Below are 71732 nucleotides of genomic sequence, written 5' to 3' on the forward strand. Positions count from 1 at the left end.
GCCAGTCTTGTCTTAGAAGCCTCTTATTTTACATTTAAACTCTTCAGAAGTAAAATATTTTAGAGGAAGAAAATATTTCTTCTTAATCATCATTCGTGTCAAATGTTCATTTCCTGTCCTGCCTTAACATTTCATGTTCCTGTCCTGGAACTCAAACTCTGGATAAAATGTTTAGTCCCATTCATACAAAGCCACTGTAAATACAGATTCCTGGGATGCAAAATTAAACTTCCTAATCCATCCTTGAGAATTCTGATACAAGATGCTCAGTGAACCCAGCATAACAGAGAATGACAGAACTACATTATATGGTTTCCTTTTATTCTGCAATCATGCGGTGTTAGGCCTACTCAGCATCCACCTGCACTTTCCCTTCCTTAGCTACTGATCTTCTATTTCATGACATATCTCACAAGCATCACTCATTCCTCAAGCTGGAGCAGGGCACAAAACGCTTCTAGTTTTTCAACTGATGGGTCATTATATTTAATTTCCTTTGCTGGAAGTGCTTATCGTTATAATAAGAACCAAAATTCTTTATTTTTCTGACATGTTTCATACAAACCTCCTTATTCTATGTTTCAAGATTTTTTAGACGTTTTCTCACGTTTGTTTTAGTTTCTTTTGTTTTGCCAAAGGACTCTCAAAGAAATGATGAGGCTCTGGGCTACCATTCCTGCCTGATCACCATAGCAGAAGGGAATTGTCACTGGGATAGGCTGTGACAAGGTGTTAGCATGCCTTAAATAGAAGCATAAACTTCCTTCAGTTGTAAAGCAGAGTTTGGTAGATAAGTACAAGCCTTGGGTGTGATGAAATATATCTATCCTCACACCATCTGCTCTGGTCTAGCATGACCAAGGGTCTTGTTTTATACTTGCATGCACTGTGAGTTGGATAAGGTCTGGGGAGATCAGGACCTCCATGGCAAACGCCTCATGGGTAAATTAGCTAAGTCGAGTGATTAAGAAGTACTCTATCTAAAGTGACTTTACAAGACAGAAAAGACATCCCAAACAAAACAAAAATGGAAAGGCTGATATGGGAAAAGGAAGACAAAGGAATTAAAGGACGGCCTTCTGCCATAGCAAGATAAGAACCTCGAAAGTCAAGTACATCCTAGAAACTGCAAATAGATATTGACAAAAATCAGCTAGAGTTAGAAACTAAAACAAACATCACAAAGGTACCACAGCTACACCAAATAATAAATAAATAAAATAAAATAAAATAAAATAAAATAAGAAAGACAGTGGGATCACTGTAAAACAAGAATGAGAAAATAAAGCTAACTCAGCTACTCACACAAGATTAAATTAACACTTCCCTGATTTTCATTAAGAATGAACATGCTAATCCATGAAGATGGGATGCCTAAGGGGATGCATAGAAGGGAGAAATTGACATAAGATAATAAATGAACACAGCCAGATGGTCAGCAAAACTCGGCAGAGTCTATCTACCGTGCTCCAACCAGAGGAACCAGTCATTCTGAGTCCCAGAACACTGACGCCCAGTAAACCACAAACCCAGGTAGGTACAAAGACTGAATTTACTGACTTGGAGGCATTACCACAAGACCAAAGAACAGCAAGCGTTTAAGAAGTGAGGCACAGTGAAGTGGGTTGGGCCTGTGCTTTTTATGTCTGTGCAGTTCTTCAGGAAAACTTGCAATGGGAAGTTTAACTACAAATACGAAATTCAATGAATAGAGGGATAAAAGGTAGCATGGGTTTACTAAAAGCCAGTTTTGTAAGACAACCCTGTAGCATGGTACAAAACTCTAACTTCAGGCATCCAGGAAATACTAAAAATATTTTTACTCTTTGTTGGTATCCTAGCAAGAAGTAATCGGAGCAGGAATCTGAAGAGGGCCTACAAGGATGCTAGGGATGGACTATTCATCAGGGACTGTAGTGACAGGACAAGGGGTAACGGGTTCAAACTTAAACAGGGGAAGTTTAGATTGGATATAAGGAAGAAATTCTTTACTGAGAGGGTGGTGAGGCACTGGAATGGGTTGCCCAGGGAGGTTGTGAATGCTCCATCCTTGGCGGTGTTCAAGGCCAGGTTGGATGAGGCCTTGGGTGACATGGTTTAGTGTGAGGTGTCCCTGCCTATGGCAGGGGGGTTGGAACTAGATGATCTTAAGGTCCTTTCCAACCATAACTATTCTATGATTCTATGACTTGGCTTTACTAACCAACCACAGGTGGCTGGCGTGTGGCGTGACTGAAAAAACTGAGTTCAGTCACCGTATTTCCAGTACTGACAGGAAAACATGAGTGTTCCTGTCTGAGGCATCACTGACAAGACTGTCTAAAACACTGCATGCAGCCAACTCTCTCAAGATAAAACCATTCAAACAGAAAGAGTCCCATAGAAAGGACATCCCGATACCTGCCGCATGAAGGCTGAAGAGGTTTAGCTTATGTAACTTAACAATGAGTGGGAATAGGATATGTAAATAAGTGGAAAGGGCAAGTAAACACCAGAGGAAGTTTTCCTGTAGCAAAACGCCAAACATCTATAGGTTTGAATGGAAATCAGACGCAGTTTCTAGCCACCACACAAGAGGCTCCACCCAGAACCCAAAAGGCTTGTGCAAGTGCTGAGGAGGAAGGAGCACAAGGTTTGCCACCCTCTGTCTCAGGCTTGGTATGAGCCAGCCTAAAAGCCCCTTGAGAAGCCCGCCTTAGCTTCCTTCACGGTGCCGACTGTTATGGGCAGAGCATTCCAGAGCGGTCCTTAACGGGCCGAACGCTACCGTCCCCCTCACCGCACGGATCCCCCCGCGCCTTCCGCTGCTCCCATGCCGGCCCGGTACAACTTCCCCCTCCCCTCCCCTCTGCTCTCCTCTCCACCCCGACGTGTCGGCGGGCACGTCTTCACAGCAGCACCCCGCCCGCTATAACGTCAGCTGTCCGGCCCCTATTTAAGGCAGCGGCCGGCTCCCCCCCCCGTCGGTACAGCTAGCGCCACGGTCGGTTGAGAACGCTCGGTAAGTGCAATTGTGTTTCGCGGGTTAAGGCGGGGGAGGGAGGGGAAATGTGGGAGCTGCTGTTCGAAATCCTCCGGGGGACACTCAGCCGAGCAGGAGGCGCCGCTCTCGGCGCCTCCTGCTCGACCGAGTTTCTCCCGGCTGAGGCGCTACCAGGCCTTGGACTTAATCGCGGCGCCTTGTTGGGTGCGGTGTGGGGAGATACCACGCCCTGCTCTTCGGCCTTGTGCGACACGCGTGATTGCCACGCATCTCTTCCCCCCACATCCATGAGATTGCATGGCTCCCTGATCCCCTTTCAGTCTCCGTTGCTACCCCTAATCGAGAGTGCTTCTGCAAAGTAAGTACCGCGTGCGTTTGAAATACGCACCCCTGCTCCTGGCTCTCCTCTAACCTGCTTCTTGCAAGAGAGTGGTGTTCTAAATGCCCAAATTTCTAGTGCTGAGTGTAACTGAGAGATGCCTGAGTGTGCTGCTCTGCCAGCCCTGCGTACTGAAGTACTTACAGTGCAAGGGGAGAACTCGGTGCATGGAGAGAGCGTGCACTATAGTGGGCCATGCTTAAGGAGACTTCTGCAACCGAACACTGATGTTGCTGTTGCATGTTGGTTAGATTTTCCTAAATATGGGCACTGGTGGTTTCCAACCCCGTGCCCCAACCTGTCCCCCTGCCCCAGCTCACAGCCCTTAACTGCTCTGCCAACGCTGCTTGGCCTTTTGTGCTCAGAACGAGCTGCTGCTTGTTCACACTAACTTGAGAATCACGTTGTGGCTGTACTTGCATCAATCTGTGAGCCTGCCACTGCCTCCAGCTCTTCCTGGCAAGGCAGAAGCTGTGCTGCTGCCAGCACCATCCGGGAAAGCACCGTATAGTCTCCTGCAGGGAGCCTGGTGTGAAAGCTCAGTAGTCCATCTCCGTTGTGCCATTTCAGCACACGCGTGGCTGTCGGATCAGAACCCATATAACTGCTGTGCAGCTGGTCGCTAAAAAAATAATTGAGGATGGGAGAGATGGTAACATGAAACTCTACAGTTACTTTAAAACAAATTCATAAATGTTGACTTTGAGGATCATGCTGTACTTACGAAGGGTTTGCCTAAGTGTTGAACAGCTTCACCTCAGGAAAGGCTTCAGGGCAGAGAGTACTGGTTTTTCAGGGTAGGAGAATGCAGACTGCCAGACCATGCTGTGCTTAGAAGTACTAAAATGGCTTCCTGTACCTAAATGTAATATGGATGATCATTTAGAACATTCCACTAATGCGGCTGGAGTGCCACCCAGCTATATAATCAGTGGTTCTCAGGCTGTGAAAGGGAAAGCTACAGTGAGCTTAAACAGTGCATTGTCATTAATAATTAATTTTTTCAATCATTTTTCAGTACTGCCAGACAGTTTAGGCATCTGATTTATATCCATTTTTGTATTATCCTGGAACAAAATCTATCTTTGCTTGATACTCTGGCATCAGTAAAAGCTCCAGAACTTGAGAAATAATCTGTTGCTTTCCTGTCAGCAGTGCACAATGTCTCTCAAGGATCAGCTCATCCACAATGTCCACAAACAGGAGCAGAGTCATGCCCACAATAAGATCAGTGTGGTTGGCGTGGGGGCAGTTGGAATGGCCTGTGCTATCAGCATCCTGATGAAGGTAAGCAGCAAGCTTAGCAGCACAGTTGTGACTGAGGCCTAAAAGAGGCAAAAAGTAATCTCTCTTGTTAGAGAAATTGGGCTAGCACATCAGGTGAACTTCCGGTTGTACATTCCTTTGAGCCTGAAATGAAGCAGCAGCCATTAAGCAGCTGACAGAGAACAAACCTTGTAAACCAAGTTTATTCCAGTATAAGACAGAACATGCTTTATGTATTATTTTGACTTAAGAGCTGCATTTACCTTTGAATGACTTCCATGCTCTGTCCTAAGTAGGAGTCTTCTAGCACTCTAAACATACAAAAGGATTAAGAACTGATGAGTCATTTTGTCTAAAGCAGAGTGTGCAGTGGAATAATTCTTTGCCATGTAGACTGGAAAAAATTGTCCTAGACACTCTGAATGACTTGTCCTCTGCATTGTGTTATGTTGAAAATGCTGTGGTTAACATCAGACTTAATCTTAACTGCAAAATAGGCTGCTTATGAGCAGCTATTAAATTATTCTTCATTATTATCCTTCTAAATGGTAGAAGTATTCCACAAAAAATGTGGATGTGAAAAGTACAAAACTAACTCAACAAAGTAGACTAAAGTACTATGGGAACAAGTAAGATGTTATAGATGAGCAAAATTGCTTAAATAGATCACTACTTTTAAAGCAATTGTAACTTCACAGTTTACGAATTGGGTACTTTTGCTCAGAGGCAATAAACTTACTATTTAATTTTGGTCTCCCATAGGACTTAGCTGATGAACTTGCCCTTGTTGATGTTGTGGAGGACAAGCTCAGAGGAGAGATGCTGGATCTCCAGCATGGCAGCCTCTTCCTTAGGACGCCAAAGATAGTCTCTGGCAAAGGCAAGTAGTTGGCTCCAATGTGCTCATTATTTCCAAATGGAGATAGCCACTTCAGATCTCAAACTGGTCATGCAAGTCCAGCACTTAGCCTGTCCTCCTGATTGTTAGGAGGAAAGCTCATTTATTTCTTCTCCTACAGAAGTATTACTCAGCTGACATTGTTTCATGTACCTTAAGGCCAGTCCAAATGGGAATCCTCTTCCAGAGTTCACCACTCAGTACAGAAGGATGAATTTAAGTACTGTTGCACCTCTGAGAATTTTGTTTCACAGCCAGTTAGCCTCTGAATGCATTACTGCTTGCTTCTTGGCTACAAATTTCTGATAGCTTTAAGTTTACTGAAAAACTGACTAGGGCAAATGCTAGCCACCTCATACCCAAGTTAATGTGCAGCTACAGTGTCCACAGGTAGTAGGTTACAAGGGCGGAGCTGCCTTCCTCTTCTACCCAGCAACTTGCACTGGATGCTGTCCTGATGGCTACCCCTATACCCATCTATGCCAGTGGATAGTTGCCACATTCTGCATATTAAGATTTTGAAGTGCCCTTAAGGTTGCCACTTGTGCCAATGAGCCACAGTCTTCTACAGGAAAACTTAACTTCCTGTAGAGGCAAAGTCTAGGGTAACAGTTATCAAGAGAAGTTTCACACTCTCAAACTTGAGAATTTTAGATGGGCATCGATACTAAAAGGAACCACAAACTCCTGTTCTGAACCATGTTCAGAAAGAGGTCATATTTGACGTAGCCTGTTGTCTGCAGATTACAGTGTGACTGCACACTCCAAGCTGGTCATCGTCACTGCTGGTGCCCGTCAGCAAGAAGGAGAGAGCCGCCTTAATTTGGTCCAGCGCAACGTGAATATCTTCAAATTCATCATTCCCAGTGTTGTTAAATACAGTCCTGACTGCAAGCTGCTTATTGTCTCAAACCCAGGTTTGTCTTGTGTTGCCTTAATAAGAGGATTTGGCTTACAGAAGAGTGTTCTATTCAGTAAGGTGGCATCAGTATACTAATATGACCAAGCATAGGCTTTTAGAAAATACTTAATGCTACATAGCGGGAAGTGTCGTCTTCCCTCTCTACACTCAGCAAGCTGGTCCTCTGAGAAATGAAGTTCCCTTCTGCTTGGGTCTTCATTTGCTTTTAAGTGTTAGCACAGAACACACTAAGGGGCACTGATAATTGCATGTATAGCATTAACAGCCCCTCAGTTCTGCCTTGAAAACTGTCATTATGTTAGCTCACTGTAGGGCCTGGCCATGTGCATTGCCTTATGCTCTGTTCAGCGTAACTAGCATGCAGATAAAATCGCTACAGATGAATGGAAGATAGCAGCCTAGTTATCAAACTGAGTGGCATTTGTTATCCTTTCTGTTCTACTTACAGTGGATATTTTGACCTATGTGGCCTGGAAGATCAGTGGCTTTCCTAAACACCGTGTTATTGGTAGCGGCTGCAATCTGGACTCTGCCCGTTTCCGCCACCTCATGGGAGAAAGACTGGGCATCCATCCTCTGAGCTGTCATGGATGGATTGTTGGAGAGCATGGAGATTCCAGTGGTAAGGGTGAAATCTGTCTGGCTGTTTCATGTAATTTTTTTCCCCTGATACTTTGTTTGCAAGAAAGATCTCTACAAGCTACAGCAAAATGTTGCTTAAACCTTTGCACTGCAGTACCTTACAATTGCAAGTCCTGCTTTAAGTCTTCTGCTGCATAGAGTAACCCTAGATGATCTATATTTGACCCAGGTTTCTCTACTTGGGAAAGGTCGTAACTGTAATGTGAGGAGGCTTAAAAGTTCTAGGCTAAGTTGTTCCCATAATTCTCCAAAAAAAAAAAAAAAAAAAAAAGAAGAAAGGCAAGAGGGTAAAGGTCTCTGCAAGGGACTCCCAAAAATCTCCACTGGACCTACTGGTAGTCACTCACTTGTCTTTACTGGCATCTCTTGGTTACTTCAAAACTATATATAGGAAATGAAGTGCAGAGGCAAGTCTAGAGGACAGCAGGATGTGCAACTTTATCCTTGCTTAATCCATACTTTCTGTAGCAGCACCAGAGCAGTACTGTCTGCTTCCTGACACTCAGGACTCATTTGGAATCAATTCTCATTTTGAGAAACGTCTGCAAAATACAGAGGTCTTTTATTGTCATTTTAGTTCATGCTGCCTGGGCATTTTGCTTTAAAAAGGTGCATTCAAACCTTGTGACATCATATATAAAGATGTTCATATGCTCCTAGGTTCTCAAGCCTGCAATTGGCCTCATAGGTCACTATATTTGAAGTCGAAATCATAGTGATGTGCATTGCAGATTAATCTTGTTAATCCTGTTAACTGTTAATTTGAGGACAACAAAACTAAGTTTTCTTCTGAGATAATTAATCTATGTGCAACTCTCAGTACCTGTCTGGAGTGGAGTGAATGTTGCTGGTGTGTCCCTGAAGGCTCTTCATCCAGACCTGGGAACTGATGCAGACAAGGAACACTGGAAGGAGGTCCACAAGCAGGTGGTGGACAGGTAAATACTTTTTTTCTTTTAAAACAAGAAACAACTGCTAATGAGCTATAGCATCTCTGAACTGCAGTGTCCGTATCTGGACTCATAAACACTAGTAGCCCAAAACAAATCTGAAGATGTAGACATGATAGAACTTGAACTAATATTTTAAGGAATAATGCAGATTTGGCAGAGTTGAATTTTTCACTGTTAATGAACTTTAGGAAAGTGATTTAACTTCCAAGTTTTCTATGTAACTGCAGGTAGTATAAAATTCAAACAGTATCCTTCAGTCTTCATTATAGTTCGGTCAGCAAATCAGCCAAGTTTCTGATGTCTTTGGATTGATTAAGGCCTCTCCAAAAGCCCTTCTTACAAACTTTCAGTATTGCAGTTGATGGTACTTGTTTGTTTAATGAGTAACTTTGTCTCCACAGTGCCTATGAGGTCATCAAACTGAAGGGGTACACATCATGGGCTATTGGCCTTTCTGTGGCAGATCTAGCCGAAACTATTATGAAGAATTTGAGAAGAGTGCACCCGATCTCTACAATTGTTAAGGTGTGAGCGGCCCCCTTATGGTAACTTTTGTCTTACTGAGAACTAAACCTTGGGAATTCTGAAGAACAGTGATCACTTTTCAGTTTAATTTTAACTAAATTTGAGTTTTCCTGATAGGATATTCTGTAAAATACACACATACACAGCCTAGCCTAACTGTCCTTACTTCCTTTTCAGGGCATGCATGGAATAAAAGAAGATGTCTTCCTAAGCGTTCCTTGTGTACTAGGCAACACTGGCATCACTGATGTAGTGAAGATGATCCTAAAACCTGAGGAAGAGGACAAATTAAGGAAGAGTGCAGATACACTCTGGGGCATCCAAAAGGAACTACAGTTTTAAATCTGCCCATGTAGTTCACTCTCTGCAGTTTAACGGGTTTAGTGGTTTGTCTTATGTTGCACTTTCCAACTAGGTCAAATCTCTCAATGTATGTATCTCAACTAGAACACACAAAAAGCTGAAATCTGAACAAATGAGTTTCCTGAAGATAGCATTAGGAAACTATTCTAGGGTTTTCCCTGCTCACAGACACCCATGTTCTTAGCCAGAGCTAGATAACCTAGTCAGTCTTGTACAGTATGACAGAAATCCAGCATGCAAAGCAGCACTGCCTGGAAAAGCCCTTGCCTTTTCCTCATGTTGCTTAATGTTGCTTCAGAACAGTAACTAACTCATTATTACACAATGTGAAACCAAAGACTATTTTCTTGCAGTTAAAGGATTGTCAAGCCAATTGACCAACCTTCTCTGCCAGCTAAATAGCTTAAATATTTCACTGTGTTGGTAGGTCCAAATGTATTTTCCTAACACTGCTTTGGAATTTGTGTATAATTTTTTTTAGTGAATCTTATTTTTGTGTACTATATCAGCCAAGTTGTAAGTCTGTCTCCTGAGCATGTTTAAAAAAATACTAAGGTTTCTGTGTGCAACAAGACAGTGACTGTCCCAACACCAAATAAACCACAAACTTATTTCTGTCTCCTTGTTTTCCTTTATGGCCCTTTGTCTCCAAAATGCACGTATCTAAATCAAACAAACAATTATATTTCTTCAGTCACAGTAACTCAAACCTCACCTGTGTAATAATGTTTTGTGTACAGGTACTCAGTTGCAGGCTCCGGCTCACATATTTATGCAGTGAACTTTCTTAACAGACTCAAAGTAGGAATGAAGAAAACAGTAACAGAAGTATTTAAATACTTGGAACTTAAACTTGATTTCCATCGTAATGCAAAGGAAACAGGCTCTATCGCCATTGGTAGGGGAGTGGAGAAACAATGCAACTAAAGCGTCTTCCTTACATGTACACACAAAAATGCATATAGGAAGATAACCTCTCCCAATCAAGTACTTCACATCCATAGAATGTCAGCTTGCTGCATCTCCTCTACAGTTGCAGCCAGGCATAGAAGCAGTAACCAGAGTTACTCCTCAAAGCCCACAGTAAGTTAGATAGAGAAGGTGATTAATTCTTCCTCATCAATAATATTTTAAAACATACTTTGTTACAATGAAGAGGGAAAGGCCTTATTCTTAATTTTTTTCTAACATTAGGCCACAGCATGTAGCTTAAGAATGGAAACAGATCACCTGATTAAGTCCAGGGCAGCTCTGGGTTTTATTTGTTTCTTTCTTTTTTTTTTAGTATGGACTGCAGGTGGTGATACTTCTCAGAACAAAGTATTTCAGAGCAAGCTCAAAGTGCTCATGAAGCAACTTCAGTAACGAAAAGCTGTAGCTACTGTTCTGCTTTCTCTTGTGTCCATGTGACCAAAATGATAGCATCTGGAAAGAGAGTACATAGCAAGTGACTATGGAGAGTCGTGTTTTATGCAGGTGACAGAAACATGTCATGAAGCCATTTTCAAAGCTTTCAGAGGATCCACAGGACTTAGATTTTTTACTACATGAGGTGTCACCCATCTTTTTAATATGAACTCCAGCCTTTTCAGATCCAGTGGTAACATGACAACCACTCAGTTTTAAGCCTCAGCAATTACTGCACTTCAGTTTTCAAGCTAGCTTTGCTGTGGCAGCCTACAAAGGCAAACAGAAAAGGACAACAGCACGCTGTTGAGGTGACAAGAGCAGCACCACGAATCCCTACAGCACTCTATGCTGGGAGATGCTCTGTACAACATACCTTCTTTTGCAGACAGTGCAGTGTTTAACCACCAGGCTTGTCACTACACGGTCTGTCCCAGCAAACAGCCCAAACCTGTGCTTCCCATGGCATGCTGGTGTGTTGCGTTTTCTGCCTTGCAAATACTGTAACAGCAAATGTAGCAGCCTTTCTTTTGCCTAGCATTTTCTAGAGGAAAAATACAACATACATTGAGGCTTCTTAACGCACCATAAGGTACACTCCACAATGACCAATGATATGATGATAGAATAGGCAAGTCAATATAACAGTTACTAAGCTCACTTCAAACAATCCCTGAATGTCAACAGCTAGGCCAAACAAGAGGGCCTTGAAATTTCAAGTTTTCCGCTTTCACTGGTCATAACGGTGAGTTACACTGAAACCTGAATTCTTCCAGTTCAGGACACTGAAATGTCTTCCAAATCTCAGAAGTAAAGTGAAAGTATGGTTAAGCTGACACTGCATAAGCCAGGCCTTGTTTGTAAATAAAGTGCATTGTACACAGTTCTGTAGAGGAAGAAAATATGCAATGAGTTTAATTCAGCGTTAAGTCCACCAGCACAAAGATTACAGGAGATAGAAAGTGCATTAATAAAAGCTAGTCTTTACCAAAAAGAAAATATATTATTGATTCAAAATATCTTACACTTGAATGATGTAATAACTTATTCTGGGCACCTACTGATTAAGAGAAATACCAAGAGAATGGCTGCTTCATAAGGAAATCTAACTTCTCAGGGAAAGTCTGAGAATTTAGTAGAGATCACTGAGTCCAGCAGTCTTCCTTGCTTTCTGCATCAATGCCCTCAGCTGGAACTGCTTGCGAGACAGAAGACGTACATGCTGCAGAAAGAAAGAACAGGTGGCTATTGTGAAAGTTTTGATAAAATCTTAATTACACTGCAATACAGACTTTTTTTTTTTTTTTTTTTACACATTCCATGACCCAAACAGGATGTTTGTTTTTTTGGAAACATTAAATGTATTAGTCTACTAAACGGCATGTTCTTGGTTTAAAATGACTTGCAGAGGGCTACCAAATGCAATCACTACAGTATATTTTTTTGTGATTTTAATTATTAACTCCGCACATAATCTTATCAAAGAGTAGAAAAACGTTCTTGAGGTGAAAACAGAGTAATGCACTTCTCACAGTGCAGAGAACAGTTATTTTAACAGTAGATAAATAGAACTACATAAGGAAATAACATGTCCCTATGTAGTGCATTGTACACTGGATGTTAAAAGCAAGGCTTAAGTGCTAACTTGGGAGGAACCTCAGCTGCTAGAAGAAGGAAGGACTGGTAACTCTTGTTACCCAGTGGCCCCAGTACGGACCATTAACACTTCTGCACACTCATCTTTCCAGATCCAATGGCAATATTAATTACTGAGATACACATTTTCTGTAGTTTTATTCCACATTAAAAAGTGGGTTTAATATTTTCAAAATTACAGATCTGTTTTTATTTCATGAGCCATCACAATGCACGTAAGTTCAAAATAAACAAAGGTTATTAGATCAGACATGGGTGTCCCTGCCCATGGCAGGGAGGTTGGAACTAGATGATCTTAAGGTCCTTTCCAACCCTGACTATTCTATGATTCTAAGCTATGAAAACTTTCAGCATTAAGGACAGCAAAGAAAGGGAACAAAATGTCTAAGGAGGTCTCTACTAGAGACAAAACTAGCTGGCTTTTTCCCCCACTATGATTCTAACACTCCATTGGCTGCCTCAGCAGAGGCAACCACAGACTTCCAAGTGAAAAGCTGTCTGAATGCTCCCATCACTCTTAAAGTTGGTTTCTCCAGAATCAGTATGCCCACCAAATGGAAAGCTTATGTTGACACTTGCACCTGTCTAATGAGAAATCACTTTGTATCTATAAGGCTTTTACAATTGGTCTTTTATCTTAATTCTGAAATTCCTCTTTAAAACTGTTTAAACAGAAAACTGTTCATGCTTTTACCCTTCAGTGAAGAAATCACTAACACTAATAAGCTGAAAAAAAGAGTTCAAAGTATTTAAAGACATTTAAATTGCACATCTTAAAAAACACCTCAAGAAAGCGTACCTTTAAAAAGACATCTAGATCTATCACTCCACGTCTCAATGCTTCCCCAAGATAGAAGATGGTATCTTCAATTGCATTTTCTTCTGCATATAAGTTCAGGATCTGCTTGTAAAGTGGTGCTGTAGGAATAATAACTTCATCTATATCATTATTTTCTGATTGATTTTCCATCTTCTCTAAGGCAGAACTGAGCTCCTCATCCTTCTTCTTGAGAAGTTCAATGTTCTTGTCAACTTCAGCCTAAAAACAATTAAGATGTTTGTTTATTTCTTAGGTCTTGAGAGCTGAATGTCTTTTTCTGATAGAGCTGTCAAGATGAAAGATTTTTAGACATGCTGGTTGATTCTTTACCTTTTTACTCACCTCTATTATGACTTTTTGCAAAAGAAAGAGCTACCAATATACAGATTTTGGATTCTTCAGTTTTTTAGAAGGCTGTTTTAGTTAATGTCAAACCATTATCAATTTGTCATTGTAGAGAAGGCTGGCTAACAGTTTTTATGTATTCTGAATATGCCATATATAAGGAAAAATAACCATTCAAACTAGCTAACAGTAATAAAACAAAAACCAAAAAAAGCATTTACTCTGGAAATATGCCTTTTGGGGTAACTTCATATACAAGTTTTCTGACTATGGACCAAGCAAACTGTGTGGACAGGAAACAAAATATGCTGGCTTTACCCACTAATGGTAACTATAATGTAACTGCATCTGTATGAGATGTACTTCCTTCTGCTACTTTTGAATTTGCCTCCCAATATTTTTGAGGTCCCAACAGCTAACACTCTGGAAGAGACTGTACAGCACTGTTTTTTCTCATGACATTCAGACTATTATCATATTCCACTCTCTCTGTCCTCACTGTCTTTTTCCAGATTGAAATCCTAGCTTATTTATCAGACAGCTTATATGGAAGCTGTCTGATATGCTGGATCATCCTTCTCACCTTTGCATCAAACATCTGCAGTTCTATCATGTCCTTTCTTTCCAAGATAGGAAAGACTAGAATTACACACTACATTTAAAGTGGGCACATTAGAGATTTATATGGTGGTAATAATGGTAACCCCTGCTCTCTAGTTCTGATCAATAATTTCTTATTTTTATCTTTTTTTTTTGAACCTTATCCAAGCACTGAGCTGGTTCCAGAAACTGATCACCAATCCCCAAAATCTTACTCCTGGGCAGTCATGCAAGGAGCAGATGGACTAAGCAGATGCCAGGCCTTAAGGAAAAACTGCAGGAATTTCTGGGCATGCAGAGTAGGAGAGGCTTTTGTCTGAAAATGTCTGCAAGTTATACATGGAGGCTGTGGCTAAAATCAGCATCTCTGCACTAAGACACTGAAATGTTCTGCGGACCTGTTGTTACAAACTATTATCCAGAAATTCTGAAATAATCTCACACCACTGACATCTTTCACACAGAGAGTGGGGAAAAAAATAATACTGTTCCTTTACCACTGAACAATGATGTTTGTAAGATACATGCAGGACAATGCATCTTACAGTCACTGCTATTTCTGACATACACCTCAATTGGGAAAGAGAATATATATTCCAAAAGGAATACACTGGAAGCTTTGATATTTCTATCATGTTTAATAATGAATTAATTACATGCCTCTGTTCACTACTAGGAATGCTCAAGGTACAGAGAGAGCAGTGTTTCATCTCAGCTTACCACCTCTTGATCCAGGCGAGTTACCATCTCTTCCAGTTTCTGGTGTCCTTTCTTCAGGTCTTCCTCTGTTCGTTTCAAGGCATTGAGTTCAGCTTGTGCACGATCCATTTCTTCTTTCATCCGCCATCTCAGTTTATCACTGACTGCTGAAATAAGGGAAGCGCGGATGGTATCCTCACTGATAGTTCCATCTCTACTGGGTCCTGCACAAGAAAATCCACAAGCAGAAAATTATCTCTGTTCTTCCGTATCCATTTCAGCAATAATTTTCAGAAACTGCATGTACTTCAGCAATACAAGACGGTAAAATAACAGTAAAATAAACTATTTTCCATACTAATTTCCAGAAGCAGTGAAGAGACCACAGCAAGATAAAACACATTACGATGTTCACAAGTAAATTTTAGAGTATTCATTCACTTTATGAATATAGAAAATATAGAGTATTCATTCACTTTACTATTACCATATCCACAATCTTTTAATTTAAACATGGGCTGGCCATTTTCCCTGAAGTCTACAAATGTTAGTCTGAGTCCTTTTAAAAAAGACTAAGTTCTGGTAAACTCTGCATGAATATATTCAACCACAATTAATGTAATGGCTGGCTTGAGACAGTAAATTTGCCTATAGGTACTCTATCTTGAGGCTTGCCAAGTGACTGCTTTGGTGTGGTTGTTTTTACAATTACTATCTATCAGTCATCCTAGGGCAGGTATGGGAGGCCAGTAAAACAATCAGCATTAATACAGAACATTTGTTATTGAGGCAATCTTACTTTAAAAAGTAACAGTTATTAAAAGATTATAAAGCAGAGAGAAATGATAATCAACTGCATTGGCACATGGTTTATAGATATGTTCTAGCAGACCAAAAATAGATTAACAGTTACAACTGAGGCTACGACCTTTTCATATTGATTGCTAGGTACAACCTGTAATTTCAGTTTATTAAATCACATTTTGATGCAGCAATACTAGAAAATACAATAGCCCCTTTCCCTCCGAAGCACTAGAGACTTTCACATTTAAGCCTTAACATTACTATTGCTTTTGCAAATCAGCTTTTCAATGAGATTACCAGGAAACTCTGATTGCTTTAGGGAATGTGAAGTGGCTACTGGCTGCAGAACTGCACCTGAATTTATCACAAACCACTTAAACCACTTTTCCACAAGAAAAACTGGAATGTCACAGTTTCCTCACGCTTGTGCCTCATGCCTTTTAGACCAGTGAAATTTCAGTTGTAACAACTACTAATAAAGGAAGAATTATATCAGGTTTTGTGCCTAAGCTTTCCACCTTTTATGGATGAAAAAAGGAGATCTGAAGCTCTGTAACTGAAAAGAAAATTTGCAAAAAGAAAATTCGCAGAAAGAAACCAGAGTATCTTTTTATCCTGAGACAGTTATCAGAACCCTGAAGCTGTTACAGTATAACATACACTACAATACCTAGTAGCCTACATCTCAAAAAATTATGAACTAAAAAAACATCATCAAGGCTCCCATGATTGTTACCTAACTAAAGGCAAAACCATTAGCATATCTTTTGGGTTTCTTCCCAAAGGATTAGAAAAATGTCTCAAGTCAGTTGAAATCCAATCAACCTCTTCACCTTTCTTAGTAATCACAGGCCCCCCGAAGAAGCAAAAGCAAACAAGTAACTCAAACAATACATAAATTTTGTCATTTAAAAACAATAATTCAGAGACTGTATTTTTAGAGTAAATTAAAACTGCATTTTTTAGAGTAAATTAAACTAACACAAATAGTGCTAAATATAATTTTCAATATGTTATTGACAGTGCTCAGTAATTAAAATTTTATGAACTACAAATACAATTCAATAATTTTAACACAATTGTTCAGGAAGAGGGCTATTCAGTGAAATTTCAGCATTACAGTGTTATTGCGGTAGTATCTTCCTGATAATTAACAACAATTCAGGACAAAGTTTAAAAATCTAAACACTGCCTTTAGAAACTAGCATCTCAATGGAAAATTAACAGTTTTCTGTTAGGGTAACATCATAATTATAAAAATAAATAAATAAATGACTACTTGGAGTGTCCGTTGTTATTGTTACACTAACAAATGCAAACTGCTGTTGAGAGGACTGCACACCTGAGAATTCTTAAAAGATCCAGTGGACTTTTTTTATATACTTCTGCTGCTAACAGGACAAGACTGCACAAATTCACGTCTCTTCCCTATGTCTTTTACTCTATTCCTGACCACAAAACCTACAGCAAACCAGATATGTGGAAAAATAAAGCTATGCAAATGACATGGAAGGAACTATGGGAAGATGCACATCATACTACTAATCCACCAAATTCTTCTAAAATTAAGAAAGCATCACAGTTTGATAACTACTAATATATGCGCACTTTCCTCACATACAGACTGCACCAGAATCTTTTTCTTTCTTTTTTTTTTTTTTTGTTTTTTAAATTACGGAGCTAATTACTATTGGAACAAAGAGATTCAATTATTAATCAACTGCTGCAAAGATTGCCTTATGAAAATACAAATATCCCAACATCTAATCTGATTTACAGCTCTGTCTTAAGCAATTCACCCTGTTACCAGCCAATAAAATAATTTTCAATATTTGGTTACCTAACTAGCAGAATCAGCAACATAAGTTGTCAAATGGCACCACACACAAACCTAGGAATTCAACACTTCTGCTTCTTATGGAAAGGAGAAAAGATCAGTACTTTCCATAATGAGAAGTAAAACTTAAACCAGGTCAGTCAAACTACGTGGGACAAACAGTTTATTCACTGTTTAGGAATTATTCACTGTTTATTCACTCTTTAAGGCAGACAATTGTGAATATAGAGGTACCAAAACAAAACAAAAAGGTCCAGTTTCACTCTAAAATTAGCATAATTTCAGTTATTATTTACTTTACATAATGAATTACTCTCTAACACAAAGTCAGAACCCGCCACCAGTTCTACTTTTTTCCCCTCTTTCTGATATCCCTCACGCTGGGAGGTTTTATACAAGGCTCACTTTAACAGTAAAGCAGGACACAGAACAAAGTAAAAATAAAATCACAATGCACCTAACACATTGAAAGTTCACACAGACATGCCAACAGATACGAAAGAGGTCTTTGAACATATAAAGGATCATTTTAATACAGCTCAATTAGATTTTATGTATCTTCTTAAAGAGCATGAACCCTTAGCATTTCCTGTCACTTCTATAATTAGCCCAGCTTGGGGAAAATTTTATGGCACAGACATTAAACCCACAGAGCACTGAAACCCTTAGCATTTACCAGGTGGAGTTCAGTTTCAGAAGTGACCTTACAAAATCATCAAACTACTAACTGCACCAGAAAGGTAATTAATGGCAGATGGCTGAACAAAAAGAAAATCTTGAAGGACTTTTTGAAAAAACAGCTATTACTAAAACCTTAGCTATTCTGAATGAGTATGAATGAAGAACCTATGGATGCATTTTTAAATTATGGTGCAAGAGACTACAAATGATAGATACTCTGAACAAGGTCACAAAAGAGTCTACGTCCTTACCGTAAATGCTCCAAAAGGACTATCATCCAATTGGAAAGTTATTGCACTAACTTTCTACTTAACTATATCACTTAGACCTTTATCACTGGTTCCCAATCCGTTACACATACACTAAATTTGAGGTGCTGAGTGGAAACCAACCTAATATATCTTGCCAGCAAAGGGCCACAGAGCAGCAGACTAGGAAAAGACACACGTTAATACTCTAGATCTTGCTGCTGAAGGGGAGAAAGAAAGAAGTGACAAGAAGAGATCATTAAGAAGCAACATTGAAGAGGTTGGAGAAGAAACTCAGTAAAAATGAAGCTCATTCTAAATGCACTGGAAATCTCTGCTTTATATAGCTATGACTTCCGGAGTAAGGAAAGTATAAATAAAGAGTAAATAAAGTGAGGCCAGCAGATGATTAAATGAGGACAAAAGCATTTTTATAAACCATGACCATGAACACAGCAATGTGGACAATCAGAAGTCACCTACAGTTAAAGTGTGAGAATAAAATACTTAAGGTAGTTAAATGCAGTGTTCTTCAAAATATTCATAGAGCACACACAATGCATTGCGCAAACTCAGGAATTTATCATGTTCCTAAATTAATAAAATATAAGGTGAAGGACATAAATTGTATTTTATTCTTACTTTGAGTAACTTCTAGAATTGAATATAAATACCTTGGAAGGCCAGATTAAGAACAATACATTCTTTTTTCCATTTTCTTTCTTTACGTATCAGTTATAGAGAGATGCTTCACTTCAGAGAAATTCTTTTAAAGCTACTCACCAACAGTAGTCACAGGAGGCTGAGAAGGGTAGTATGGAACACTAGTAGTCGCTGGAAATGGAACACCACCAGCGAAAGGATAGTTTGGGTAGCTGTTTTGACAAAGCAAAGTGTTATGTAATTATTTGTAAAATATCACCAGAAAGTTTAAACTGCAGGCCAAGTTATACTACTTCTCTTTTTCTGTTCATATTAACATCTTCCACAATTTATATTTGTGGTATGATTTCAGAAGATAAATCACTTTATCTGAAATCCTATCTAGTTATTGCCTGGTCTTGCCGTGCAATTTATAACTTTCCATATGAAAACACAAATCTATCCAGAAGAAATTACTCTAGCTAAAAACTCACAAACAGCAATTTCCATTTAATACCTTTAATACGAGAATAGTTAACAAGATGATTGCTGAACTGCTTTATGTAAACCTAAAACTGTTGTGCAGTTGCAAGATGAAACCCCTCCAGAAATTCTCAGCCCTGCTCTGAAGGATGAAGGAAACAGAAGTATTTATCTTTTCACTAAAACAATTGTGAGATAACATATAACAAGACAGGCTACGTTACCTTTCTAAAACACATTTACTATCAGCTGAAACAAGGACTCAATTTAACCAGTAACAGGCTAACAAACATCTATATACAGCAAAGTATTAACCATGGCTGTAAGCAAACCAAATGGTCCAAGAAAACATGTGACATGCAAAATAAGTATATTCTGTGCCTCTCCAGATAACTGCAAATTTTATAGTTCTTAAGACTTTTTCTGTTTATTACTAAATTATCTGATTTTTGTTCAAACATCAAGATAACTTTAAATAAATGTATTTAGGAGGAAACAGCTTACGATAAAAAGTTATCAAAACTCCATTTTCACTTCTTTAAAACATAACACCACACTTTCCTAATGCTTACAGGGGTTTATTTTATTTTTTAATCAATATGTTATTTATTACAGCAACCTCTCATATGCTCCTAACATAAAATCAGGGCATTAGGACATTAATAACAAGAACAATGAATTATGGTGTAAAAAAATGTAGGTACACACTAGGAGGCAGTAATCAGCATCTTAGTATTTCTTAAGACAGAACTGCAAGTCTTCTGGAATCACAGAATCACAGAATCCCAAGGGTCGAAAGGGACCTCAAAAGATCATCTAGTCCAACCCCCCTGCAAGAGCAGGGTAACCTAGAGTACATCACGCAGGAACTTGTCCAGTCGGGCCTTGAATATCTCCAATGTAGGAGACTCCACAACCCCCCTGGGCAACCTGTTCCAGTGCTCTGTCACGCTCACAGTAAAGAAAAAAGCTTTATTCCAAACTCCTATAAAATTTATTTAATTAAAAAAGTCTTGCTTTGTATTAATAAAAAGCTTTTAAAATAGTTTTGCTCCCTGCAAATTCTCTTGGAGTGCTCTGAATTAAATCCACATTTATGCTGGAGTGAAGGTTTGTGTTAATCCAGCAATTGTTTTGTTCAATGTTTGGAGTTGCTGATTACCCCAAACAACACTAACAATGCTAATAAATCACCCAAACTGTAGGAGCACATTTCTTTCTATATCATGTAAATATATCAACCTTACAAAACCTAATTTGATACACCAGTGAAACAAGATAACATCTTGGAATTAGGTAATAACTTCCAAAATGTATTATCAAGTATAATATATACTTTATATATTATTTATATATACATTCAAAATTATATTATCAAGTATATTGTATCTGAGCAAGCAGCACTAAGAAAGCTAAATCTTTCTCAAACTTTTTTCTGGCTATTAACAAGAATTCAGTCCTCACTTTAAAAAAAAAACCTGCTAATGCAATAATTATACAAGAAATACACCATAACCAAAATGAGACTAATACTAGATACTATCCAGTGAAACTGGGTATCATGTAAATGATGATGGTGTCACGGGGGTCTTACCTCGGGTTTGGAGTGCTTCCTGCTGGATAGGGAGATATTCCACCTGGAATGCCTGGTACATAGGAAGCTAAATGAAATAATGATTTTGCGTATTTTTACTTTTCAGGAGTTTAATAATATATTAAGGTCACATATATATTAATCTGCAGTAAGATCCTTCTCAAAATGTTATTGAACAGTAAATACAGTATAACACAACGAAACAAGAAGTTTCAGAGAGAAGTCATGCTATGGCCAAACCCCCTCAAGAACGCTTACCCTGCATCCTCTAACACCATCACTTCTCACAACACTCCCAGACATTTCCCGTGCTGCTGTCACACAGCCTGGCAAGAGGGATACATGCAGATGTTTGTTGTTTGCTACCTCTGTGCCAACTGCCCAAGTGGCTGTTTCCCCCCATATAAAGGGCTAAACTGCAGCAGACTTAGCCTCCACATATTCACCAGTTAGAATTTCCTTTCTGTAGGCAAGCACATTTTCACAAAATGCTGACAAATTTTGCATGTCTAAAGATTCTACCTCCACCTATCAACTGTGGTTAAAATATTTTCAAGAGTATTTTGATTGGAGGGAGAGTATGAGAACTGTAATTTAAGTAATTTACACATTCCTTAGATCAACTAGTTAGAACACCTTTCACTGTGTATTTTCTTTTTCCTGTTACTTTAAACTAACCAGTGCATGGATAAAAATGCATATTGATTTAAAAATGTGTAACAAATAGTTGAACTAATAAAGTAAAATGTGGATATATAAGAAAGAGTATCTGCAGCTGGGGAATTCAGAAAAAAAGAAAGCATGTTATTAAAGATGACACACCTGAACAGCTGTCTTCATTTTTAATATGTACAGCTGAAAAACAAAATAACCTTTCAAATGTAGCCATTGTTCTCTATTCATTCAATAACGTGTGTAATTTCTGTACCTTCAGAGAAGCTAGCCTTCGCAACAGTTGATCAGCTGTTTAACAATCCAACCATGAGCTTATCCAGTCATTTCTACTATTTAGAAGTTATGCTTTTAAAAAAATTAACAGCACATACACATATCTAAGACCTTAGCAATTTTAAGTTTCTTCTTGGAAAGCTTACAATACTATTATAAAAATTATGTTTTGAATATATTTATTCCATATTTCTAGGAATTTTAGGAATATTGTATCAAATAGCTTTTCTTAAGAGCCAAGCTATTTTTTATCCTCGAATATCCTTGATTCAATTTTTTAACCTGGGCTTCACTTCTTCTTAAACACTGCATCTAGAACTTTAAAAAACAAACAAACAAACCTAAACGTCTGCAAAATAAGGAAAAACTCATTACACTAGTAAACCAAAGTAGCTATTAACAATTTGAAAATCCTGAAACATATCCACTAGAATTACTACAGCTATGCTAGCACAGAGTGCCTACAAGAGTAATCAAGCCTGTTTCTACTGATGGTCCTTCCCTGAAGCACAACAGGTCACAGTTTCTACTAAAACCATACTTGTACTGACACCCTCTGGTCTTGGAAAATCACAACAGCAGAATCATCTAGTGCTCCTATACTTAAGCTAGTTCTCGACAAACTAAATAGTCCCAAACACCTTCAGCCAACTATGCCTAATGGTCCCGTTTATGTTTATTGCCCTTCTGCTCACATGTTAAGAACCTAAGACCTTGTTAAAAATGGTTTCTGCTGGTATAAGTAATGTATAGACTTGAGCTTTTCAGATGTAACACTACGATGTGATAAAAGCCATATTTCAACAGAAAACAGACACAGACTTAACAATACAGCAAAAATATATAACCCTAAATACAGCTACTCTACTATTAAATTCTTGTAGAACTGTCATAATACCATTAAACAATCTGCAGCTAATCTGCTCCGCCTCAGTCTTTGGCTTGAGTAGGTCTACTCTACTGGCAGTTTTTTCCACCCAAGGCAGAGTCTCAGAAGATTTTCAAGGATTTTCTGTTTCTAACTTCCTCTTCTCCCCCATCCACCTACCTTCAGGCTTTAAAATAAGATGCCTCCAGAAATTTAAATAAGTAAAGGATTTTAAAAGTCTTGAGAATTTTTGCAAGAAAGTCAGACTGGGTGCCGTGTTAGAGTACCACATCGACAGGGAGCAATATCAAAATCATGATGCAGTTTTTATTTCCATATTCAGCCAGCAATTATTAAAAAACAAACAAACAAACACCAAACAAAAAACAGGAGTGTGGGCATGAGAAACACAAGCAGTGTGATTCTGCTTACGAAATCAATGGTTGAAGGAAACTTAGCAAATGGACTTGTATTAAGAGAATAAAAAAACCCGAAACAAAACACAGAGATGGTTATCTGAATAATATTTTAAATTATATCGCAGTGGTAATGTTGACAGTTTACTGGTTATTTTAAGGGTCTTGGGGGGTGGTGGTGTTTCTGAGGATTTTGGTTGGTTTGTTATTTGTTTTTTTGTTTGTTTTAAAAACAAACTTGATTTTTCTCTCTTTCAAAAGCCAAAAAACTACGCACATTCTTCCAACATAGTTCAAACAGGGCAAGTACAGCACAGGTGACTTCATTAGCCAATAATACAGAAGGTCATTCTAGAGTAGAATACATAATTTGTTGACAAACTTTGCAGAGCATATGTCACTTTGGAATACGAGTATTTGTAGAAATTAGTAGTCAGGACCACTTACTATTTGGTGGGCCTGTTGCCTGGTATGGTGGGTAGCTTGATGAAGCCGTAGGCCGAGAAAAGACTGGAGGTTCCTCACCAAACACAACAATCATGACCTGAATCAGTTCTAGCAAGTCTGACTGGGGCTGTGAAAGTAAGCAAATCACAAGGTGTTGATTTCACTGTCAGAAAACTTAACTAATTATAATAACAAAATATTATCATTCTATCAGCTTTCAAAACCATCCTTCTGTTTGTGTGGTTTGGGGTTTGTTCATTTTTTCTTATACATATGTATGTGTGTGTCTATGAGTATGAGCGTGTGTGTGTATGCACATTTATAACTTCCTTTCTGGATTCCTTTATTGATACCAAACCTAGCCAGCTGGTATTCAAAACAGTATAGCAAAGTACAGCTACAGTAGTGTTTGCACTCAGAATTAATTGGGGAATACGTTGCAATAAAGGACTGAAGATGACTGTGCAATGATAGATTATAATTATTTTTTAAAAACTTAAATCCACTCTCCAACATGAAAAAGCACAGATCACTAAGTTTTCAGATATTTTGATTTCATATAGAATATAGCTTTTGCTTAGGTTCAGAATGACTCAATAGAAAAAATATTCTAACCCACTAAGGAGTGACACAAATCTTCTTTAAATATAGCTAAGCTGGGCTTCTCAGTTTATAACTATATTTAATACAGGCATGATTTCATTTCAACAAAATAAGGACAAGCATCATGAATGCATCACCTGATTCAATATCCTATTTCCAGATTTTCTAAGCTCTACAATCCACTTATTTATTTTTACCAGCCTCTCAAACTGAATGAATTCTGCATCACGTGTATCTTAGATGTTCCTCTTGCTTGTGCAAGACCTGCATTCTGCATCCTGATCTAGGCAGTCATTTTCCACTATTACCACGCAAGTGCTGAACTACAGAATGCAACGCCCTGAACTTCAAGACTTTAAAAATAATAAGCAGTTGTTTTCATTTAAAAAAAAAAACCAAAAAACAGTTTTAAGACCTTAAATAAAGAGGATTACAGGCTTTGCTAAAAACGACACAACAATCTAAAGGCATTCAGAACTGAGCAATTTTGAGATTTTCAAGTTCCCTATACTTACGTATTTCCACTCATGCAGATAAGGAAGGTATATCTTTCCATTTGCATCAACATGCTTCCCAGTTTTTATTGTCATAGAGCTAGTGGGTTTAACAAAACAAATTGGGGGGTTGAAAGGGTAGGTGTCAAGCAGCCACAGGCAAATTGGGATATTGTATGTGTTACCTAGAAAAGATATTTTGAAAGATTTTAAGTTACTCCTACACTTCAACTGTCCTCTTGTATCAGATTTATGAAAAACTCTTAAACTCAGTGATTTCAACTGCACAGAGTCAGAAGCTGAAGCTTAATTCTACCAGGAACATTCAATAAAGAGCTCACAATATGGCTATGAAGTCAACATTTTTCAAAACAACTTATCCTTGATTTACAATAATCATTTACCACTAATACACCATCTCAATTGTTCTACAATGCAACATTACTAGACCCAAACCTGAACTGCTAACTGCAGCAATAAATGGTTTGCAACCCTTATTCAACTGGGAAGCTCGAAAAACATACAGTACTGAAAGAAGAGAAATGTTGCAGAGCTGCACAAGACTGACAAAGCAATGCTCAACATTAAAATTTTACTTTGCAGCAAAAATAGGGAACAATTTCTTTAAAACATCATACTTTGGACAAGTAAAGGATTGTGAGAAAACAGTGATCACTGAAGTAGTGAAGTTGAATCACGACAAATCTAAATAGTTTTCATGTAATCTGGGAAAATAATTATGGTGATGATAATTATTAATGCATACCTCTGTAAGGCACAGGAATGGTTCCACTGAGGCTCATCAACTCCCTAGATGAACCATCATTAAAAACTGAAAGGGAACAAAATATTTTTAAAACAAACAACTTTAATGTCTGTTCAGTTTCTACCCCATCTGTTAGCAGAAGTTTTCAGAAATTTCACATATACCAACCTCAGCTTGAAAGGTTCTGCTCCTGCACATTTATAGACTAGCAAATGATTGTCTGTAGTCTGGTAACTTCTTATGAATAATGTATTTCTGAGAAATGAGTGACTCATTATTGTTAAACTTCCTTCACTGCAAATAAAACTGTTTCCTCATTCAGAGAAGTAAAACATGTTGGAACCATACAAACTGCAAAGCATACAAACTGCTGCAAAGATAATCTCAACTCAAATTTAATTTAGAAAACAACCGACATTTTAGGTTACAAAGAATTCCTTATGCTTTCTCCAAACAAACAAGTCAGCAAGAATACTGACAGTCTCTGGGTTGTAGGCATTTATTATATAATAGTATAAGTAATTTAACCTAACAATAATACATTGAAGAGACAGAAATGTGTAGCACTTGACTTGCTGCCAAAGCTTTAATCTTAGTTGACAAACTGCACAGGAGCCCTGACCTCAGTTTACTGAACTGCTGTATTTAGTTTTCCCGTACTTTCAATCCAATACATTATTCTTGCCTGAATAAATCAACTTCTGGTAATAAAGTTTTAAATTTCCTAATTTCACCTGAAAGTTTCTAGTCTTAGATTACTTAAATAAGGCTCTATATTTAAGTATTAATATAAACTTGCAAACTATCTCAACAGCAATGTACCCCATTTCTTGTTGCTCATTTCATTGCTTCAAATAATACCAATTATCTGTAACTGGTCTGTGCTCAGCCTTTTCCAGGCAGCTTCGAAAGAGTGAGGTAGCACAAATGGGCTTCTTGCTACAGGTCAAAGGGATATGCAATTCTGATCAGTATCGTACACACAAACTTACGTACTGCACGCTGTTCCAACCACAGTACTTTCACTATCGTTTCTGACTCTCCAGTCACTGTGACAACTGCTGGCTTGCAGCTATTCAAGTTATTCAGGTTAAAACTAATTTATTTTTCACCTGTCTGTGTCCCTTTTTAGACTTCTCAATCCAGATTTAGAATATTGAAAGCGAAGACACTAAAATCTCTGATGACATATTAGCAATATAAATGAGCTCCCAGAGGAATACCACAGATGGTAGCTTAAAAAAGGTGATCAGGAGGATGACCTTGGCAGCTATGCTGGCTCACTGTACCTTATGAAACAATGCTCTCAGCCTCTGGAGCTGATCCTAGATATCATCTTCATTCAACGCACTCAAATTTACCCAAAGCCTTTAAAGTAGCTATAAAACAGTGACTGTCATTGTTAATTTACACTAAAAACCGTTTTGTGAAAATTTTCTATGTATCTGACATTGTTTTCATCATAGTCTTAAGGACTGCCACCATTCCATTTAATGAATTATTTGTTCATCATTTTACAGTTCTTTCTAAATAGAACTCTAAAAATATCTTTATATGACAGCAAAGATGAATTTGTAAGATCCCAGCAGTCTCAGGACACCAACTGATATGACATCACTGCAATCAAGCTAAAGTTAAGCTGTAAAAATGCAACACTTCTTAGCACATTACACTGACTCAGTAATATAAAAAGGTTATCTTAGAAAATATTTGGAAAATAACTGTGTTTTTAAGGAAGTATTGATAACCAAGAAGAGAAACAAATTATGTTTTCTAGTTTTAATCTGCTTTTTCCCCATAAAACCGACCAAACATATCTAAACCATCAACAATTCAGTAATAAAAATTTTCGCGTTGCACAGACTAACCATATGAATCCATGACAGGTTTGAGGTCCTTGTACTGAGTAATAACACTGGTTGTCTCCTGTATAGTTAGGTCTCTGTACTTGTACTAGAAAACAAAACAAAGAATTACTTTAGACTAAATTTTCAGTGTAATTTATTTTCTTTTATTTTATCCAACAGACTGGATTTATGAGAGTTTACACTGATATATGGACATACCTTTTCCCTCTTCTTTTGCAATACGGATTTATTTTTCCATATTACTTAACTGAATACTGCCTATATAACTTACTGAACTTTAACAAGGTGTTAAGGTGCTTTTAGTCTTAAATAACGATTCACACATCAAGCGATTGGGGGAAAGCATTTTCATTCACATTCTACCATAACCAGCAGTATTAAGAGATGTATGTGGATGTAAAAAAGAATAAATTAATCCCTGCACCTCCAAACAAATACAGTGGTGTTTCCAACATTCCTGATACACAGCTGTCTGGGATCTGAACTGCGTAGGTATCTTCCTTGGCACTTTGCAGAGCATCACAGTATTTATCAGTCATTGATCAGTATTTTATCAACTAGAAAGCAGACATTTCAAGGCACGGTATTATCTGTCATAATACTGGTTTCACTCCTTCCCTTTAATCAGGAGCAGGGAGTAACTCATAGCACAGAAGTTCAGTAAATCAGACGTACTACTACAGAATTTAACAACCTCAGAACTATAATCCACAGACAACAACAGACATGCTCCTGGCCAACAGAGAGCTGGTTCACCAAGCAGTGCAGCTCTTTAACTTTATGGCCATTCTTCCTGGTAACCATCACTAAAAAGAAAAGCAAAAATATAGTCTCTTGAGAGTGGTTTTATTGTGATGAAGTTAAAAAAAAAAAATTTACAATCTTTAGATATCTTAAGGAACATTGACAGCATCCTTTCATTCAACCATGGTAGGAAGACAAAGAGTCCAACACGGTGAAACGTCCCATGCCCAAAGCACACAGATGTTAACATCTGCACAAGAGTCTCAAGCCACTTTATTCAAGGAATAGACAAAACAATGTCTCCCTGCTCAGCAGACATACTGGGAGTCTGGTGCATGGTGGTTGTCAGGGCTGATAAAACACAGATTTGGTTATCTGGGGTGCTTTTAAAAATTAGGTCAAACACCTCAAAATTAAAAGCTTAATATTCTTAAAACTATGAAAGTAGAGATAAGCTTGTAAGATCCCAGCTATCGCCACAAGCAAAATCAAGTGCTACATCAGCTATTAATTTCAGTACTTTGATCCAAATAACCATAGAAGATTGAAGTTCTGTATATTAAAATGACATATGAAGATATTTTTCCTAATAAGAATGATGGCTTTTCTAATTTTAAGCTTTATTTAAAGCACAAAAGATACTATTTTGTGCTTATTTCTCTTTTCCATTCTAAAGAGTACTGGAGTATATAATAAGACAATCTTTTCCCTGTGTTCGTATCATAAGTAGTTGTGCATTTCCAAGACATCTCTTCGGAAAATAAAAGATCTCAGTGATCTCTACAAAGGTAACTAAACCAAATTAATTTCAATTCTTAATTTCTAAATTTTTATCCTCCTCCATTCTCAGATGGCAAAGTATCCTCCTCATTTTACATGTCAGGAACAGATCACAGAGTGATGAAGCTTATCAGGACCAAACAGCAAATAAATACCTGAAGTTAAATTTAAATGCTAATGTTCACCCAAACTAGGGCTTAAGTCTTTTGTTATCTCACACACTGCAATATTTAATATGCGAAATGTTACTAAGCTGCTATAGAACAAAAAGTGTAACTATTATTGAAAACCAGAGAAATAGTAACTTCATTTTTCTTCAGCTATTACATACACTGTATTTTGAACATGCCTAAAGATAGTCAGATGGAGGTATAAAATGGACAAGCATTGGGGAAAGAGAACATGGGATTATCTTCAATCCTGTTTCTTCTGTGCATGACAGTAATTCATTTAGGGAAGTCAGGTATGTATATACAACTATACTGACATTGTCATTTGCTGACACCAAGTTAGTATTTAGCACTCATTTCCAAAATGATGAAAAAATCTGCTTATGATGCCATGCAGGTGAAGGACCACTTAATATGGCTTCTTCAGATTTGACCAGATCCTCATCTATGTATTTCATTTAAAAGTTGTGCAAATGTGACAATTAACTGTTGTTAAAAGAATTCCTCCAACCAAAACCATAACTCCCCACAGATATTCAGCCACAAGGATTTTCATTTCAGGCTGCTGGCCATAGCCCTGTTTTCACCTGAAGCTTGACACAACACTGGATGGCTCTGTATGAATCACTGATTAATGATTTACCTTTCAAGAAATTTTTCTTGGTTCTTTAAACAAGAATGACAAAAAAGCCCACCTTTATCCTAGTCAGTGAAGTTGAACTTGCCTTCCACCTACGTTTGAGCAGTGAACACACATGATGCCCTATAACCCTACAACCACACTGCAGTTCTGATCCAATTCACTGTGTGACAGCCCCAGCTAGGCAAACGATTTCTAGTCAGCTTTTACTGGTAACATCCTAATCCAGAACTAAAGTTTCACAGGACTACAAGTAACAGTATATCTGAGATTTCGGTGCACCATACTTTCCTTTACAAACTAACTCAATTTACAGTTTCCAGGCGGCTGGACACAACCTTTTTACACTGCTCTGTCCAGACGCCGATACGACTACTCCAGAGCTCGTCGCAGGCTTGCGAGTGTCCGTAACCACCCGTGGTGAAGAGAATGATTAAAGAGATCCGACCGCTCCCGAGGCCAGCGCCGAGGCCGGAAACACGGGGCCCCCGCCGAACGCCGCGGAAGGTCCGCACCAGGCCGCGGACAGGACCCCGCTCCCCTCCGCTCAGACCTCAGGCTGAGGCTGCCGCCGGCTCGACCCAGCGGCCGCCCCGCCCGACGGACCCGGGCAGGGGGCGGGGAGGAGACGCCTGCAGCCACCGAGCCGGGCATGTGGGGCGGAGAGGGGACTCCCCGTGACCGCGGAAGCGCCATTACCTTGGCGAGCATTTTCTTGAGCTGGCTCTCGGAGACCGCCATGGCGGCCGGTCCCTCCTCCGCCCAGCCGCCGCTCCCAGTGCTGGTGGTGCCGCCGCCGCCGCCACACACCGGCCCGGCCCGGCCCGGCCCGGCCCAGCCCAGCCCTACCCTGCCCCTCTACATAAAAACAGGAAGCGCCCAAGAGCCCGCTTCCGGCAGCGACCCCGCTTCCGCCCGGGCGTGACGACAGGTCTGCGACGGGTCAGAGGGTGCCGGCGCCAGCGGCGGAGCTGCCTGCAGCTGAGGGTCAGTAGGCGCCCCGAGCGGGGTTCGGGGTACTGAAAACAGCGCACGGAACACCGGTCTGAAGTGCGGTTTATTGTAAAAAGTGTTTCTTGGAATTCATTCCATGCGAGAACGGAAAGTGCTGGGGCTCTTTGCTTGCTTTTCAACATAAACACGACTGACAAACCACGAGCAGAAGCATCGATTTAAAAAAACATATCTGAAACAGCTTGGAGCTTTTTATGATGAAAAGTAGTAATAAAACGCCCCCAAATAAACAAAACACCTTGACTATTAACATGAGAATAAATGGTCAGCATACTAAACAAAACACCTCAAGGAACAACGTAAGCACATTATCTTATGCTGTTTTTTTCTCAAGAGATTAAAAAACAACCCCCAAAGTCCAGCTGTTGTATTGGGATATATAATATAGCAGCAAAGTTGGCCAGCTGTATCCATCACTAATTTTGTCCTATCAGTGCCTACCACAAAGAGGAAATTTGAGTATTCAATGAAAAAAGAAATCTGAATTATTTAAGGAGTTTTTTTCTTTATATTTTTATCTTTAATTCAGAAATCAATATAACTCGGAATTCTGTGTAAGGCTGGCTCTTTGTGAGACACAACTGGAAGTCACTAAGGAATAGATTTCTCACTGACACAGATACTACTTGAGCTTAGAAAGCTTCATCAGTATTTAACCAGTCAGCCCTCAAGACACAGATGTGGAATGACGTTCCTACACTGCCCACAGCAGGAGCAGAGCTCACATGCCTCCTCTGCCTGCAGTGTAGTGCTGAGGTATGGTTAGGATAAATGTAGTATTTTACCAGTGCAGCAAATCAAGAGGTTAGAGCCCAATAAACCTTTCATCTGAAAAACATGTGCTCGCTGATATACCTAAAAATCCACATCCTGCTTTTTCACTTCATATTTGGCTTTCCCTGAGTTGCAGGCTCTGTTCCCGTCTCAAGCAGTTGTATTCTCTTTGGGCTAATGTAAAGCTTACTGACATCAGCTGGCTTGGGATGAAGGCCTGAACTCACACATGCTTCTGCATTACTTAACTGCCAGAATTTTATTCTTTATTTGAAGCCCACCCCCTGTTCCTCCTGTTCAGGAAGAGCACCTGTTCCAGTGCTGCACAGGGTGTGTTGCATGTATGTACCAAGAACTGCAGGTGCTTTGGTGCTCTGAACTTCCTCCCAAAATAAGAGCAAACAAATCATGACCAGAAAGTCTCAGACATCATTAAACAGAAATTCATATCCAATATTTCAGGTTTGAAGGGTATTGTTAATGTCATGCTTTTACCTTTTTATCCCTTAGTAGCCAGCAGGAGTTCATATAAGAGCAATAGGCATGGAAGATCAAGCTATCAAACTGCATCTCGGAGTGCCCTAAAGACCTGGAGTATGACCATGTTCTAAACGAGCCCCTAGTAAGCACTTAAATACCAGAACGAAGAGTTCTGGTGGGCTCTGCTCTCTGGAGTTTCTGCAGAGCTGGGTACACCCCACTCCTAAGCTGTCTCCTAATGAGGTGCAAAGAGCTAAGAATAACCTAAGAACCAGGCTATAATTAGCAACAAAAATCACCGGCAGAAGTCACCTGAATTTAGGTAAAACATTTTTCCACATTACCCTCCTCATTTTGGCTACCAAAAGTGCACTTTTCAAATAAGCAATTACTCTGCAATATTAAATAATTTAAATCAAAAGTGCGAAAGCAGTTTTTGAGAGTAAAAAAACACCTTGTTTTACATAGAAATCCATATATACCAAGCAACCCTTTCCACCTAGCAAATCTTTGACTTCTGCAAGCAGACACTGTGGCTTCCCTTGCACTTGCTTACAGTTTCAGTTGCTGCTGAAGGTCATTAATTGATCCTGCAGTGCTCTGCAGTTTCTCTTGCACTAGTGGATCTTCTTCTAGTTTGACCATTTCAATCATCCCGTTGGTTCCAAGAACACATGGCAGACTTAAGAATACTTCACTGTTTATATTGTAGCATCCCTGAAACAATATGCAAAGTACACTGTCACACAGTTACCTAGTTTCAGCTTTGCCTGAAGCATGGAACTACATAGAATAAATTGATTTGACTTATGCAAGGATATTCCATCATGTGGCATGGTTTTTTATAGGTCAAATATGAGTTATTTTAAATCCTGTGCAATAGGCTACTGAACAGAAACTGTAAAATATTATTGTACAGATAAAAAAATTATCTTGAACAATGCCACATTTGGAAGAGTTTCATAATACAGGTATAGCAGACCTCTACACTGCAGGCAAAGTTTATCCTACAAAAAACTGTTTAACCAGTTTGTTAGGTAGAAGAAGCAGGGACGCTTGCTAGGACAGTATCATTAGTTCTTTTAGGACTTCAAGATGAAATTAAAAAATGAAGCCAGAGGACGCTATCCAGGGAATGTTTTTCAATTATTGATCCCATATTCATTCTATGAGAGCCTTCAGTGAATGTATATCCCTGTAATTCAAGTTTACACTGCAAATTTTGTTTCTTCTCAGGATCTATATGGGAATTTTTACATTCTGTAGTTACTCTGCAGTTTAAGAGACTTGTTACTCCTCTGTATTTGCATTTATCGTTCATAAATTAATCATTCATAAATTATTAAAAACTTTACTTGAAAGCATAATGATGAAATTAGGTATAGCTCTGTACTCAATGCAATAAGCAGCCTGCTCAATTTCCCTGCATCAGGACCTGCACATCACCCTTCTGAAGCCTGCAAATATAAGTGACAAGTACATGTTTCTACATGGGATTTACTTTCCTTACATGAAATGACTGCATGCTTTACGAAGCCTCTTAGGATAAACTTAAAATTATAGACAGAACTTTGTTTGAGGATAAATGTAGCTTCATGATCTTCTTCTCAATATAAAATATCACTGAGTAAAAAACCAGCCATTTCAAAGCTAGTCAAATAAAATATTGGCAGAAAATGCATTTTATACTTTCATAAAAGATACTGAACTCTTCTGGCCCCTGGACAAGTCTACGTTCAATACTGAGCACTGGGAGACTGCAACATACACATTTCTCTTCATTTACCAAATCCAGCTATTCTGGGAGAGCTGGTCAGCAACTTTGAATATTTCCCCACTGCAGTCTTGTATCTTTCGGAGAATAATCCACTTTTTATATTGGTTTCAGATTAACACAATAATTGACTTTTGTTCATTTTTGGACTGGAATTGAAAACTGTTGTTGGAAGAAAGTAACGGAAGTAGTCCTTCTTCAGAATAGCTCTTTAAGTGAGATGTCTGTGCTGCTAAAGTTAATAGTCATATCCAGTATAAATAATAAAATTTTAGTGCCAACCAAAAGATATTAACACATTTACCTTTGCCAGAGTTGATACAGAATGAACCTTTCTTTTATCTTTCAGTATACTGTCAGTCAAATCAGCAACCGAGAGCCCTACAGACCAAGATCTCTGACCTTTTCCCTTTAGAACTTCCATAGCTCTATATAAATCAGAAAAAGGAGAAAAACATGATGCTTAGATTTTAATTGTTCCTGTCTGGTTTATATGTAAAACTCAATAGACAGATTAAGGCACCATATCAAGTAAAGTGTACTATAAAAACATGATTTCTGGTTTGGAAAACAACAGAATGAAGAATTACTTTAAAACCCCACACACAATTGATCTGGCAGCTCTGATATTTTTAGTGTATATTCTACAAAGCTTGTCTTGTCCTTAGATCATCACAGACACAACATTATTAAGAATTTCAGAAAAACAGTGGCCATATGCACGTATCTGAAAATGAGTAACACCCAGACCTACAAATTCCTGTATACTCAATGTGTGAACATTTTAGGGCAAACTTTCTCCTCTTCATAAAGAGCTGAAGAGAAAGCATCTGCAAACACCAAGTGCCTAAATGCGAAGAAAAAGAATTGAGACTGTATTGGTGTTACCTGTTAGCCACCATTTCCCTTGAGTTACGAGCAGCCATTCCTTCTGTTTGAGCTGTGACTAAATTACAACTGGTCCATGCTGGTACTAAATAGAAACAATATTTAAATGCACATCTAAGCAGTGACTAAAATAGGTACCAGATAAGGTGAGAATAAAAAGAAAAAAAATCATACTAGTAATAAATTCAAGCTTTCCACACTGTCCTTCCTGCACAACAACCCAAATATAGCTAATAACCTTCTAAGGCTCCCAGGGCTGCTGAAATAAACTCCATAGCAGCACCTGGCCAGAAATTTGCTTAAAAAATGAAGTAGTATGTAGTAATTCCTACATGAGCAGCAACCTACCATATACTATACTACATGTCCTTCCTTTCTCAGTACCTCTAACCTGTGTTGTTTTACCAAATAAAAAGCATTTGAGGTTGTATTATCTTTTTTTTTTTTTTTTACTATCACAAGCGTCAAATACTTTTGCTACCACTCCAGTTCCACAGTCTTGGGCACACACCAAAACTGCATTATTTGGAACCATTATTATGAAAATCTACCCCCCTGCTTATGACCGCCTGCATTACTTTTCTCAATTATTCATTCATTACTCAATTACTTAAGCGCTGCCAGGACATTATATACTCATAAAGTATCACTTTACCTTTGTCTTCCCCTTGTTCACCAATGATCCAAGCATCTTTTGCCAGCACCTGTGCTTTCAAAAGGTTCGCCAGTATATTCCGAAATCTCTCAGTATCTAGGTTAGCACCTACTCCAACAACTCTGCTTTTGGGAAACCCACTCAGCTTCCATGACACATATGTCATTACTTCAACTGTATGTGAAAAACAAAAATAGGTTGACAATGAAAGACCACTCAAAATTCAATACAACTGTGAACTATGACTCACAATTCCCAAAAACTCAGGACCAAATTTACTTTAGAAAACATATGAGCGTGTAAGGACGTATCAGTAGTTTATTTCAACCTAAACCACCAAGTCATGTGGGAAGAGGTGAAGAAAATTCACAGCCCAAATAAAGCTTAAGGAAAAGTCTAATGGAACTTCAGAATGAGTCACCACGCTTCCTTCTACCAAAAATCTTGCATGCTTCTAAATTTAATTCAGGCAGTGTTTAATTTCTTTTCATTTGGCAAGCACTCTCTTTTCCATCTTCACAGATTTAAATGATAGGAAGGGCAAGAAGCACTTGAGATACAGCGAAGGGCTGTCTTCAGTGTGTTTACAGGACAGAGAGGCTCACATTTATTCTTTCCCTTTTAGGTAGTGTTTTTGCTTTGTCTTAGTTCACAGTGTCACTGGTGCAACAGATTTAAACTTTCTACCGAAACACAGATGCGATATTTACTATCAACGCTGTATTACGGACATCAGTAGTCTGTGTGTGTGATCATATATGGCAAATAACACACATGCGTTTATCCTTACTGCACAGGAGAAACATATATGTAAAACAGATGGCAAGACAACACTCAATGGATGCTAATCTTGTAGATACGCTTATGTTGAAACTAGCCACAGAAACACACAGAAATACATACCTTTTACTCAAAGTACACTATTTTCTGTTATCTTGGTAACAGTAAAGAAAAAACGCTCAAAGACAGTGTCCTGCTCAAAGCTGAAAATGAAAACATCTTTCAGAGTAGCAAGAATTTTTGACTGCTGAGTGTTTTCAGCAGCAACATTTTTAAATGGGCAAAAGAGAAAGCCAGCTGAGGGACAGAACATTAGGTGAAGTACCAATATACCTGGATGAGAAGCAACAAGGAGAACAGTGTTCTGACTGTAGTGTGATATTGCTGGAATAATTCCTCTGAACAAATCCACATTGCTTTGTATGACATCAAGATAAGTTTGAGCATTACCCAGAGAATTAACTGTAAGTACCACAACTTTTGAATCAGCCAAAGCAGAAAAATCTGAAAATATAAAGAAAATAGGTTTTTAAAATTTATGTAATTCTACCAAGTTTTGAAGGCAAAACAGAGAGGTGTCTTGAAGGCTAAACTGCAGCATCCAGCTTAGTTAGGTCTTCTTTATGTCCTGTTTCCCCCCATATCCTACAGTGTGAAATTTTGGGTGCTTCCACAGCACCTGTAAAACACAGGTTTCCTGCAGAACTACTTTCCCATTTCATGGTTGGCAAACAGAGACAGCAGACTGCAAGTTGTCGACAGTTACAGAGCAAATACCAGAAAACATCTATACAGGGCTGACAGATATGCTTTTCCAAGTATTGGCAAGAGAAGAAAAGAAACCCAATCCAACAACAAAATTACCCATGAAAAATCATCCATGAAAAGGCTCCTTCATTTTTATTCCAATTTTTAAATAATGGGAAAGACTTCCTTTATCTGAGGCTTCTATAATTTTTTTTTTTATTTTATAGCTTAAGCAAGGACATGTAGACAATCATAAAAACTGTTCCAAAAGTCTATTTAAGTAAAATGCATGTATTTATTAGCTTAAGAAAAGACACAACCATATTTGTTGAAGAAATTCTTATGTCAAAACTGCCTTTGTTACAGATTATCTTAAGTTTTACTGAATCTTTTTATATTTTGTGTTTGTTTGTTAAACAGTTAGCTATAGGAACATCTTGATTTAAGTTAGCCCTTATGTTAGCATGGGTTGCTGTGCTACTTGAAATCGGATGCTGCATTGCTTGAAATCCCTGTTCTCTCTAACATGTTAGGCTTAGTCCTTATACTCTATAGACCATAACCAGAGCCTAGGTCTATGTTAGGGATAGGCTGGAAAGTATGGAACTCTGTCTGGGGATGGGTGAGCAGTCGACAGAGAGTTTGTGGGTCAAGGTTAAAGGGAGAGCAGCGATGGGGGACATTACTGTGGGGATCTGTTACAGACCGCCTGATCAAGAGGAATCTGTGGATGAAGTGCTCTATAGGCAGAAAGGAACAGCCTCACGCTCACAGGCCCTAGTTCTCATGGGAGACTTCAACCACCCTGACATCTGCTGGAGTGAAGGTACAGCCCAGCACAAGCAATCCAGGAGGTTCCTCGATTGTGTGGAAGACAACTTCCTTCTGCAAGTAATAGAGGAGCCGACAAGGAGAGGTGCCATGCTTGACCTCATGCTCACCAACAGGGAAGGGCTGGTTGGAAATGTGACGCTCCAGGGCAGCCTTGGTTGCAGTGACCACGAGATGGTCGAATTCGAGATCCTTGGGACAGTGAGAAGAGCGTGCAGCAAGCTCACTGCCCTGGACTTCAAGAGAGCAGACTTTGGCCTCTTCAGGAGCCTGCTTAGTAAGTTTCCATGGGATACAGCCCTAGAGGGCAGGGGGGGCACAAGACTCTTGGTTGTTATTCAAGGATCACCTGCTACAAGCTCAGGAGTGTTGCATCCCAACTAGAAGGAAGTGCAGCAAGAGGGCCAGGAGGCCTCCTTGGATGGATAAGGAGCTGCTCAGGAAAATTCAAAGGAAAAAAGAGGCTTATAGAAGGGGGAAGCAGGGACAGGCGGCCTGGGAAGAATACAGGGATGCTGTCCGGGAAGCTAGGGACCAGGTGAGGAAGGCTAAGGCCCAGTTAGAATTGAACTTGGCTAGGGATATTAAGGATAACAGGAAGGGATTCTATAGGTACGTAGCGAGTAAAAGACAGACTAGGGACAACATAGGCCCCCTTCGGAAGATATCGGGAGAACTGGCTACCCGGGATTTGGAGAAGGCTGAGGTTCTTAATGACTTCTTTGCCTCGGTCTTCACTGGCAAAGGCTCTGACTGCACCACCCAAGTCTTGGAAGGCGAACGCAGGGACTGTGAGAATGAAGACCCTAGGCCCACTGTAGGAGAAGATCTGGTTCAAGACCATCTTAAAAACCTGAACGTACACAAGTCCATGGGACCTGATGAAATCCATCTGCGGGTCCTGAAGGAGCTGGCGAATGAAGTCTCTAAGCCACTGGCCATCATATTTGAAAAGTCATGGCAGTCAGGTAAAGTTCCCAACGACTGGAAAAAGGGAAATATAACCCCCATTTTCAAGAAGGGGAAAATGGATGACCCAGGGAATTACAGACCAGTCAGTCTCACCTCTGTGCCTGGCAAACTCTTGGAGCAGATTCTCCTGGAAGGCATGCTAAGGCACATGAAAAACAAGGAGGTGGTTGGTGACAGCCAGCATGGCTTCACTAAGGAGAAATCCTGCCTGACCAATTTGGTGGCCTTCTATGATGGGGCTACGAAACTGATGGACAGGGGCAGAGCAGTTGATGTCATCTACCTGGACTTGTGCAAAGCCTTTGACACTGTCCCACGTGACATCCTTGTCTCTAAATTGGAGAGACATCAATTTGATGGGTGGACCACTCTGGATAAAGAACTGGCTGGATGGCTGCACGCAAAGACTTGTGGTCAATGGCTCCATGTCCGGCTGGAGACCGGTAACGAGTGGTGTCCCTCAGGGATCGGTGTTGGGACCGGTCTTGTTCAACATCTTTGTCGGTGACATGGACAGTGGGATTGAGTGCGCCCTCAGCAAGTTTGCTGATGACACCAAGCTGTGTGGTTTGATTGATACGCCGGAGGGAAGGGATGCCATCCAGAGGGACCTTGACACACTTGTGAGGTGGGCTGATGCCAACCTGATGAAGTTTAACCATGCCAAGTGCAAGGTCCTACACCTGGGTCGGAGCAATCCGAGGCATGGCTACAGGTTGGGCAGAGAAGAGATTCAGAGCAGCCCTGTGGAGAAGGACTTCGGGGTGTTGGTCGATGAAAAAATGAACATGAGCTGGCAGTGTGAGCTCGCAGCCCAGAAAGCCAACCGTATCCTGGGCTGCATCAAAAGGAGTGTGACCAGCAGGTCCAAGGAGGTGATCCTGCCCTCTACTCTGCTCTCGTGAGACCTCACTTGGAGTATTGTGTGCAGTTCTGGTGTCCTCAACATAAAAAGGACAGGGAACTGTTGGAACAAGTCCAGAGGAGGGCCACGAGGATGATCAGGGGACTGGAGCACCTCCTGTATGGAGACAGGCTGAGAAAGTTGGGGCTGTTCAGTCTGGAGAAGAGAAGGCTGCGTGGAGACCTCATAGCAGTCTTCCAGTATCTGAAGGGGGCCTACAAGGATGCTGGGGAGGGACTATTCATATAGGGACTGTAGTGAGAGGACAAGGGGTAACGGGTTCAAACTTAAACAGGGGAAGTTTAGATTGGATATAAGGAAGAAATTCTTTACTGGGAGGGTGGTGAGACACTGGAATGGGTTGCCCAGGGAGGTTGTGAATGCTCCATCCTTGGCGGTGTTCAAGGCCAGATTGGATGAGGCCTTGGGTGGCATGGTTTAGTGTGACGTGTCCCTGCCCATGGCAGGGGGGTTGGAACTAGATGATCTCAAGGTCCTTTCCAACCCTAACTATTCTATGACTCTATGATTCTATAAATAGGGTCTATTGTACACAGGATGAGTTACCTGACAACTTGGCAACAAAACTTACTTTTAAGGTGTCCTGAAGTAAACTGCCTTTATTTTAATACTAAAAAACACACTCACAGATTAAGAACACCCTTGCCCAGGTGAAGATCCTTCCTCCACGCAAGCATAGTAACAGAAGAGAATGACACAGCAGATATTATAATTGTAATGGTGAAATCGGCATTGGGTGTGCTCAATTTGTGGAAATCCCACCTAGCACCCAGTGCTGCAATAAAGAAGTGTCTGCTTCTTAATGCTACATTGGTAATTAAGGAGTTTTATTCCCCTAACTTTCAGTGACATCTTGAGGGGGTAACTGAATATCTAAGTACCATACAGGTGATCAGCTTGGGCACAGAAACAATGTAATTTGACTGTCACACCACTTCTGAAACCAGCTGAAGCCAAAGCAGAGGCCTACTGCACTGGAAGCATATTGGAAGCATACTAAGCAGCATATAATTAATACCACTTTGCCCCAAACCTAGATGTAAGCATACTAAAATAACAGGTGATTGTTTAAGCATTTTGTAGTATTTTAACACTACTAACAGCATAGCTAGCAACAAGCTTTTTCTACCCAAATGTAAATATATAATAGGTAACTACAAAGGCACAAACAGAGATTTGTGGTACAGTTATACAACCAGGGTTCAGGAAAATAATGTGCTAGCAGTAAAACCTGCCAAGATAGATGAAAGGATGTAAAACAGGCAATGACAGGTGCGGAACAGGCAGCTAAGATGCTCGGTGGAACCAGAACAAGTCCCTGTCTCCAAAATAAGAGAAAGCACATCAGAAGCACAGGGAAAAAAAATATTTCATCTTGCAGAGGTCACAAGGACATAAAACCACAACACACACATGAGGTTTAATGGTGAAGTTGCTCAATTCAGTTCCAGCTTTCCCTATGGAAGAGCTTTCAAGCCATAGCACCTCAACTTCTGCTACTAAGACCATCAAAGATTAGCCACCACCACTAGTTATGGAGACACGGTATTGACTTGAATTGTACACTCACAGCTGAGAACAAGATTGTTAAGAACTAATTGTTTGAATATGCAATGATGGTGATTAAGAACTATTGGCCATGTACATGCCTAATGACCATCAATCTAGCAAAGCAGCACTTCGACATTTACCTTTACTTATTATTAGCATCAAAAACACTGCCCTCACAGCCACCTCTAATTGCTCAGCATACACATACTTCCACACCCCTACCTTCCCTCTCTCTACTTATGGCTCTGAAGTAATAGCTTGGCTTCTCTATATTTCTGCATGAATCCAATTTCAGTATTAGCCTCTTACCTTGGAATTACAGACTCACATACCTCTACCTCTATAAACAGAATGAAAAAAGCCTGAAATAAAAGGGATGCAAGTTTGCTGAGCCTTCTCTTAACAATTCTACCCTGAAAAGAAGAAGAAAAGTAAGAAGCTATGGAAAAATAACATCCTAATTTTAAAAAGATGGCCTATACACCAGAATCTGTACCTCCCCAGGTGTCCTGCTCTCATTAAATTGAGCACAACCACACACAGTACATATTTGTTCCCATTCCAGAAACAACATCTAATACCTTTGCTGATTTCCACATTTGGCAAAGCAAAGATGTCCAAGTCCATGGTTCCTCCTTTTGCTGCACCTTCAGAAAGATCCAGAAGAACCACCCTGTCTGCAGTACCCTGTATTAATGAAAGTAATGCAGATGAACAATAAAACAAACAAAAATTTGTTCTTGTAGGGGCGCGGAACATATCCCTGTGTTGCTCCAATTCCAGTGTTTGTTGTACTGTGTATATAACAAACAAAATTGCTGATCAAAATTACTGTCAAATCACAAAAGAAACAATTCAGTTTAGTGAGTTTAATTGCAAAATAACTTATTATGAAACAAACAAAAACCTCACAAAACCATCTCTGGGAAGTTCTAAATGTTGGTGTTACTGATGATGTCTCTGAGCATACAGCCACAATGAAGTGCAGACCATCTAGAGACTATCCTTTTCCAGGAGACTAGAAGATCCTGATGATAAGAGGCTACTACTTAGGCGAGAATCCTGTAAGTAAGGATTTTCAGAATATGTGAATTCAATATTCAACCTTTTGTATTTAAAAGGTGACTGAGAAGACGGGGCAGAAACTAACACTTCTGTGTGTCTTGAGTTAACTGATGAGGCAAATGAGAGAAGCAGTCACATGGCTTACGAGTTATTGAAACTGCTGAGTTATTTCTATGAGTCAGACACTAAGAACTAAACTGAAGCCTGTCTATTAATTAGGGCTGTTGCTATTTATAATAATTATGTACCTTTGCTGCAACTGCTAGAACACATGCAATGCCAAGTTCTCCAGCTCCAACAATAGTAATTTTGTTAATACATCCTTCATTTTTGCCTCCACCAATTTTACTCTTTGATTTCAAGTCAGTCTCTCCTACAATTAAAAGAAAACCACAGACTTTAGTAATGGTCCACGCTGTATCAATACAAGCATTGCTGCTTCTTAAAGGATCATAGTTGCGCCAGAGTTAAACCAAATTACATAAACTTTTTCAAAACAGTGGTCAAGTGTGACCACAGAAAATTAATCACAACTTGCAAGGTGTAAAACACAAATATTCCTCTCTGTAAAAGAATGTTTTTTTCACCAAGTAGAAAATATGAGCATAACAACAGCAAGAAACTAGGCATTAAGACCATACAAACAATACTTCCTTTGCTACTGTTACAGGTGTGAATATATACCACAGTCATAACATCTGTAAAAGATCTCATATTTTTTCTGAAAAGACATGTGTCGTGATTTAAGCCCAGCCGTAAATCAGAACCATGCAGTCTCTCACTCGCTCCTCCCCATCCCTCTGGGAGTGGGGGCAAAGGGGGGGAGTGAGAGACTGGAATTTGATGGAAAATGGAATTTGGTTAAAATACAATGATCTGAGGTTGTTTAGCCAATGCTACTGGTAACACAACACTTCTGAGTATAAGGCAGAGAGATTTGTAACAGAAACATTGATTGCCTAGGAATGTGAATAGTGTGGACATGCACGTGTGCTCACAAGCATGTGTGTGTATACAATTATCAGAAGAAATAGCAGAAAAGGGTTAAAGGGGAAGGTTTGCACTAGGTGCCACAGATCACCATCAGGATTTCACTGAAAGAAGGAAGAAGAAAACACTAAATTAAAGAAAATGTGTCAGGATGAACAAAACCAGGACTGGACCCATAAAATACCCATATAAAGAAAACATGAGAACTGAAAATCAGGAATTTTGCCCAAGACTTACAATGGGTGAGATAAAGTAATGAGGCAAAAATGCCAAATGGCATCCACTCCTGAAGGGTGTAAAAGTCAAGTCCAAAATCAGCTTGTCACCACTGAACAAGAAGAACCCAAGAGACATGATATGGACTCAACAGCCAGCACTCCTAGTCCTCAGTGTTGCACACCAGTGACTGTGGTCAGACGGGTCTCAGGGCTTATGACTGTGGATGTGAGAGTATGAGTGAATGAGATCTGAGAGAATGAATGATTGTGATTGGGTAAAATCAACTTGTTTATAATAAAATCACATTTCTCTTACACAAGATCTCATAGTGAGTTTTGCTGCAGTAATTTCCAGCAAATGAGTAGTACCAAGTCTACAGAATTTTTCAGTGGGCTTAAATGAAAAATGAGCTGCTTACTCAAATGAAGAGAATCTGAGCTCTCTGTTCAAAAATAGGCACTTTTGATTATACAAAGAAAATAAACACTATGGACATGCAAACACTAAAACCTCAGATATTAAAATTGGGTAGGCATCTTTGCGATATCAAGTAATAACAATAAACAAAGCGTACACTGTGTAAGAACATTACTAACAAATATATGAAAACATTCACACCTTCAGTAATCTTTGCAATGTAGGAGAGAAGTTCCGATTGCCTAGCTGCATCAGAAGATGACAGTGAATACAAAGGGAGCTCTTCCTCAAATTTTGCAATCATTTCCCTGATTAATCCAATGACAGTTGATTTAGGCTGAAATATAGCAATACAGAAGACAAAACAGTTGAGTAGCTAGTTCATGTAGTGGTATCAGCTGTAACCAGCAGCAGTTCATAAAGATCCTAGCTATACAAAATTTATTAAAATTATAAATCTTGACACCCTTAACACATAAACACTTAAGGGAAAAAAAAAAAGCATGACTTTACAAGAAGGTCATTTCCAAACAGGAGTATAGATTAAAAGGAATTTAACAAAAAGAATTATAAAATTTAAATTATTAGTGCAACTAGTTTTTGAAAGCATTTGATATAGCCACATCCAATATTATAAATGGGACAAATCATAGCTCAAGGCAGGGTAGTTCAGTCTTCTCAGACAAGCTTAGCTGTCTGGAACTTTGGCAATTCAATCCTCTTTTGGGCAAATCACACAGTAGAAATTAGTAGAAGTTCCCATTCTATAACAATAATGTGAAATATGTCCCATCCATTTCAGAAAACTAGCATTCATTAAATAATTTTTACTGGCCTGGCCTGGCAGTCACATTTATGTAAGTTATTTAATACAGAGCATAAAATCATTTGGGAACGGCACTGGCTTTTGAATCTCTATGCTAACATTTCAGAGTTCTGCTGAGACATACACAAAAGACAGAAACTTCCACTGAACTTTCCTGAGGGACACTCAACTGATGCAATATTATTAATTACTATTCATAGAAACAGAGGCTTACATTGCTTTGTAATAAAGTCAGTCCCCTTTTCCTCAGCTTAAAATAATTTTCCTTACAATCACTTTAAACTTCTTTACAATTGCTTTAGACTGTCTGAAAGCTGTAATTTCAAGAGACATAATATTCTGCTTCTCTTTGCAGAATCATTACATATTAAGGTTATCCAAAAAACACAGAAAACAAAAAGCCCTGAACCCTACCTACTCTTCCCCATTGATCTCCATAAGATACCATGCATTATTCCCAAATACTTCCCCCTCCCTGTCAGCCACTCCACCTCTTACATGGCTCCAGTTTTGCAGGTAGGGCAAATAAATCCTGCCATAAGCATCAACATGCTTTCCTACTGAAATGCCCATGTTCACAGTTGGCTTCAAAAAGCAAATGGGGGGAGCAAATGGATGAGAATCCAGAATCCACAGACGAATAGGTATGTTATAGGAATTACCTGTTCAACACAAAATAAAAGCCATTACTAACTTCTGCATTGAGAAGAGGCACTAAAAACCAGGCATGTATGCATGTGATTCACACTTTGTAATAACAAAATGAAAAAGCCTGATGGATCACTTTCCAGATTCACACTGGAAAGTGTTTGTTACTCTGGCTAGTTAATAGGAACAGACTTGTCTGGATCAACTTAAAGTGCTACCATTGTGTGTTTCTTAATATAAGGCTTCATAGTTGTTTTGCTTCCCAGAGTATTATATCAACCTATTCTATCTATCTAACGTGTCTCCTTTGCTGGGCAAAGAAATCTCTTACAGCTACCCATTTTGTACATATTTTATGACTCAACAACTGATGCAAAGAGGCACCTACCAAGAACTTTATCTCAGACTTCAAAGGCTGTAAGTTAAAAAATAAAGAATTACCTACTAGCTATTTTTGGACACTGCCTGTACAAGCATAGGGTTTGTAGAGTTCATGCAATCTTCATTAGAGCCAAAGAGTTTGCCTAAATAGTCTCAAACTACGTGATTTTTTTTAATAGTTAGCTGACTCATCTAATCAATAACACCTTATTTCAGCATCTGTGTGTGCATGAAGGCACTTGCAGTAGAAGTGGCTTCTGCCAATTCATGCAAAATCCTTTACAGCCATTTTTAATGAAGCTGCACAGTGTATTGTTAAGAGGCAGTACCCAACATAGTTTACATTTAGGTTCATAACTTTTAAAGAGATTATATTTGATTTATCTTACCGTATTTCACTGGAACAGTACCACTAAAATTCAGAAGGTCCTTCTGTGATCCATCCGTGAAGGCTGAAAGTAAAAATGCTATTTTAAAAAACAGTAATAATAAATCCTTTTGAATCTGGCATAGCAATCCACTATACAGAACAGATTTTTCTTCAGAAATCAAATCCACTGCTGAAAGAACCAAGGCTTAAATGTTACAAGGTCCCCCCTTCCCCTTTGACATAATTCCTTAAAAGAATCTTGATGAAAATTGCACTGGTACAACCAAGCACATTATCAGTTTGATGTCTGAACATCGCTTGTCCTAGGTAATTCCGGTGACTTGCACTCAGGCTGGATTCTGGAAGTTATGCCTGATAAGCTAAAGACATCAAAATGCTTTCAGTACAATCATGAGATAAGGGAAAAATGCTGTTGCATAAAAAGAATTTGAAAGAATATCTGTCTTGTATAACTACTGACAAGTTAAAATAAAATTAAATTTAGTGAATGAGTTGCTTCATTTTTCTACCTGCATGCATTCTTGGAAGAACTTTCAAAAAGAGTCACATGGCGTAAGAAATTTTACTGCAAGTCAAAATAAAGACTGGAACACAATGAAAGGTATTAACACTATTTAGATTCTATTACACACAGCCTAAATTTATGGCAACTAAGAATCCCCACAATTAGTTCAAAGTAACCGTATCACTTCTTACTGTATGTGTTCATGGAGAACGTGAAGTTTGGGTAGGTCTTATTAACATTCTTCAGTTCTTCTATGGTCAGGTCTCTGAATTTGTACTGGGAAGGGAGAGAAAAAAAATGCTGAACTTCAAAAGCTTCTTTCATTACCAGAGATATGGTAAAGGAACCAAGAAAAGGTAGAAACACAAGAAGGGGAAGGTAACAATTACTTGTAGATTATAAATAGTTCTGGTGTGAAATAAATTTAAAAAAAAAATATACAAAAAAAGAAATAATTTAAACGTATCACAAGTCTGCCAGTGCTACAATAGAGCTCAAATTCTGAGCATCACTCCTTATATAGCATTTCTTCCCCTTTACAGCTGTCTGAGCAGAAGCCTACTAAATTCAGTTTCCTCTGCACTCAATAATTAAAAACAATATAAAAATATAAACCTCTTAGAAAAAAGAAGTCACCTTATTACTGACACAGTTATTAGTTTCATAAAGTCGATTTCCATAAACATATTAAATGTAAGTCATTAGCCTCTGGGAATTTTTTTCCATGTTTAAACTGTCCTTGAGAGCTGAGAAAATTCCGGCAAAATAACACATCCCTCTTTCCCGCCTGCAGAAAACCTGCCTACAGATTAACTGAAGTACCAGTGCTTGAAATGTGATCTTGAAAGTAATTATCAGCACTCATGAATCACTGCTACTTTATTTAGCCTGTCCCCAGCCAGTCCAATACCTGCACTTCCAACAGATTTTGCATCCTCCCACATCTGAAAGGTATGAAGAATATTTCCTAGGTTAGGGCATCTGCTTCTCGTTTAAGGAAGTCTGGAATTGCCCTGGAGCCCTTGCCTAAGCAAACACAACTGCAGCCTGAGACTGGCTTAAAGATCTGCCCACTGCACTGCAATGCTTGTCACAAGGTAGCAGCTAAAATCTTTAATCTCTTCAGTAAGGCACCCCACCAGAAGCAGCAGCAATACCTACAGCTACGTGGATGGCATGATTATTTTCTGCTTCTTGGAAGAAAACACAAAGCTGCTGAAAAGAAACACCTTTTAGTTAGCTTCTCCCTGTTCAGTCCTGCAGGGTACTGTGAAGTCAAGCAGTAAAAAGAAATAACCAAAAGTACCTAAATTAGGAATGTCTATACAACTTAAATTTAATACATTTAGGTCAATACAGCTGGCTGTGAAATCAAAGCTGTTGTTGCGCACGGAGGGAACACAAGCACAATCAATACGATTGATAAGAGTGATCCATTTATTGTGCTCAAATAATGGATATATATAGTGTCAAACTGCCACGTACACACAGCTTCCCGTAGTGACTGGTTGGCATATACAGCATTGGGTACATTCCAGGTGCATTTTGGTGGTTTCCCTTGTTCATATACACATCCTCCTCTCAAGGTCTCTGTTCCTACTTTATAGACAATTTTTAGCTACAAGGTTAGCCAGCTGGTCTTCTATCTCTATTGGTTAACTTCCAGGGTTTTTCCACCGCTGGTGACTGTACATAACTGGTGTTTTTTCTCACTTTCACAGGATCTGTGCTTAATTAAGCTCAGACATGGGAACGTGACCTTTGCTTGCTAACCATGCGTCCACACAAAGCCATCCTTCCCCCAGCCCCTTCTTATTTGTAATGCAAAATGAGACATTCTTATTAAATATTTCTTTTCTAAGGATCAGAGGACTTTTGAGGTGAGTCAGATACTGACCTTTCTCACTTTGCACCTAAAATTTTTTAAATATGCATACCTCAGTTTCTCACATTGAAATTAAAACATCTTTACCTCAGAGGGATGCTGTGAAAATTAATCTGTATTTATAAATCGTGAAGATATTAATGCAGGGATTGTCACAAAGCTGCCCCAAAGTAAATTAATAACTTCCTCTAGAGTGAAGTTTCAGTCACATGCAGCACATCACACGTTATTGTGTCCTGAACCACAGGAATAAAATTATACACAGTAGAAATTTAAACAGCTGCAGTAAGTGAATGTAAATCACAGAACCAATGAATGGTTTGGGATGGAAGGGATCTGAAAGCTCATCCAGTTCCAACCCCCTGCCATGGCCAGGGACACCTTCCTCTAGACCAGGTCGCCCCAAGCCCTGCCTTGAGCACTGCCAAGGATGGGGCAGCCACAGCTTCTCTTGGCAACCTGTGGCATGGCCTCACCATCCTCACCGGGAAGAATTTCTTCCTAAGATCTAACCTAAATACATCCTCCTTCAATTTTAAGTCATTACCCCTTGTCCTATGAGCCCTTGTAAAAAGTTCCTCTCCAGATTTCTTGTAGGCCCCCTTTAGGAGGGGCACTGGCAACTGCTCCAAGGTCTCCCCGGAGCCTTCCCTTCCCCAGACTGAACAGCTCCATCTCTCCCTGTACCCTGAGCGGGATTGAAGCCTTCTGCATGCGATGACCACGAAACTAAAGACGGCACGGCTGCTACTGACCCCCCTAAGCTCTGCCCGTCCCTCCCTGCACCTCATTTTCTGACTCGTGGGAGGTGTCACTGACGGCGTGCCGACAAGCATAGCATCTCCCAAGCCCGCATCGCACACCCCGGCCTTTCCTGCTTCAGGCGAGCCACCATCTTTCACACACCCCTTCCTCCCCCTTCCCGCCCTTGGCGCGCCGCCGCCGCGGCTCAACGGCCGTCGGGGCCCGCGCGCCCCCTCCTCGGCCGGGCACGCGCAGCCCCCTCCCCGCCCGGGCACGCGCACCTTGCCCAGCTGCTTCCGCAGCGCCTCCTCCGAGAACGCCATGGCGGCGACGGCGGCGGCGGCGGCGCGCGCCCGCCTCCCAGCAGCCCTTGCACGGGACGCTCGCCCCCGCCCCCATGGCGGCTGGGGTGGTGGTTGCGGAGTTCCGCGGTGTGCTCTAGGGGAGCAGCGGGGAAAGGAGGAGGAAAGTCGTTTCTTAGGAGCTCACACACATTCTTCAAGGCAAACAAACAAATAAATAAAGTAAGTAAATAAAAATCTGGAATTAACTTCTTTCCCTACTTTAATTACCTCATTTTTTAAGCCGTCCTTTAAGCCTACCACACGGTAAAAATTGCCTTTCGGCCAGGGGCCGTGCAAGTCTGATGACCAATTCAGTGGAAAACACAATGGGTTCAGCTGTGTAAATGGAGATGAATGCCAGCCCTATACCCACAGCTTACCAGAAAACTGACAGAACAGACTGAGACCTTATGGGTCAGGGTTATCAAAGAGTTGCAATCAGCGGATCAATGTTGCTCCCTGACTGCTTGAGCAAGTCCAGAGGAAGGCCATGAAGAAGATCAGTGGACTGGAGCACCTCCCCTCTACCACAGTAAGTTGCTGTCATTCCACAGACTTGCAATGATTTGCACAAGATCTTCTGTGAGGATCTTTCTGACCCTTTGAGCTTTCCCAATGAATCAGCATCAGATTATTTTTACCTATTGCTTATGCAGATATGATGCTCTTCATATCAGAGGCTGATGTGTCATGCAGAGCAGATACTTTAGTTTCCAGCTGCCCACATTCAGTGCAGCTAAATTTCAGGGAAGAGATACTAAAAGCCAACTTAGCTTAAAGAAGAAACACTGACCTCACCTTTTCCAGCTGTAGGATGCTAGAACTATTACATATCAGTCTTTCTTTCACTTGAAAATCCCAGCTAGGTGAATTCACAACAGTGCCTTGTATTCAGGGCTGTGAAAGCTCATTCAGCAGCAGAAACCATAGCCTGGCGTTTTGAAGGACAGTGTCTGCTGGCTGCAGGAGCAGTGGGAATGCTGGAAATAGCCAGGTGACACTCAGCCCCTAGCAAATGACAGCTAGGGCTTTGTGAACCCCAGGGCAAGGGGGAAAGGGTTATGAGACCTTGAATGAGTGAGACATGGGGTAGGATGCCAGACTTGCCATGGACTGAATAGGAAATATACTGAAGAACACCTTTCCTCCTTCCTGGTGGTTTCACTTTCCTTGGTCCTATCATTCCTAGACCTTTTTTGTGAAGGAGATGTTGACCTCCAAGAGAGTGATTGCAGGGCAGAATACATGAAACACCAGCAGCACCCTGGCCCTACTCTGCACTGTATATGTGAGGCCAGCAGCATCCTAGGTCCTGTGTCCCTAACTCCACCAACTCAGAGAAGCCCTTAACCTGAAGAAGGGAGGGAGAAAGTTTGTCTCAGGGACTGTCAGCAGTATAACCTCACACACTGTGGGGTGGTGGTCACTGTGATAGAGACCATCTATAAACAGGGGAAAGTATTCTGAGTGACCTCAGTTTTGTGGTAGGAGCAACAAGAAATTAAAGCTTTACTTGGATCCCAAGAACTCTGGTCTGAGACACAAGCAATGACAGCAGCCTTCACCATGCCTCCTACAGACTCTGCAGCCTCATGAATTTTTAAGGGCTGAAGAGTAGTGAACCCCATAATGACCTGTTACAGAATGATCTACACAAACACTTATCTAAACCCTTTTAAGAGACAATTTTTACATCATTTTTGTTTCTAGAGGTCCTAGCACAGACTAACATTTGAGAACACATCACTTCTTTTAAATTTTTTAATCTCAAGCATTTAGAATTTTAATTTCTCCCCATTTCACAGTAAAAACAACTAGGAAAGTCTGATAGATATTTATTAGTAGGTTAGGTGCTTGGAAACACTTTTAAAAATCTCTATGTGCACGCATAACCAAAATAATCATAGAAACCAGAACAGTAACAACATACCCTTGGTAGTTTTACACCACTATGATCTCAAGAATGAGAGCAGTAATACAATTTCTGTGCAAGGCTGAGAGGTCACCCTTAACTAAGCCCACACCCAAACTGCAGATCCACATTTCTTAGTACTCATTGTTCAAACTCTTCTGTACCTGTGCCCTCTGGCTCAAAATCTTCTCTGAATGTCATCTGCAATGAATAACTCCATATTAAATTAACAGATCTTAATGCCAACTAATCTCTAGAGAATTAAATATCTTGCTATCAGGCTAACATTCTGCCCACACAGAACACAGCCTTCCTATGCCACGTACCACCCTGTACTGGTCCTCTAGTAGTTCCTCTCCTCCTCATCACTTGATCTCTAGCTTTTGTTACTAAAGCTATCTTTAATATTTCTGAAGCTGTCTCTCTCATTCCCTCCCCCAGCACCTCCCAGGCATTAATCAAGGAGGAAGCCAGCAGTACAATTGTTATTTCTGAAGATATTTTCTGCCGGTTGTTTACTTCATCTGTGTATGTTTACTCACTTCAATCAGCCAAAGCAGGACAAGGCAAGCCAGAAGCACTCAGGATAGTGCTGAAGTTGAACATGGCCAGATGGAGAGATACCAATAGCTCTATGAGCAGTGAGGATGTTCTGGTAAGTACAGTCTGAAAGATAAACACACCTTGCCTTACACCATCTACACCAAGCCAGGCAGTAATGAGACGTCCTTTACTGGACATACTAAATTTTAATCTGTGACAAAAAGATTCATTCTTTTATTCTGTTTGTTTGTCTATTGGCCAGAGTTCTGACTAATGTATCTTTAATTCAATGTGAATTCTGGGTTTATATAATTTCTAGTGGTAAAAATATGAAGCTTAGCTTTCAGGATGTTGTGAATCCTGATTTAGGATCCTGACGACTATGCCAGTTTCTTGCAGAATGAGTGGTTTAGGTCACTTAAAGAATCACTGTTAAAGGTATCAGCAAAAGTGGTTTTAATATGAATTTGTTAAAGTGAGACTTAACAGAGTCAAATTAGAATCAATTTAGAATAATTTACACAGAGACCAAAGAAACAAAAGTGTAAGGGAGACCCTTCTGTTGAGTCATGAGGTTCAAAGTAGACCTCTCTGCTTTCTGAACTCATGGAGCTTAGGTACAGCTAGGTCTAATCTTAGTCTCAGCCTTGGACAACCGTTTATGTCTAAAGGAATTGACTACATGGATTTAATCAGCATTAATTTAGCATGCTGTCAGCAGCTTACTGAGGACCTGTTGCAAGTAAGGGGTCTCTGCCTTGGGTAGGAAAGATCTTCCAGTCTCAGGTAAGAAATCTGCAACCTTGAGCTCAAGGAGAGATCACTACCATACAGCCAAGCCGCCTAGCACAGGGAGAGCTCCAAGACAGCTGCTGTGCCATGGGATAAAGTGGTTGGTTTGTAGTCAAATTGCATACAATGGGAAAGGTATGCATAAGACTCTCTGTAGCCACAGCTTTCTTTTTTCCTTGATAAATGAGTCTTGGAAAAAACTAACCCCTATTCTTGTGTTAATTGCATGATCAGTGTTTCAAGCTTGTACACATCACAATGATGCTCACTGGGTCACTCTGCCCCATTGTGGGTTTCTTAGAGGAGTTCTTGGCCCAGCTATAGTTCAGGCCTTTACCTCCCTTGAAGCCTGCACCAAACTACTGCTGGTTTGTTTAAGGGGGTTGAGAGTCCATCCATTACACAGGATCAAGTCGTGCATTATCAAACACTGTCGCTGCTCTAGAAAAGCTTTCAAATGCCTATCAGCACTTTCAACACAAGCTGGTAAAGCCAGTTCAACTGGTAATGCTGTGTTCTTCCAAATGAGGTCATAGCACTTTGTATATGTTCTTACCAAACAAGCTAGAGAAAATTCTCCAAGTGGGCATTTGTCAAGCAATACATTCACCTCATATTTTATTATAACTGTTCTGCATAAAAGCTCACCCTATGTATTGAAAAACATAGCATTATGCCAGGAGTATTGGTCCTCTCAGATGTTTTCTTTGCGACATGGTAGAAAAGATGGCTTAATTATACAGAAAATAGGCTGCAGTTTCTCAGGTGCTAAGGGAGAAGGCAAAATAAAATGACCATCTCATGGAACATGGATCAAGTTCTCCAGCGTGGCTTTTGAGTTTTATTCAGTTCCACACAAATCAGCATCATTTTTACTGTCTTAAACTTCCATACTCTAAATACTAGTCTCATTCTTCTGCTTATTGTGGGCACTCTGTATCTGTACGTAGGTGAGCTTAGAGCACAGCCAAGGGAAAAAGGTCCTAAATAACCTGAAACAATATTTAGGAAGCATTTCAAAGAATTGTCTCCAGTGGAGAAAATAATGCAGTATTGTAATTTGTCCAAATTAAGGAGTGAGTAATGGAATGAAAATTACAAGTTGAACATACAAATATTAAATGCAGTGGGCAAAATTTGCACTTCTGAAATATGCTTGAGTGATTGTCACAGACACTGAAGTTTGAGGAATAAATGAAGACTAACTGCAACACAAATGGCAGGAGCCAGTTTCCTCACAAAACCCAAACTGGCTTCAGGTTTGGAAATATCACAAAAGCATTATTTATGTCAGCATTTGCCTTTGTTCCAAACAACCATTAAGTCACCTGCGTGTGTGAACTATACCGTGACCATGTTATACATCATAACTATCAATTCAAAAGCACCATCCAGTCAAGGCTGGATATAAACCAGCAGTTTTGATGTACATCAGACCTCACTGCTAACTGCATACAGCAGCAAATACTCTCCCACAAAACAGAGATGCTGAAACCTGCAGGAAAAATTAACTCACACCACTCACAAACAAGGCTCCCCTTAGCCCTGGGCCAGATCACAGACTAAACACTGCCATCACCGCATTCCATTTGTATGCACAGCTAGCAAACAGAAGCCAGGTTAATAAAGGCTTTGCTGGTTCACTCATTTTGGCTGGGGGAAGAGGGTTGTTAACAGCAGCACATCACTCTGCATGAACTCTGAAGAGTCACCTTACATGATCGAGCTGCCTGCCCATCCATCAGTTATGGTCACATTAGACACCACCATAGAGGTCTCAAAAATGGACTTCTTGCACACTTCTTAGAAATCAAGACCCAGGTAAAGTGCATTGTATCACATTAGTGCCCATCCTGTGCAAAACCAATGATAAGCAGAGTACTTTATCAATTGCAGAGCAGCAGGCCAATTGACAGATGCAATGCTCTAACATGTACACCACTTCTTTGCCTGGACACATCTCATGGCATACTGGATGTGTTGAGTGACCACAGAGCATTCATGCAACGCAACAGATGGAAGAAGCTGACAGGGAGGAGTTATTGTGACAGGCAGGTGAGGACAAATCCATATCAAATATAATATATCCTTAGCTGTATCATTCAAGGAAGCTACTTACCTCTCATGAGGGAGCCCACGAAAGAGATTAAATAAATTGGCATTCAAAAACCTCCTTTTGCACTCAGTGCATGCGTAAGTATGCTGTCATAGCTATGAGTGCAGCATAAAACCTGGAACACTACACAGCATTTTTTAAGTCAGAGTCAAGCCCTCTCCTTTAACAAGGGAAAAAAAAAAACAACCCAAAACGATGGAAGCTCTCAATTCTCTTTGTCAATTGCTATCAGCTTTCACACAGACAGAATGAGAGGAGATGGCATCGGATACTTGCCTTTCCTCAGCTGAGGAACATTGAGAAACTGGACAGAAGTTGCATTCAGCATGCAAAAAGAAAAAAAAAAAAAAAAAATTATAATTTTGGCAGGAAAAAGGACATAGGCAAAACCCAAGACTCCCATGAAGGTCCCCAAAGCAAATTAAACATGATTTGGGAAAACAAACCATTCATCCACTGTGGACAGAGAAGTTAGGACTAAACTAGTGACATGTTGTATTACTTCAGGAACCTCTTCTGTCTCTGATTTCATCCCACAAATATGTGAAGCATCGTATGTCACAGGCTTTTCGGATCCATAGGTGCATGGAAAAATGAAACGCTTCCATATTCTTTTCAAGTGGTAAGAAAAGGCAATCTATGGAATGACTAAACAGCAGTTCTGTCCTGTTGAACTAAAAATGTGATTTCAAATAAATTACAACAAAAATTTGCCCTCAAACAATGGAAACCTGTATTCCACCTCCTCACCTTCCCCCCAAACCTGAGTAAAATAAATTTATTGCTTCCTAGAGAAGTACAGCTTTAATGGCTGGATTCAAATAACAGTGTAGAATCACCCTTTACCTGAACAGAATATATTTGCTTTGAAATAAGGAGTGATAATGACTGCCTACGGCCATTTAAGATACATTAAAAATGAAGGGAATTTCATACTAGGTATTTCCAAAGAAGGTGAGACTTCATGCCTTCAAAACAAGGTACTCACAGGACACGGACTAAATGCTAATTTGCAATACAATTTAAAAGTAGTATTTTTTTTTTTTTTTTTAAATCACAAGAGAGTGCAAGTGTTGCTGTTTCAAAGGAACAGCAGATGGGCTCTCTTTGATGTGCATTCATTTATCTATTTGGAAGTGGGTCACAGCACTAGCTGATCAGAACAGTCAGTGGTATTTACCTCCACCCACTGAAGCTGTAAACTGTTCCATAGAAGGTTCAGAATCTTTACATGGGAATAAGAGAATCTGAGAAGGACACTCCTTGTGAAGCTACGGGATGAAACACCACACCCCAATGGAAAAGATTACAGGCAACTGGTACGCTTGTGTTTTAGAATGCTAATACACGCATATACCTCCAGATATATATTGTGTCACAAGCCTGAACTGGAGGAGATGTCAATGATTTTCAGATCTTTTCCAAATGCTTAAGTGACTCCATTAAGTTTTCATACATTCTTGCTGGCTGCGTGAGAACAAGAGAACAATTCTTGGAGAACATTCAGCCTAATGCTGTTGTACATGACAGCTCAGGAGAAACCAGCAGAGAAGAATTCTGAAAACTCTTCCATAAAGTAAAGCAGTGAGAAATAGCAGTAAAATGTTTAATGCCTGTAATTTATTGTATACATACTCTGCAAAACTTATATGCATTTGGTGTGTGCAAAAGTATACACTTTGACAGCACCAGAAAACAGTTAAGCCATGTACGAGTTTTTAACCTGATTTGTCACATTGTGTAAAAAGACATTGTGCACAAATGATATCCCCAAAGGAAAAAGAAAAATCATTGGCTAAAACTACAAGCACCCTTATTTACACACTAACACTTTAATATTGCATCACACCCACTCACCAAAATAAATAGTACATTCATCACAATTTAAACACCAGTCTCTCCATATATTTATTTTCTCTCTGACATGTTTTGGTCTCCAGAAATATGCTCTATCTAGAAATATGCATCAGTTACTAGATTATGTTACAAAATGCAAAAATAATAGAAAATTTGTTTTCCTGGACAATACTTTGGGTTTACACAAAAATAAATCCAGATTTCCATAGAGATCTCATATACTTCTTGAAAGATTTTTATTTTAAAGCACAGCACAGAGTTGCACACTAAGGCTTCCTGTGATATGCAAAACCCTGGCCTCCAAAAGACGTCGCTGTAAAGTGAAATACAGCTCAAGTGTAAATACAAGACATTTTCAAAAAGTAGTCATCAATAGAAAGTGCCCTTCATTTGATTTAGCATTAGCAGTAAAGAAGTAGCTACTGTAATTGTGCAATCAAATCCAGACCTGGAAGGGTTTTATGAAAAGTATGTAATTTCATACTATCAAGTTTAAGGATATAGAATCTGAGATAGCAGAAACCAACCAACCTTTTTATACACCTACATTCATTATTTTTTTGACACAATTTAGTGAAAAAGGCACATTGTCAAACAGTGAATTAAGAATCTAAAAACCAAACCAGAATCTCATTAAATACAATTAAACCATTAGTTTAACATCAGATCGTCATAAACCAATATAAGCATTCTTCCAGTTTTTCTTAACCTCAAATTCTGATACACTTTGGACAAGTACTGAAGTACTCTCATTAGATTAATACTATTAATCTGGCAAACAGTAAACATGTTTTTGGATACAAGGTCAGGAATTAAGCCCCAAAACCATAGCCAATTTACAAATATGCAGCAAATGCAAACACATTAAAACCCAAACATTTGTACAAAATTTGAAATCCATTAGCATCCCATGCCAATTATGAGAAAGTACTTCTTGACTGTAAAATTACAAGTGTGTCCTTGAATAGTTTTTCACATGAAATCAATAAAATTTAAGCAATGATCACTGTGTGAAGAAACAGCTGTAATCGTGTCTTAGGGAGGCTAGCAGAGTACATTCCAGTCACCATCTAAAAGACAAATGACAAAGTGCTTTACAGATTAAGAAATTTAACTGATCTTGCATGGTTAAAAAAAAAAAAAAAAAAAAAAAATATCAAGATTGTGAAATAACTGGGGTTTATTTAACCTATATTTATCTGAAATGCAGATTCAATTTCCAATTGAACCAATTCTGAATATATTTCTTTTGCTTCGTAAGAGACGTTTTTCCCAGACAGGCAGGAAGTTGCTCACAGCTGATCTAGCCATCAGGGTTGTCAGACCTAGAGCTAAAAGAATTAAAAACCAAAAACCCAATAACTTGATCATGGTCCCAGTGTTCATGGTCTTGAATGGATAATTCTAGGAACTACAACAGAAAATTTCAGATAGTCCCAATGCAGCAGGGTGAGTACAACACACTTCTAGACAAGCAGAGAGGTTATGCTATCTTGCATGGTCTCAAGTGCATACACTGATAAATGGTTTTTGTTAGTTTATATAGAAAGTTAAAAAATACATAGAGAGCAAGGATGGTGGTATCTTTATCTAGGCTCCCTGTCAGATATACTGAATTAGTTTATAGAATCTACGCCAATAGCTTGCTCATGTCAGTGTTTTACTGAGGCAGTGAAATGCTACACCATTGAGAGAAAACATCTTAAAAAGGCAAATCTGTTTTTTTCTTGCATTAAGAGTCAGATGTTTAAACTTCAGCAGCTTCTAAGATCGTTCCTTACAGGTTGCTACCTGAACTGCTTCCTAAAAGCAGCATTGTTCAGAATAGCCCTGATAGAAAAACAACAAGGGAACCTTTCCTATGGGATAATTTTTCATTTGTATTCCTTTACTTCCTCCCTTTTTGTACTTTTCCAAGTACACCTAGCATTAAAACATAACAGCCTCAGCAGCTGAAGCCAGAGGTACTATCAATGGAGTCCTGGAGCTTGAGGCAAAGCTGAGTAGTGGTACTGGTGAACTTTGAAGGGTGACCTGGGGAAATCAAAAGTAGGTGAAACATCAGATTTGAGCTTCAGACTTGCAGTACAACTCCTGTAGTAGACCTACATAAGCCCTGTGCTGACTGTAAACAAATTCAGTTACTGAAACAAACAGTCTTTAAGTGCATAGTTAGAAATAATGTGCAAATATGGGCATTAAGGTAAGTAACTGAACTAGATTTCCTGCTGTACATAACATTTTAGCTTTTTGGTTTGATGAAATTAATCATAAGCATTAACCAGTCAACAAGAAGTTGTTAATATTGAAGACCTGCAAATACTTTCTAACAAAACTTAATTCTGATGTGCTTTCTAAATAGTAAACCTAATTAGATAAATGACTGCTTCACATTGTAAATCATTTAACACATTGGATGTTTAATGCAAGAAAAAAAACGTGCACCAAACACAGTCTGTAAAGCAGCAGAAGTTGTTAAGCACATGAGAAGATTTACAGGGCAGGAAAAGAACTTCAAAGCGTATGGTTGAGCCCAAAAGCACATGTTACATACAAGCATTAGGAATTCCTGTTTTCAGGGTGTGTGTTTATCATCCTGAATTAGATTCGTATTGGAATTCCAGACACAGCAAAACCCATCGTAATCTTTTGGCCATGTCTGTAACAGTTTGCAAATGATATGCACTTTTCTGTTTAGAAATAAAGAGATTCAAATTGTTTTTGTGGGTCTTCAAATCAGAAAATATGCAGCACTTTATTGCTTTGAACATCTGTGGCAAGGGCTGAATTTACACCCAAGCTGCTTCTGAAGAGATGACGACATCTTAATACTTCGAGGCTCAAGTTGGGAGACAGAGTAGGATATAAAGCAATTTCTCTAAGTCTCAAGAAATATTAAGGAACAAGAATGCTATTCTATTCTTTCAAGTGAATGTAAAATTGGTTTGCCTCTATATGCCGATTAGTTCTGAGTCAGTGCATAGCTAGTCAATATTTCTGCTGGCATCTTGAACAGGTTTAATCAATGGAAATATCTATTCATTTTATTCCACTTAATATGCATTAGTGCATTAATTTCTTCATAAAAAAAACCCAACCGTGGCAAGTATTAAAAATAAATATCTTATTAAGTCAAACTAAAGCCTTGCTTTTCAGTACTTTATCCCTTTAAATATTATTTGCCCTCTAATAAGCAAATGGAAACTGAAGTAGAATAAGATGTATGGAAGCAGAAGGTAACAGAAACATGACAAAGTCAACACCATCAGTCAGTTAATGTGTCCTCATCTTCTTAGACTGTCTCTTGCGTTTTAATTCTTCTTCTTCCCGTCTCAATTCTTCTAAGTCCTCCTGAACACCGAGCCTTAAGCTGCCAAATAAGATTAAATTCTTTACACTACTAAAGAAACATGAAGCTTGACTTTTATCCATTCCCCAACAAAAACAATGCTAAAATTGCATCCGATTTGAGAAAAAAATTTACAATAGTTCAACAATCAAGGGTTTTTTTTTAATTATAGCAAGAATACAGCTTTAAGAAATCAAGATGTCATGAAATTAGAATAAAATCTTTGGAAGGAAAAGTTAATTTAAGAAAGTAAAATGGTCAAAAAGTGATTTTAATATGAAAAGTAATTTTTTTTCTGAAAAGAAGCTGCTGAAACACATCCATCAGTTCCTGCCGATGTAGCTCTTACATACATGTTTAAAGTGATATTGAGAACAGTATCTGCAACAGCTGTTCTCCTCTTCAACAAATAAGGGCTGGATAGTCTTGTTGGTTTGATACTAGGAATGGGTGTGGCAAAATTACCACTTCCTTATCAGCTATTGCTTCTTTTGCAGCCCTACCAAGTGCATTTGTACACTTACAGTTCATTATGAAGCAACACAAGGCAGCATAGCATGCACCTCAATGCAAAAGGTTGAGCCACATGACAATGAGGATTCAACTCTTTTGAGCTAAACTGCTCCAATACAGGCTGTAAAATGGATTTTATGCCTAAACAAGCACAGCAAAGTCATCCCGAATTCAGGAAACTGCAGTCATTTCAATTAAGAATAGAAACAAACACATCAGGGATCTTTGTGATGAAACTGGCTTGAAACATTTTTTTCATTTCAACTTAGAACTTCACAACTACAATTTTGGTGGGATTGTCTGGTTAGAAGTAGTTCCTCAGTTCAAGGTTGCTTTTAACAAACTCTCAGTTAAAAACCACCTGAGCATGGAAAAATAGTTAAACTCAATTTTACTCAAGTTCCTTATCTACCCTTCCTTTATACTGCACACATAGATTTCCAATTCTGCAAAACCTCACTCTTGGTCTTCACAGACTACAGTTAACAGCAATATCATTGTAATATTCCAGTTATTTCCTCTTACTGCATTTAACAGACTATAGCTTTGCATGAGCTGCAACTATTCACCAGGAACAAGCAGAAATAAGGACACTGACTGTAACTTCAAAAAGGTGCAAGTTTCCAATGCTCAAGGCACCTTCTGAATAACAAAAGTTTCAGTTGAACAAAACCCATTTGTTAGCTCAGTATATTCCAATATTTTCCACTATCTACAAAAACCTTTTATACTTACACAAAGCTTGTTCCATCAGCCATTAAAAATCAAAAGTAAATCAGTTTATGAACAACAGGTTTTATAGTAACAAGAGTTGTACAGGTCTAGAGGGCAAAACCAGTGAAAACATAATATTTATATTCTAAATCACTGATTGCAAAAGTTCAGAGTACTTTAGACAAAGAAATACGCACACAAACACATGTCTATAAATAACACACACACCCCCTACCCTGAAAAAAACCCAAGCTCCTTCCAGTCCTCAAACTAGCAGAATACTGTAAAGTTTGGGACAAATTGATGGGTTTTGTATTTCAGCAGAAGTATTTTTAAACAGATTTTTGGCCATAAGCCTGCATTTTTGTGTGGGGTTTTGTTTGCTTTTAGTAAGCAGAGTTTGTGATGCATGAGAATGAGCATACAAGATTCATTTACTGTACTCACCACAGGCTGGCTTTTGTCTTTACCAAAGCTCTCTTACAAGTAACACTAAGGCATATTTATCTCCGCAATAAAAAGCTGCAAATATCCACTCTAATTCAGCCCCATGCCTTGGCAATGGGGTATTCCCTCTTTCTATCAGTTTTAAATCCGTACATACCTCCTAGCTTCTTCCTTCTGTTGCTCTCTCCAGCTGCTCTCCATATAACGTAAGGCATAATCACTTTCATCTTTGTATCTGGAAATTAAATATTAGTTTTCAGCACACTAAAAAACTACAATCATGTACAATTCAGTTATGAATTCACATCACTTCTTAGAAATAATTACCTTGTCACACACAGATTTTAAAGTTTTGAAATAATCTAAATTACAGGCCTTTAAAATGCTTGCTGTCTTATACTTTGTCAGACGAGAGGGAAGTACTTAAATAAGCCAAAGAGCAGCCTTCATTTTCCCGCAGTTCCTAATGATATCAAGTTAGATCCTCTTACAGAGTAGCTAGCATTATTTAGCAGTTCATATTCAGGCAGCTACATTTGATGAATTCTGAAATACTGCAGACTGCTATAGAAACCATTTTAAATCCAGTAACAGGAAGGAGTTACTATGATTTATACAGGTTAGACATTGAAGAAGCTGTATTGTTTTCCAACTATGTTCTACTGCATCAAATTTTATTGAGCATGGCAGCAGTGTGAAAATTCAAGGTCCCTTTAGCACAGAAGCAGCTCTAAATGATTGTTAAATTTCTGCAATGCGAACCCAGTTTTGGATACCAGCCCTTCCTCTAATTCAAAAACATTTATATTTGAACTATATCGATTTCTGTTGTTCTGGTGCTTGTTCTGCAGTACCTTAAAATTAACATTTTCTTACCTTTTCCGGTCATAGCCAAATATTTCCCGAATGTGTTTTGATATTTCTTCCTGGGGTTCCCCTTCATCTTCAATGAAGTCATCCATTTCAGAGTCATATTCATCATCATCATCATCTATTTGTCTCTTGTAACTAATAGGTGGTCTCCCAATCCCTAATTGACAGGGGAGTGAAAAAAATCATTAACTAATAGCATTAATATAACATTGATTTGACAGTACTTCTCCTTGGTATGCTTTGGACACAGCAATTTTACAGCTCCGGGCTTCAAAGTGGAAAACTTCTGCCCCAAGTTAACTAACAATTCTCAGAAACTCAGTAACAGGAAATACTTCCCCTAAGTTGTGCTTTAGAAGATTACATCTTAGTATCACCAATGATACCATCCTGAGGAAACTACCAGGCAGACATCTATGCTCTTGTTAAGGGCTTTCTAGGCACTTATTTGCTAGAGTTCATGCTGCTTGTTCCTGTTCAGAAACAACTTTTCAGAACAGCCTGCTTACTGTTAAGGTGAATTTTCCAAAATATGTACATTTCAGTCACAGGTTTGCTGTGTGGTTTTAGTTTTTATGTACCACTTTAAATACCCATTATTTAAGACACTAGAATTTTAAAGACTAAGCATAATTAAACAATACAGGAAGTGAATCCTTTAATTCTTTTCCTTCTAACAGCATTCATATATCAATATCCATCATAGGCTGCTTAGTTTTCTTTCATGTAATACTTCACATTCCAGTCTGGATTTCAAGAAACATGAGCATAGGTAAAAAATAAACTAGAAATTGCAAAGCAGAAAAAAACCATTCTACTGTTGAACATAGTATTTTGTCCAAGACTTCCTAATTGCACCTATAATTGTCAAAGGCCCTCAGTGACATAAACACATACATACATTAAAAATATAAACCAAATAACTGAAAATATTTGCTCTAGAATTTCATACCTTGTGGATGAAACACAGGTCTATGACCTTGAAAAGATCTCATGCCATTTATCTGTCCATTGCTAGGTCTTGTTACTAAGTTTTTAGAAGAAATAGTTTCTGATACAACAGTACACTTCGGTTTTACAGTAGTACCCAAACTACTGCCTGGTCGTCCAGATCCTGCACTTGGGCTGATGCCTGGCCTTCCTGGTCCTGTACCCATGCTGCTGCCTGGTCGCTTGGCTCCCATGCCTGAACTGACTCCTGGCCTTCCTGGTCCTGTACCCATGCTGCTGCTTGGTCGCCCAGGTCCAGTACTTGGTCTGATGCCCGGCCTTCCTGGTCCTGTACCCATGCTGCTGCCTGGTTGCCCAGGTCCTGTACTCATACTGCTGCCTGGCCTTCCTGGCCCAGTGCCCAAACTGCTGCCTGGCCTTCCTGGCCCAGTGCCCAAACTGCTGCCTGGTCGCCCAAGTCCTGTGCCTGAGCTGCTGCCTGGTCGCCCAGGTCCTGTGCTTGAGCTGCCTGCTGACTTTCCAGGTTTCATGACTAAGCCACTGCCCAATTGCCCAGGTCCTGGGCTTAAACCACTTCCTGGCCTTCCAGGTCCCACACCAGAATTGCTGCTGCTCAATTGCCCAGGTCCTGCATTTGAACCACCACCTGGATGCCCAGGTCCTCCTTTCCCTAAGCTGCTGCCTGATCGCTTTGCATTGGAGTTAATTCCATGCTGAAGGGATGCAGTATTTCCTGATTTCATATGGGCAGACTTTTTCAGGCTGGATTCTTTAGCAGATGGAGGCCTCTGAGCCCCATTGGCTGCTGCTTTTGAGGGTGGCACATGAGAACTTGAGCCAGACCTTCCAATACCATTGACAGGTAATTTACCATGACTGCTACCAGGAGAGCTTTTTAAGGAGCCATTTTGTGAGTTTTTTCCTGTTTGATCAAATCTGGAGGAAGATGATGACCGCAAGTATTTTTCAGTCAATGCTGGTGTTTTGGATTTCTTATCAGTACCACTCACAGAAGATGTCAGGCTGCTTTTTGGTGTGGAATGTTTATCTGCTGAGCTTTTGTTAAGCTTTGCATTCACAGATTCTTTCTGAGAAGTCACTTTTTTGGAAGAACTGGATATCCCTGTATTCTTAACCTCCTTCTCACTTTTCCTGTGCATTTCTACTCTTTTGTTTTTGCGTTCTAAGTACTCCCTCTCTCTCAGTTCTTCTGCTGTTCTGGGTCTCTCTTCTACTTTTTTCACTGGTTTTATTTCCACCGGTTCATACTGCTTTTTTTCAGCAAGCCTTAAGAGCTCTGCAAAGTTCAGAGGTGCTGGTGCACTTTTGGGAGGTGCCTTTGGTTTCACTGCAGCTTTGGATGGTTTCTCTTCATATTCTTCTTGCTCACGCTCAGGTTCAGTGTGATTATATTCAGGTTGCTCAGTTTCCTCTTCTGTTGCATACTCAGCCTCTGGGGCTTGCACACCATTTTCACAAGTCCTCCTCTTTTTAGGCTTCTCTTCAACAGGAATGCCATTATAACCATAAAAATTATCCTTTGTCCGTGAGGCCATAGCTCTTGCCTTTCTGTCATGTTTAAGTTCAATGCGTCTAGCCAAGAGCTGTTCTTTCTTTCTTCTTTCTTCCAGTGCTGTAAAAGAAAACCAGGAGAAAGTTATGCAAAAGCACTCCTTTATTTAAATTTCTTCCAGATAAGACATTTAGGACAGTAATTCAGATATGTGGCTAACAGCTATTCAAAATAGACCATAGCTAATCCACCTGAACAAGCTATTCTTACAAACAAAAGTGAACAATTAAGTCAAATACTGCTACTGCAAAACCCATTAAGGTTATTTGACCAAAGCAGCTCTCCAGAAAGCTATGCAAACTAAGGAGAACTACTCTGTGAGGAGGTACAGGACTTATGGAACTTCTGGGTAATGGAAGGAGCTCTGAGACTGAGCAAGAGAACCTTGAGACAGTACAGAATTTACTGTCAGATGTTTATGGGAAGATGAGGAAATGGAGGAAATCAAAGAGCACTGGGGGGGATAAGAACCCGAAAACACACTTAGTGTGTGTAGAAGGGTGTAGGGGAGAGGAGCCAGCCATAGATAAGCAAACTGGTGGTGACTACATTTGTCTGACAGAGCCCTGTGCCCTATCTCCACAGTCTGTCCTATATTTTTATTGAACTGCTTTTGGGTAATTTCTTCACAGCTACGCTCTCTAGCTCAAGTCTGCATGTGATCTGCTGATGTAAAATTCAGGCTGAACTAGCTGGTGAATAGGATGAGAGGTTTGAATGTCAGATACTGGGGAGACCAAGCGAGTGGGTGGCAAATACCAGGAAATACTCAGGAAAAGCATCAATTCCTAGAAAATGGATTGGGCTACTCATGCTTTGGGTGCCTGTAAAGGTACCACCCCCTACCTGTGTTATTCTGTTGTCAAGGGCCATGACTGTACAGAGTGTGTGTGCATGCATGCCTATGTGGAATTCATGTTCAGTCTTGCTTCTGGCTGGACCACAATACAGGGATAAGGAGCAGGCTCATTACAGGACCAGAAAAGGAGGAATAACACCTGGGTCATCCAGTCCATCAGATGTGGTTACCTCTATCAAAGCATTAACATCAGAAGCAACACATTATTAGCTTATTTTACAGACTATTTAAAGGAGATACAATACAGTGGAAAAACTGTGGCTCAAACAAAGCTGCTGCCTTACAAATATGAAATTTGGACTGTATCAATACTCTAGATTAAGACACAACAACAGGAACATTTACTATTTTTTCCATGCACAAAGCTTTTTAAAGTTAAGTTACCGAAAGTCCAGATGATTTCTTGCAATACCTCTTCTCCTTAACTACTCATCTCCAACAGTAAATACTAGTATAGCTGATACTTAAGTCATGCAAAAAATCTCTAGTCTTTACTTGGTCCTGGCTTTCCCTCAGCATGTTAGGTACATAAATTCCAGAAACAGATGTGTAGCTGTATTTGCTAGAGCTTTTAGTAAGGTGACAGAATCTCAGGGTCAATGGAAGTCTCCCACAGGAAATGCTTTGAGCTGCTACCTTTCTTTCTTTTCTCTTCCTCTTGCCGTCTGAGGAATGCTTGCACTGCTGCAGACTCTACACCCTTGACTTTCGGAACCTTTTTGGGAGGACCAACAGCCAAACTGTACCTTTTCTGTAAAGAACAAAGAAATATGTCAGAAAAATTAAGAAATGTAAAAATCTTAAAAGTTTTTAAAACTGATGAGTTGCATAACAGTCATGTACTTGACTTTAGGCAGGGATGGTACAGGATAAACACACATAAATTCCCACTGAAGCAGAGCTGTGATGGATACACTGAACTCCCAGCTGTACTTTGGTTCATGCTAAGGAGCAACAGGCCTCATATCTTTGGGATGAACTTGCGAGCTAGAAACTCCCCATCTTGTTTATGTTATTGACTAACAGCCAACTATTTACTTCACCCTAAAAATATTATTATCAGGATGGGCCCAGCTTGAGCTCTCCCTGAGCTGCAGCTGGACTGCACGTCTGGTGACACCCTTGAGCGTGGACACATCTCAAGGTTAGAGATCCCTTACCCAAGACTAAAAGATCCTTCCTTACCCAAGGTGGAGAGATCCCTTACCTACAACAGATCCTCAGTGACTGACAGCATGCTGAATTAGTATTATGAAACATTACTAATCCACATAGCTATTCAATGTTATTATAAGCATTACATGGATAATTCCATTACACCTAAACCATTGACCAAATCTGAGACTAAGACTGGAACCAGCCACAGCTGGGCTCCAGAAGTGATTCAGAAAGCAAGAAGATCTACTCTGAACCTAATGATTCAATGGGAGAGACCTCCTTACTCTGTGTCTCTGGTCCCTGTGTCAATCATTCTAACCCAACCCGAACTCAATTTTTCTTCAGATGTTTTTTCCATGCAGTAATTAATAAGTTGAACCTTGCCATCAAACTTACTGAACCTTGTCAAACCACTGTTAAACTTTGTTAAATTCCATGGAACTTATTGAGCTCTGTAAAATTATTACTTTGCCTCACTAAAATATATTGCTGCTTCTCTCTAGTGAGGTGCATTCCAGTCATCCGCAACAAGAGCGTACTCAGCTTTTGAAGGAATGAACAGGAAACCGTAAGACAGGTAGCGAAACCAAGAGAAACGAATGAAATACACAGGACTGAGAAGGAATGAAACAACTGTGTCAGTAATGAAACACAAATATTTCAGTCCAGCCTTAGTCTCTAAAGCCACCAGGAAACAAAAGCAGACTAAAGCCCAAGCTGCCAGAGTCTGTGCAATCCCAGGCTACAGGTTTCCATGTCCATTAGGGCTTTCAGCTTTGTTTGTGGACACTCAGTTTCAGGCTGCCTTATTCAATGAATAAATATATCAACTCAAAAAATTTAATTACTCCAAAAGTAAACTGGAACTGACTTCACCACAACATAACTAGTAGATGGATCTAAACCCAGTGATACTGATCTTAGTTGTTGCTGCAGTGATCTTAGACTATTGTACATTATGGAGTTAAGTAATCCACATACCAGCTGACTTGAACTGGTGCAGGCATGCACACTACTATACTTATCACTCAAGACAACTAGATGAACCCAGCAGACAAATCACAACAGAATGTGCAGCTCTCACTTGGCACCTGGCAATCACACCAACTGCATGTGGTGCAATTTGCCTGGAAAAGAGAAGGCTCCAGTGGAAGACCTTGCTGTCTGTCTTTCAATGCTTAAAAGGGATTTATAAGAAAAATGGGAACAAACTTTTTAGTAGGGTCTGTAGCAATAGGACAAGGCTAATGACCTTAAACTAAAAGAGGGTAGATTCAGACTAGATATAAGAAAAAGTTTTTATAAGAGTATCCTCTGGGGCAACACCAGAACACACTGCCTAGAGAGGTGGCAGATGTGACATCCCAGGAAACATTTAAGGTCAGGCTGGATGAGGCTCTGAGTCACCTCCTCTAGTTCAAGATGTCCCTGCTCATTGCAGGCAGGTTGGGTTAGATTATTGTTAAAGGTCTCTTTCAACCCAAACTATTGTATGTTTCTATGTCTGCGTCTTAAAGCCAAGCAGAATGTTTTCATATAACACCCTTTTGCTTGGCAGAGGAAACAACAGAGCCGCTTACTTCCAAGAACATCCTATAAGAGCTCTGAAGATGCTAGCAATCCTCACAACAGATGGGATCTGCGCAGCTTGCCATACCTAGATGCCTGTCCAGTGTAGATGTAAAGTTACCTATGCTATCCCCCTTTTTTGCTTCTCTTGTTTCTATCCAATAAATATTATTTTAATCAATGTTAAGAGTGCAAGCACCTTTCTTATGGAGATCTGTAACAAACACCTGCACTAGTGTGCTACACCTGTTCAGACATTACCTTTCTTAAATGTCCTGATTATTGGAATAACATGGAAAGAAACAGACTGGAACTTCCTCCCACAAACAGACTGGAGAAGAAAAATCAATGAGAAAGAGACATTTGCAGAGGTAAGTACAATAGAAGCCAGTTAAACCCTGAAGCAGATGGAAAGCAGAAGAGTATGTTAAAAAAAAAAAAAACAAAACAAAAAAAACCCACACAACAAAACCAATACAACCCTAGGGCTTAGGGGTTTTCTTTTTTTTTTTTTTTTTCTTCTGCATTTCTGCATGGCAAGTTTGGAGCCTCACCAAATGAGATCTGTAAAATATGGTCCCAAATAAAACCAACATCATTAATAAAGCCACACAAGTCAGGATTGCATAAATATCTTCCTATCCTCATGTAGCCTTATGAAACTTAACTAAAAAATTAAATTAAAATATCTGGTGGTTAAGACACCTACCTCCAAATGTTTTACAAACAATAATAATCAGGCAAGCTAGTATCATAACTTCCTAGATTTCAGTATCACACAATGGAAGCCTTCATTCTAATTTGATTTACTGAAACAGCAGTACACAAAGAGACCCTTGGATTAACTTCAATTACTAACATGCAAACCCATACATTATCTTGTACATACATGCACTAAGAAGCAAGGTTTGGAGACACATTTCTAAGCTGCTGCCAAAACTGGTTCCTGGAACAGCAGCTGCAATCCCACCTAGTCGTAGTCACCTTAAGTAATTTCCAAAACTACTAAAACCAAATAACAAAGATAGGACTGCAGTGTACACTGCAGTCGTAAAACCTGACATGTTGCCTCATCACATTAAAGAGCTACTACTGTCAAGCTCATTTATTGAGTTTTATCTCTCCACAAGTGAGTTCACCACACTGTGAAAACTGATTTTGTAAATCTTTATCACTATCATCCAAGCAGCAGCTGCACTATTCTGGCTTTTTATAGCTATTGCCAAGTTGGTTAAATCAACAGAGAAACAGAAAAGTTCAGCCTGTAGGAGAAAGCAGCTCAGACTGTTCCCAGAACACTGATTATTTCCCTGGGCAGCACTTGATGACACCTCTAACTCTATACTGCTGAGATACACAAAGTGGGTACTGCTTTACCCAATGAAAAAAGTAAAGGCCGTGGAAGTGCTTTTCTTCAATTGTGTACCCTCCTGAAATAACAAGTCTTTTCCTACCTGTGAGTAGTATTTCTCCTGAGGTTTCTCTTTTTTTTTTTTTTTTTACCTTTATCTCTGCAAATCTTGCCATAACTACCTACCCAATAACTGGCTCTCCCTGAATCTGACTAATGGTATTTCTATAATAAAAGTATGGTGGAAAGTCCATTACAGTGCAAAATCTTATTTGTTTTCTCCCTAAAACCTGAATATTTTTTGTCCTCCATGGGCTACATAGCATAAAAAGTTGTACGAGTAACAAAGAAGCAGAGAAGTATTCCTCAAAACAAAGAAATTAATTAAAAAAAAAAAAACAACAAACCTGGTATTAATATGGTAAAGTAGTTAAAAAGCTCACCATGCTGTATGTGCCTACACATTCACACACATGCATACTGTCTTGTGAGAGATCTATATCAGATATAGTTCATGTACATACACACAAGACATCCATCCCTTAAATGCAGATGCCAGCATCTATTGGTCAGCCACAGATAAGCTCCAGGTCCCAAGTTTAACTGTGCAACCTGTAACCAAGGTTTTGCACTTAAATCACTGACTTTCTTTAAAAGATGGCACACGATCCTGATACAGTTGCAGCTGTTTTGAGGTCAGCATTCAATTATCAGATCTTGGACTGTAAAACAGATTCCGTAAAATAACTGTAAACTTCATGGCATCCAAATGAAACCCTAAAAGGCCTAGACCCAGACACAAGCAAGAGAAGTAGTGCTGCCTTTCACATTAAGCAATATTTACAAAGGTAACAACACAAGATATGAGTGATCAATTCTGCCAAACCTGATTCTCAGGTAGAGCATCTTTGCAGCTAGTAATTTCTGCCATGTGCTTGCACATACAATGTAAAGAAAATTCTACTTGTGCTAGCCAGTATGTGCAATTTGCAGAGGCTCCCAGAGGGTGGGGGTTTCTGTTTGCTTGTTTTTCACTGGCAAGTTGTGGCCCCTGTGTGATGTTACAACACTTTAACTTTTTCCTTATCATTCATCAAGACATGCAGCCTTCTCCAAAGGGAAGTCCCTGTTTCCCCTGAAATACTCTTCAGGGTGCAACTTGCTAACAACATCACTAATGGTTCATTCACCCACTTAAGCCACACGTAAATCCTTGCTTGTGTCACTCCTCTCACAATGCCCTAACACTAGTTCCTCAAAAGGCAGTTTTCCAAACTGTAAGTGGTCATTTGTGGTAACAGCCCAGGGGCCTCTGCTACAGTCTTATCACAGTCTGCTCCTGCAGACACCGTGCTGGGTTTTTTTTTAATCAACAGCTCACTCTGCAGTTAGACTTTCTCAGAATATGTGCATATAATCCTCTCTCAACTACTGTCTTCAGTATCTAGTTATGACAACACAGATGGTAGTTATCAAGCATTTACTTAAAATTGTTTGATTCTTTGCAGGTTCTGACCCACACCAAGAGAAAGGCTTTACTGACAAGAGTATTTTAACTATCAGCTCATGCTGTTACCTTCCCAAACCAATTCAACAGGGCCACACCTCTTACACCTAAACATGCAAAAATAGTTTTCTTAAGATTTTGCAACTGCTGTCACCACACAGGAGCTGAACCATTAGCTGAAAATAATGCAGAAATTTCTTCCCTTAAATGCTGCTTCACACAGTAAAAAGAAAACTAAACAGAACACTTCATGCTTTCCTTTCTGTAGTGGTATTGTGGTCCCCATCTCATCCACTTACGCCGAGACACCAGGAATAGGAAAAGCTTAAAGTTTTATGCATTTTAGTAAGT

General features: G+C 39.5%; 4 protein-coding genes across 10 annotated transcripts in view; 1 reads left to right on the forward strand and 3 right to left on the reverse strand.

The window, feature by feature from the left end:
* The first annotated feature begins 2946 nt into the window (after positions 1–2946).
* LDHA (lactate dehydrogenase A) lies at positions 2947–9532 on the forward strand. 3 transcript variants are annotated; one of them, XM_080617916.1, is made up of 8 exons: positions 2947–3001; positions 4518–4649; positions 5391–5508; positions 6270–6443; positions 6897–7070; positions 7911–8028; positions 8445–8568; positions 8746–9532. In XM_080617916.1, exons 2-8 carry the CDS (start codon positions 4524–4526, stop codon positions 8908–8910), a joined length of 999 nt encoding a protein of 332 aa, XP_080474042.1. In that variant the 5' UTR covers positions 2947–3001; positions 4518–4523; the 3' UTR covers positions 8911–9532. The 3 variants fall into 3 exon arrangements, with proteins under 3 accessions (XP_080474042.1, XP_080474041.1, XP_080474043.1); XM_080617915.1 differs by having other exon boundaries at positions 2970–3001; positions 4515–4649; XM_080617917.1 differs by lacking the exon at positions 2947–3001 and adding an exon at positions 3200–3341.
* Positions 9533–11301: 1769 nt separating this feature from the next.
* On the reverse strand, positions 11302–30336 carry TSG101 (tumor susceptibility 101). Of its 3 annotated transcripts, none has more exons than XM_080617216.1 (10): positions 30191–30336; positions 27158–27242; positions 25290–25355; positions 24545–24708; positions 23427–23553; positions 20748–20799; positions 18812–18903; positions 14480–14682; positions 12794–13033; positions 11302–11560 (listed from the first exon to the last, which is right to left on the reverse strand). In XM_080617216.1, the coding sequence occupies exons 1-10, from the start codon at positions 30230–30232 to the stop codon at positions 11471–11473; spliced, it is 1161 nt and encodes a 386-aa protein (XP_080473342.1). In that variant the 5' UTR covers positions 30233–30336; the 3' UTR covers positions 11302–11470. The 3 variants fall into 3 exon arrangements, with proteins under 3 accessions (XP_080473342.1, XP_080473341.1, XP_080473343.1); XM_080617215.1 differs by having other exon boundaries at positions 20748–20814; XM_080617217.1 differs by lacking the exon at positions 30191–30336 and adding an exon at positions 29830–30090 and having other exon boundaries at positions 20748–20814.
* A 1975-nt stretch (positions 30337–32311) lies between these two features.
* On the reverse strand, positions 32312–49276 carry UEVLD (UEV and lactate/malate dehyrogenase domains; the record flags this gene model as incomplete). Its single annotated transcript, XM_080617218.1, has 12 exons — positions 32312–32476; positions 33838–33961; positions 34422–34506; positions 35077–35250; positions 36190–36360; positions 41464–41569; positions 42196–42320; positions 43775–43910; positions 44898–45061; positions 45818–45880; positions 46516–46600; positions 49235–49276. 12 exons carry the CDS (start codon positions 49274–49276, stop codon positions 32312–32314), a joined length of 1440 nt encoding a protein of 479 aa, XP_080473344.1.
* Positions 49277–57649: 8373 nt separating this feature from the next.
* SPTY2D1 (SPT2 chromatin protein domain containing 1) overlaps positions 57650–71732 on the reverse strand; it is a 17727-nt gene continuing 3644 nt past the window's right edge. For all 3 annotated transcript variants that reach the window (XM_080617655.1, XM_080617653.1, XM_080617654.1), the window contains exons 2-6: positions 66433–66547; positions 63366–64997; positions 62417–62570; positions 61698–61775; positions 57650–59887 (exon numbers count right to left, since the gene is read on the reverse strand). In XM_080617655.1, the coding sequence (XP_080473781.1) occupies positions 59791–59887; positions 61698–61775; positions 62417–62570; positions 63366–64920 (1884 nt within the window). In that variant the 5' untranslated portion in view covers positions 64921–64997; positions 66433–66547 and the 3' untranslated portion in view covers positions 57650–59790. The remainder of the gene's footprint in view (positions 59888–61697; positions 61776–62416; positions 62571–63365; positions 64998–66432; positions 66548–71732) is intronic.

Source organism: Psittacula echo (genome assembly GCF_963264785.1).
Source record: "Psittacula echo genome assembly, chromosome: 5".
NCBI lineage: Eukaryota > Metazoa > Chordata > Aves > Psittaciformes > Psittacidae > Psittacula > Psittacula echo.

Excerpts from the sequence above, each read along its gene's own strand:
- LDHA (XM_080617916.1), top strand. The coding sequence starts at position 4,524 with ATGTCTCTCAAGGATCAGCTCATCCACAATGTCCACAAACAGGAGCAG. Across the intron at positions 7,071-7,910 it reads AGAGCATGGAGATTCCAGTG|TACCTGTCTGGAGTGGAGTG; the intron begins GTAAGGGTGAAA and ends TGCAACTCTCAG. Across the intron at positions 8,029-8,444 it reads CACAAGCAGGTGGTGGACAG|TGCCTATGAGGTCATCAAAC; the intron begins GTAAATACTTTT and ends TTGTCTCCACAG.
- TSG101 (XM_080617215.1), bottom strand. The coding sequence starts at position 30,232 with ATGGCGGTCTCCGAGAGCCAGCTCAAGAAAATGCTCGCCAAG. Across the intron at positions 23,554-24,544 it reads ATCTGCATGAGTGGAAATAC|CCCCAGTCAGACTTGCTAGA; the intron begins GTAAGTATAGGG and ends TTACTTTCACAG. Across the intron at positions 18,904-20,747 it reads GGAAGCACTCCAAACCCGAG|CTACCCAAACTATCCTTTCG; the intron begins GTAAGACCCCCG and ends TTGTCAAAACAG.